At 38.8% G+C, this 72,089-nt stretch overlaps 2 protein-coding genes across 2 annotated transcripts; both read right to left on the bottom strand.

The window, feature by feature from the left end:
* Positions 1-29,536: 29,536 nt before the first annotated feature.
* Positions 29,537-40,649, bottom strand: LOC110543381 (something about silencing protein 10-like). The gene is made up of 4 exons (XM_060376770.1): positions 40,578-40,649; positions 37,902-38,138; positions 34,733-34,964; positions 29,537-30,337 (listed from the first exon to the last, which is right to left on the bottom strand). Exons 1-4 carry the CDS (start codon positions 40,647-40,649, stop codon positions 29,598-29,600), a joined length of 1,281 nt encoding a protein of 426 aa, XP_060232753.1. The 3' UTR covers positions 29,537-29,597.
* A 16,507-nt stretch (positions 40,650-57,156) lies between these two features.
* Positions 57,157-58,155, bottom strand: LOC132651459 (melanoma-associated antigen B4-like). The gene has a single exon (XM_060376674.1). The coding sequence runs from the start codon at positions 58,153-58,155 to the stop codon at positions 57,157-57,159; it is 999 nt and encodes a 332-aa protein (XP_060232657.1).
* Positions 58,156-72,089: the final 13,934 nt, after the last annotated feature.

The following is a 72,089-nucleotide window of genomic DNA, read 5'->3' as shown; positions in this document are numbered from 1 at the left end:
CCAATAAAGCAATATTTTAAAATCTTTTACAACTGGGCCTGTTGTTTATGCCTGTAGTCTCATTTTTACAGGAGAACAAACAAAGATAATTGGAAATTTGGGTTCTTCTTGGGCTACAAAGTGACATAAAGTCTAGCCTAGGTAACTTAGTGAGACCAAGACACAAAGCAGAAAAACGAAAGGAAGGCTAGAGATATAGCTCAGTGGTAAGGAACACTTGTACATTATACACAAAGTCTTGTAAATATGCTCAATCTTTGCTCAAAACCTAACCTCTTAGGAAGCATATTTACAAGAAATATGCAGACTATATTTTAGGAAAAAATATGAAGGGCAAAAAAGAAAATCTAAATAAGTATACATAATTAAGGATTTAAGAATAAATGTCTAATATGATAAATATATCAACTTAATTCTTGACTCTAATACTAATAAACTTTTAACAAGGCAAGGCATTATTTTAAAGCATCTCTATGATTATACTAAATATCAAAACAAATTTTAGTGGGCAAGAGAAGTGGGAGCAGTTCTAGATTAGAACATTACAATGTTCACAAAGAGAGGTGTTATTACAGTGGTAGTGATGGACATTGTAAGAAATGGTTAGACTCTGAAAAAATATATATTTGTAGAGACAATAGGATTTTCTGCAATTTTGCATGTGGAGGAAGAGTAAAAGGAAATCAGTGGTAACTTCATGGTGCTTGGGGCCTGAAGAATTCATAATGTTAATTTTCCATCCATCAAGCTGCATCATCTTATTCCTTGTGACTTTCCAGCCTTATTTCTTCATCAGCTTTTACCAGTCCTGCTATAGTTTAAAAGGCCTCTTTGCTATTCCTGAGAAACACCAGGTACTTGTCCTGTTTCAATCTTTGGAATGCTTTCTCCACAAATGTCTATGTGGCTACTCATCCTTTCCAAGTTTTACTCAAGTATAATTTATCTGAGATCACTTTGAGGACTTAACACCTTGCCTGCATGCTTTAAGCACTTTGCTGGGTTTCATCTATAGCACTCACCACCAAGAAATATACTATGTCCTGGTTCATGAATTATGTGCACCATTTACTTTCTGTTTTTTCCTGCTGATATTTAACCTACATTAGGACATATTGTTTTTTCTAAGAAGATGCTTGTACAGTCAACAATCCACAAACATTTATTGAACAAATGGATATAGTTAATTAATATTTCCATTTTTACCAATATCTGATATTTGCCAGGTCAAAAATATTTTGCTTTACTCTATGTAAAGTAAAGCTTTGTATTCCAATGTGCTTCTATGGGATGGAGAAGAATACACTAGAATCGGCCTCTCAACATTTACCTAACCTTAATTATTACTTTCATTTTGAAATTAGAGTTATGAATGACTGGTCTTTTGATATTAAAAGTTAAATATCATTAGTTTTCAGCTATCCCACTCCTGTCTTAGGTTTCAGTTTTCTGGGACTTAACTAAACTAGATTACATTCATTCATCTGTAAGCTTGCCTTGAGAATTTTTCTAGTTATGACTCTCATTGTTCTCTCCATCTTTCTGAAGTTTTCTTCCAAATTCTTTACTATCATTTTATCAGAGGTTAGACATGTAGTGACAGTATGAGTCAGTTCAAGTTTTTATCTCTACTTGTGAGCTTATTGGTAATGCATATAGATTTATGGCTGGGAAAATGAAATGGCTTCTAGAAATAACAATTAATTAACCAAAACAATATCAAATAGTATGTAAACTATGTGAATTAACGATGTATAGAATGTGAATAAAGTTTTATAAGTTGTTCAACATATCAATCCAATTTATATATAGGAAAAACTCAGATGAAATGGAGATTTTCATCACAAATAGTGATCAGAAAAAGCAAATATATACTAGTTTAGCAAGTGTTTTTCATGAGCCAAAACTCTGTAAGTGCTTTTATCTATTGTTAGTGCTATTATTATATATTTTGTTTTCCCATTTATTTATTTAACACATTATATTTACTTTTGCATGGCATGGCTACTAATTTTAGTCCTGAAATACAAAAATGAATAATTTTATTTAATAACTGAACATTATTTTTGTATTAAGCCTTATTAGGTTGCATACAACATTGTTACAATCCATTTTTAACCTGCTTACTCTTCTGAAGATATCTGTGCATTACAGGTGAGTTGTCTCTGCTCATCCTGCCTCATGCATGATTACAATGTTTTTGGATCTCTTTAGAGAATGTTCCATGCCTTCCACTCTGATAAACATGAGAACTACTTTGAAAACTTTCACCACTCCATAGAGTCTAATGTAATCAGCTTCTGCATTCCTCCTAGGAATATCTATCACCATGACACCACACTCTAGTATTGACTCTCTAGGGGGACTGTCTCAAGCACAGTGGGTAAACAAAAATAAAAATAGAGACAACTTTTCTCACAGATTTAACCCTGTCCAGGAAATTCTATACAGTACACCACTTAAGTCAGTGAGTTGACAGAAGGCAGCATTAGGAGGTAGAAGCTTGGAGCCCCTTCTCAGGACTCACTGATGTGTCAGTACTCATTGCCTATTTCTGGATCTTCTTCTTTCAATTTCAGTCAGAGTGGATTTGCTTTGAGTTACCATATCCTATCCTGAATGATAAAATTAGACTTCTGAAATTTCCAGTGGAAAAAGCTCTAGTCTTCTTAGAGGATCTCAATATTTAGAAGAATATATATCTAGAAGAATGGCAGCGATTGTGAAACCAACAAGAGACATCAAGAGCAGAATAATTACCTGTTAATATATTTATTTGTGCTCTATTCCCCACACGCATTTGTAAAGCATGGAAAAGCTTTATTAGGTTTTACTCCAAATAAGAAAAATCTATACCTCTAATAAAAGGTGAGTATCCCTGACCAGAGAATTGGTTTTGAGCTTATTAGTCTGATTTTTTTAATGAATACTTTAGAGCTATGACTCTGAAATTTAGCATGAATCAGAATCCCTTGGTGGTCTTATTGGAACTTTGATTACTAGTCCCTAACTAATATTTTGTATTTCTGACAAATTTTCATGTGATGCTGACTCTGCTATTTTAGCAAATGATGCAGGGTCATGTAAAAGTCATGAAAAGTACAAATTATGCTTAGAACAAGAAGTCATATTTAAATAAGTCTGTGACTCTTTAAGAGTTTCCACTGTAAATGTTCCACAACTTCTGTATCCATTCCTCAACTGAAGGATGTCTGTTTTGTTTTCAGGTTCTGGCTATTACAAATAAAGCTGCTATGAACATGGTTGAACAAATGTCCTTGTTGTGTACTTGAGCATATTTTGGATATATGCCTAGGAGTGGTATAGCTAGATCTCGAGGAAACACTATTCCTAATTGTCTGAGAAAGCACCAGATTAATGTCCAAAGTGGTTGTAGTTGTACTAGTTTACATTCCCACCGGCAATGGAGGAGGGTTCCCATTTTCCACAACCTCTCCAGCATGTGTTGTCACTTGAGTTTTTCATCTTAGCCATTTTGATGGGTGTAAGGTGAAATCTCATTGCCTTTTTTATTTGTATCTCCCTGATGGCAAAGTACATTTACACAATGGAATACTACTCAGCAATTAAAAACAAGGAAATCATGAAATTTGGAGACAAATGGTGGGATCTAGAAAAGATCATCCTGAGTGAGGTATCCTAGAAGCAAAAAGACACACAAGGTATATACTCACTTATAAGTGGATTCTAGACCTATAAGATAGAATAAACATACTAAAACCTATACACCTAAATAAGCTAAACAAGAAGGAAAAGCCAGGGTAAGATGATCAATCCTTACTTAGAATGTCAAATGGGATGGACATAGGAAGTAGGAGAAAACAGGGAACAGGACAGGAGCCTATCACAGAGGGCCTCTGAAAGATTCTACCTAGCAGTGTATCAAAGCAGATACTAAGACTCATAACCACACCTTCAGCAGAGTGCAGGGAATCATATGAAAGAAGGGGAAGTTAGTATGACATGGAGAGGATAGGAGCTCCACAAGGACCAATTATATCTGGGCACAGAGGTCTTTTCTAATACTGATTCTCCATCCAAGGAAAATTCAGATTCCAGTTCCCTGAATATATCCTGTAAAGAATGTGTGTGGCTTGGGATTTTATTTTTTTGAAACTTTCTCCATAGAGACCTGGCCTGGCTTCTACCATTTATGGCTTCCTCATTTGCTTTCATGTCTCAGTAAAGTGCTTGATTTGGTTCTAACTCTTAAACTTCTTGACTTCTCTACACTTTGCCAGATAGGATTTTATTTTGAGGGAATTGCTTTTATGGATTAATGCCTTTACTTGCTCTGTTTCCTTGCTTCTGTGAATCTAACCAGTCAACTCACTCTTTTGACACCATTTTATTTGCTTACATGGGCAACTGCAAATTCCAAATGTACAGAAAAGATTCATACTGATTTATTTTTCTCTGAAACTCCTCTTACAGCAAGGCAAGGACTTTCTGTCACAGATATTTTCCTTCATGTATACTTTGTCTTTTCTGATCCTTTGAATGTCACAAAGACCTCAAATCTGCCCTTGTCTCCATATTTGTTTTCAGTAAAAGTAAATAGCAGAGTTAAATTGCTGGAGTTTTAATGTGAATGTGCCTTTAATTAAAACTTCATAAGTAGGCTGATCCAACAGTCTAATTTGGCTGGTTCTAACTACTCTGTTATTTTAATCATGGCCATAGAGTGCCATGTTGCTTAAAAGTGCTGCAATTGTAGTCATTTGTGGTTAATAATAAAGACTCTAGAGAAATTATTATTTTATATCAACATTTAGCATTAGCACATTTTAGAACTTTCAAAATTACTTTTAAGCCCAGTAGCACGCCTCATATTTGGCATACTCTATTTAGACAGCTATGGCAAAATACTATGAATAAAGTGACAGACATTTCTTCCTGCCATTTGTTAAGGCCTAAAAGTCCACAGTCAGGTTGTCAGCATATTTGGAATCTAATAAGTACTTGTTTTCTTGCTCATTAGCAAAACTTCTCCTTGTGTTCAACATGGTAGATGGACAAGTAAACTTCCTCAGGCTTGTAAGAAAGAACATGAACTGTAGTACAGAATCAAAACATTTATACCACAGCAATAACCAATGGAAAAAAATACATATGAATTTACTTAAATGGTTGTATTAAAGGCTTCATAGCAGAAACATTTGTAATAAGTCAGTGCCAGAATATATATACGTACATATCAACACAATTTGTCAAGTAGCTAATTGTTTGGTATGGAAGCTCTTTTCCTCCCACTTTTTGTAGAAAGATAAGGAAAGAACTTGTTCTAACCTATCCTGTTTCATGCCATCCTTTTACCTGGTTCCTTCTCAAAAAAAAAATCTTTTATTTTACATACATTTCCTGCCCCTCATGGCTTGTTCAGCCTGCTTTCTTATAGAACCTAGGACTACTGGCCCAGAGATGGCCTGAGCCTTCCCATACTGGCCACTAATTAAGAAATACCCTGGAAGGAGTCCTAGATGCCACATACCAATGCATACCTTATCTGAGGGTCAGAGTATCCAAAACTCTGAAACTGGTGAGTGGAGAGGTGGCTAAAGCCAGAACATTGACACTGAGATTTCATGTGCAAGAGGGGACAAACCATGAGCTGGGACAGTTTGGATCCAAGTTACCAATGGACTTCTCCCGGATCTGAGAGTGGTGAATATTCAATCCCCCTGCACTTCCCCTTGTCCCAAGCACAAGCTTCCCTGCTTGGCTGCTGTGTCAGGAAGTGACCACTGCCCTAAGGAAAGTCCTTGCTTGGTGTAGGCATCAGTGGTTGCCCCAAACACAAGCCTCCCTGCTAGGTGACTGAGAGAGCAGAAGCAGTGGAGGTAGAGGCCTCTTTGCTCAGGTGGCTGCACAAAGCATGAGCCACCATGCAAGGTGACTGAGGGCCCAAGTATGAGTTTCTATGCCTGGCAGCAAACAGCAGATACCACTGAGCTGATGGATCTCCCACACTTTCATTTGCCTTTGCTGGTCCAAATCTGAGCGTAGACAACAGCAGGAATCCCTGTGCTTTCCTATTAGGCCTGCAAGAGAGTAAGTACAAATTCAAGTGGAGAGCACCAGATCCAGGGTCCCTCTACACTAGCAGCCAGACATCAGATCCCTCCCACTCATACTACCACTGTGGGCAACATAGGGAACCTTGGATCAGCATTCTCAACACTGAAGTCCCTGTTCTGTGGGTCTCCCAGTGGAGTTCAAGCAACTAATTTTTGGAGCCAAGATGGTGCCATGAAGACAGATCTGTATGCTTGGAGGACAGTACTATAGGCCAGTGGGCCACTGAGGCATTCAGGGCACCTGCACATGCACATTGCACCACAAATAGCACGAGCACCACCACCTATGGTTATGACTCACCCTCCCAGGCATCTACACACTCTAGCACACTGTCCTATAAGTCACAATTCAATCCACACTTCAATGTGCCTGTGACCTTCCTTCCTTAGCTACTGCTGAAACATCAACATCCACTCTCAAAAAGGTACACTTCTCTCATCTTCCTGAAGAATACTCCAGACTCCAGAGACAGACCAACCCAATCTGCAGTACAGGCTCCAAGAACAAACAGTGAATGTTATGGATAAGCAGAGGGTTAGAGGTTGGTATAACAGCACATGCAACAAAAATTGGGACATCATTGTTTCACCAGCAAGCCCAAAAACAATGGCTATTTCAATTCATCAGAAACACAGCAAAATGATCTCAAATCTATGCTTACCCAGTTATTAGAGGTACATAAAGAGGAAATGAACAAAGCTCTCAAAGAAATACAGGCAAAGACAGCCAAATAAATAGAGGCACATGTAGAGGCATATAGAGAGGAAATGAACAACAACAACAAAAAATAGAGGCTATTATGGACAGACAGGAATCCATGAATCATACAAACAGATGAAGGAAATGGTGCATAACGTGAAAACAGAATTAGAATCAATAAAGTAAACACATACAGAGAAACTTGTGGAGATGTATAAACTAGCAGAGAGATGAGAAAATACAGAGGTAAGCATCACCAACAGAATTCAAGAAATGAAGGACAGAATTTCAGACACAAAGACGCAATTGAAAAAATCATTACATCTTTCAAAAAAGACATAAAATCAGAAAATGTCTTGACACAAAATATCCAAGAAATCAAGGACACCAAGAAAAGACAAAACCTAAGAACAATAGGAAGAGATGAAAAAGAAGATCCCCAGCTCCAATGTCAAGGAAATATTTTCAAGAAAATCATAGAAGAAAATTTCCTCAACTTAAAAAATGAGGTGTCTGTTTCATGAAGTCCCATTTATTGATTGTTGCTCTTAGAGCCTGTCCTGTTGGTGTTCTGTTCAGGAAGTTGTCCCCAGTACCAATGAGTTCTAGGGTATTCCCCACTTTTTTTTCTAGCCAATTTAATGTGTCTGGTTTTATGTTGAGGTCTTTGATCCACTTGGACTTCAGTTTTGTGCAGGGTGATAAGTATGGATCTATTTTTATTTTTCTACATGTAGACATCCAGTTGGACCAGCACCATTTGTTAAAGATGCTATCTTTTTTCCATTGTATGGTTTTGGCATCTTTGTCAAAGATCAGGTGTCCATAAGTATGTTGGTTTATATCTGGGTCCTCTGTTCGGTTCCATTGATCCACCATTCTGTTTCTATGCCAGTACAATGCAGTTTTTAAAACTGTTGCTCTATAGTACAACTTAAGATCAGGGATGGAGCTACCTCCAGAAGATCTTTTATTGTAGAGGATTGTTTTAACAATTCTGGGTTTCTTGTTATTCCATATGAAGTTGAGAATTTTTCTTTCCAGGTCTGTAAAGAATTGTGTTGGTAATTTGATGGGAATTGCATTAAATCTGTAGATTGCTTTTGGTAAGATGGCCATTTTTACTATGTTAATCCTGCCAAGCCATGAGCATGGGAGATCTTTCCATCTTCTCATATCTTCTTCTAATTCTTTCTTCAGAGACTTGAAATTTTTTTTTATATAAGTCTTTGTCTTCCTTGGTTAGGGTTACTCCGGGGTACCTTATGACATTTGTGGCTATTGTGAAGGGTGTTGTTTCCCTACTTTCTTTCTCAGCCCTTTTGTCTTTTGTATACAGGAGGGCTACTGATTTTTTTGAGTTAATTTTGTATCCAGCAACATTGCTGAAGGTGTTTATCAGCTGTAGGAGTCTCCTGGTAGAGTTTTTGGGGTCACTCACGTATACTATCATATCATCTGCAAATAGTGATAATTTGACTTCTTCCTTTCCAATTTGTATCCCCTTGATCTCCTTCAACTGTCTTATTGCTCTAGCAAGGACCTCCAGAACTATGTTGAAGAGATATGGAGAGAGTGGGCAGCCTTGTCTTGTCCCTGATTTCAGTGAGATTGCTTTAAGTTTCTCTCTGTTCAGTTTGATGTTGGCTATAGGTTTGCTGTATATTGCCTTTACTATGTTTAGATAGGTGCCTTGTATCCCTGATCTCTCCTGAAAAGCTTCTGCAAAGCAAAAGACACCTTCATCAAAACAAAGCGACTGCCTACAGATTGGGAAAGAATCTTCACCAACCCTTTATCTGACAGAGGACTCATATCCAGTATATATAAAGAACTAAAGAAGCTGAAAAGCAGCAAACCAAGTAATCCACTTAAAAAATGGGGAACAGAGCTAAACAGAGAATTCTCTGTAGAAGAATATCGAATGGCAGAGAAGCACTTAAAGAAATGCTCAACCTCATTAGCCATTAGGTAAATGCAAATCAAAACAACCCTGAGATTTCACCTTACACCCACGAGAATGGCCAAGATCAAAAACTCAAGTGAAAACACATGCTGGAGAGGTTGTGGAGAAAGGGGAACCCTACTCCACTGATGGTGGGAATGTAAACTTGTACAACCACTCTGGAAATCAATCTGGCACTTTCTCAGACAACTAGAAATAGCGCTTCCCCACGATCCAGCCATACCACTCCTGGGCATATATCCAAAAGAGGCTCAAGTACACAAAAAGGACATTTGCTCAACCATGTTTGTAGCATCTTTAGTTGTAATAGCCAGAAGCTGGAAACAACCCAGATGCCCCTCAACTGAAGAATGGATGCAGAAATTGTGGTACATCTATGCAATGGAATATTACTCAGCAATGAAAAATAAAGAAATCATGAAATTTGCAGGTAAATGGTGGGACCTGGAAAGGATCATCTTGAGTGAGTTGTCCCAGAAGCAAAAAGACACACATGGTATATACTCACTCATATAGACATATAACATAGGACAAACCCACTAAAATCTGTGCATCTAAAGAAACTAAGCAAGAGAGAGGACCCTAACTAAAACAGTCAATCCCCATCCTGAAAGGCAAAGAGGATGGACATCCATCAGAAGAAGAAGAAAACAGGAAACAACCTAGGAACCTTCTACAGAGGGCTACTGAAATCCAGAAGAAGAAAACAGGAAACAAACTAGGAACCTACCACAGAGGGCCTCTGAAAGCCTCTGCCCTACAGACTATCAAAGCAGATGCTGTGCCTGATGGGCAACTGTTGGGCAAAGTGAATGGAATTTTATGTAAGAAGTGGGAAATAGTAAGAGCTGGAGAGGACAGGGTCTCTACAAAGAGAGCAACAGAACAAGAAAATTTGAACACAGGGAACTTCCCAGAGACTCATACTCCAACCAAGGGCTATTCATGGAGATAACCTAGAACCCCTGCACAGATGTAGCCCATGGCAGTTCTGTGTCCAAGATGGTTACATAGTAATGGGAAGAGGGCTGCCTCTGACACAATCTGACTGACCTGCTCTTTGATCTCCTCCCCCTGGGGGGAGCAGCCTTACCAGCCCACAGTAGAGGACAATGCAGCCACTTTTGTTGTGAACTGATAGACTAAGATCAGAAAGGAGAGGAGAACCTCCCCTATCAGTGGACTTGGGGAGGGTCATGCATCAAGAAGGGGGAGGGAAGGTGGGATCGGGAGGGGAGGAGGGAGGGGCCTATGGGGGGATACAAAATGAACAAAGTGTAATTAATAAAAAATTTTTAAAAAATGAGGTGCCTGTAAACATACAAGAGGCCTACAAAACACCAAATAGCCTGGACTAGAAATGAAACTAATCACATCACAAAATAGACTGAAAAGAACAAGTTAGCTTTACAGGTATCTTTATGAATTTTATACCCCATATTAAACTACGTATTCCCAATACTTTTTCAGAAAGCAGAGGATGAAAGAAAAAGAGGGTGAATTGAGACAAGACCCACCCTGTTGCAAAGGAATGCCAAAGCTTTCTACTCTGCTGCAGAGGAATGTCCAGATGGAGTTGCCAAGCTTGCAACACCCACCCTCCAAGCTTCCGGCTCTTTTTCCTTTAAAATCCCCAGGCTTTTGTCTCTAGGAGCTGTTCCTTGCTTTTTGGGGGTGCAGCCACATCCTGTGATGACTTGAATAAACCTCCTGTGTTTGCTTCTATTTGGTCTTCTGAGTTTCCCTCATCTATGTTCACTAAAGTTAGGCTCCTACTGGGCCTAACAGACAAAACATTTAATCTACAGAACAACAACAACAACAACAACAACCAAGCAGCAAGGGAAAGAAGGCCAAATAACATATAAAGGTAGACTTATCAAAATCACACCAGCCTTCTCAACGGAAACTATGAAAGCCAGAGGGGCCTGGGCAGATATCATGTAGAAGCTTAAAGATCACAGATGCCAACCCAGACTACTATAACCAGTAAAACTTTCAATCAACATAGAGGGAGAAAACAAAATATTACATGACATAACTAAACTTAAACAATATCTACACAGCAACCCAGCCCTATAGAAGATACTGGAAGGAAAACTCCAATCTAAAGAAATCAAGTACAGCCAAGAAAACACAGGATAGATATAACTTCACAACAAAAATTAAAGAAAACAAGTATAAAAACAGAGTAACACCACCAACTCCACAAGAAAAGGAATTCACATTCACTGGTCACTATTATCTATCAACATCAACAGACTCAACTCTCCAATAAAAATACACAGATTTACAGAATAGTTGTGGAAATAGGATTCAACTTTCTGCTGCATCCAAGAAACAACTCTGCAACAAATATAAACAAGTAAAGGGCTGGAAAAAGGCTTTTCAAGTAAACAGACCCAGAAAACAAGCTGGAGTAGTTATTCTAATATCTAATAAAATATACTTTCAACCAAAATTAATCAAAAAAGTTGAGGATGGGCACTTCATTCTCATCAAAGGAAAAATCCACCAGGACGACATCATAATCCTGAACATCTATGCCCCAAATACAAGACCACCTACATTTGTAAATGAAACATTACTAAAACTGAAAGCACACATAGATCCCAAGACCTTAATAGTGGGAGACTTCAACATTCCACAAGGGACAGATCATCTAGACATAAGCTAAACAGGAAAATATCACCACTTAAGGAGGTCCTACATCAAATGGACCTACAGAACTTTTCACCCAAACTCAAAAGATTATACATTATTTTCAGCACCACACAGAACCTTTTCAAAAGTTGACAATATACTTGTGTATAAAGCAAGTCTCAACAGATACAAGAAGACTTAAATAATCCCTTGTATCCTATCAGACCACCATGGCCTAAAACTAGACTTCAACAACAACAGAAATAAAAATGCCTACACACGGATGGAAACTAAAAACTCTACTCAATGACAGCTGGGTCATGGAAGAAATTAAAAAAGAAATTAGAGACTTTCTAAAATTCAATCAAAATGAAGGCTTAACTTATCCAAATTTAAGGGATACAACAAAAGCAGTGCTAGAGGAAAGTTCATAGCACTAAGTGCCTTCAGAAAGAAGTTTGAGATATCTCATACAAGCAACTTAAGGGCACACCTAAAAGGACTATACAAAAAGAAGCAGACACACCCAAGAGGAATATACAATTGGAAACAATCAAACTCAAAGCTGAAATCAATAATTAGGAACAAAGAAAACAATTCAAAGAATCAATGAAACCAAGAGATGGTTCTTTGAGAAAATCAACAAGATGGACAAACCTTTAGACAACCTAACAAAAAGAGAGAGAGAAACTATCAAAATCATCAAAATCAGAAAAGAAAAGGGGACATAACAACAGACAATGAGGAAATCCAAACAATCATTAGGTCTTATACAAACACCTATATTCCACAAAACTTGAAAATCTAAATGAAATAGACAATTTTCTTGATAAATAATATTTACCAAAATTAAATGAAAATCAGGTAAATAGATTGAATTTTTCTATACACCACAAGGAAATAGAAGCAGTCATCAAATGTCTCCCTTACAGAAAAAAGCCCAGGGCCTGATGGTTCAGCAGAGAATTCTACCAGACCTTCAAAGAAGAGCCAACACCAATTCTCTTCACACCATTCCACAAAATAGGAACAGAAGGAATATTACCAAATTCATTCTATATGGCCACAGTCAGCTTGATACCTAATCCACACAGACCCAACAAAAAAAGAACAATTCAGACGTTTCTCTGTTATGAAGCCTGATGCAAAAATACTCAACAAAATACTCTCAAACTGAACCCAAGAACACATAAAAGATATCATCTACCATAAACAAGCAAGCTGCATCCCAGGCATGCAATGATATTTCAATATATGGGAATTCATCAATGCAATCCACCATATAAACAAACTGAAGGAAAAAAATCACATGATCATCTCCTTGGATCCCGAAAAAGCATTTGACAAAATCCAGCACTCGTTCATGTATGAAGTCTTGGAGAGATTAGGGATACAAGGCACATACCTAAATATTGTAAAGGCAATATACAGAAAGCCTATAGCCAACATCAAACTAAATGAAGAGAAACTGAAATCAATCCCACTGAAATCAGTATCAGGATAGAATTTGAAGTCCTAGCTAGAGCGTTAAGACAACTAAAGGAGACCAAAGGGATACTAATCAGAAAGGAAGAAGTCAAAGTATCACTTTTGGTAATGATATGATAGTATACATGAGTGACCTCAAAAAGTCTACGAGACAACATAGTCAGCAAAGGGGATGGATACAAAATTAACTAAAAAAAAATCAGTAACCATATACAAAAGACAAAAGGCCTGAGAAAGAAATTAGGAAAATTACATTTTTCACAAAAGTCCCAAAAGACGTAAACTACCTTGGTGCAACTCTAACCAAGCAAGTGAATAGCCGGTTTCAAAAAAAGTCTTCAAGTCTCTGAAGAAAGTAATTGAAGAAGATATTAGAAGATGGAAAGATCTCCCTTGCTCATGGATCAGTAGGATTAACATAGTGAAAATGGCCATCCTAGCCAAAATCAATCTTCAGAATCAATGCAATTCCCATTAAAATACCAACACAATTCTTTACAGACCTTGAAAGAAAAATTCTCAACTTCATATGGAATAACAAGAAACCCAGAATTGCTAAATTAGTGCTTTACAATTATAGATATTTTGGAGGTATCTCCATCCCAGATCTCAAGCTGTACTATAGAGCAAGATTAATAAAAATTTCATAGTACTAGCATAGAAACAGAATGATGGATTAATGGAATTGAATATAAGACCCAGGAAGAAACCCACATGCCTACAGATACTTGATGTTTGACAAAGAAGCCTAAATCATACAATGGAAAAAAGATAGCATCTTCAACAAATGGTGCTGGTGTAAGCGAGTTTTCAAATGTAGAAAAATGCGAATAGATCTGCATTTATTACCCTGAACAAAAATGAAGTCCAAGTGGATCAAAGAGTGCAACATAAAATGAAACACACTAAATATCTTAGGAGAAATAGTGGGGAAGAGCCTTGAACTCATTGGCACTGGAGACAACTTCTTGAACAGAACACCAACAACAGCACAGGCTCTAAGATCAATAATCAATAAATGGGTCCTCATGAAACTGAAAAGCTTCTGTAAAGCAAAGGGCACTGTCTTCAGCAACCCTATATCTGACAGAAGGCTAATATCCAGAGAATATAAAGAACTCAAGAAGTTAAAAAGCAACGAATCAAATAATCCAATTAAGAATGGGGTACAGAACTAAACAGAGAATTCTCAACAGAGGAATAAAGAATGGCAGAGAAACACTTAAAGACGAGTTCTATGTCCTTAGAAATCAGGGAAATGCAAATCAAAACGACCCTGAGATTTCACCTTATACTCATCAGAATGGCTAAGATGAAAAACTCAACTGACAACACATGTTGGAGAGGATGTGGAGAAAGGGGAACCCTCCTTCATTGCTGGTGGGAATGTAAACTTGTATAATGTACAACCATTTTGAAAATCATTCTGGCACTTTCTTAGACAATTAGGAATATTCCTACCTCAAGATCCAGCTATACCACTCCTAGGCATATATTCAAAATATTGCCAAGTGTACAACAAGGACATTTGCTCAATAATGTTCATAGCATCTTTATTAGTAACAGATAGAACCTGGAAACAATCCAGATGCCCCTCAAATGAGGAATGGATACAGAAATTGTGGTACATTTGCACAGTGGAATACTAAAAAGAAATCACGAAATTTGCAGGCAAATGGTGGGAAATACAAAAGATCATCCTGAGTGAGGTATCCCAAGAGCAGAAAGACAGACATGGTATATATATTCGCTTATAAGCGGATATTAGAGAAATAATATAGGATAAACATACTAAAATCTGTACACCTAAAGAAGCTAAGCAAGAAGGAGGGCCCTGGGTAAGATGCTCAATCATCATTCAGAAACACAAAAGGATAGACATCCGAGGATGGAGAAAACAGGGAACAAGACAGGAGCCTACTACAGAGGGCCATTGTAAGACTCTACCTAGCAGGGTATAGAAGCAGAATCTGAGACTCATAGTCAAACTTTGGGCAGAGTGTGCAGGGAATCTTATGAAATAAGGGGGAGATGGAAAGTCCTGGAGTGGCAGGAGCTCCACAAGGAGAGCAAGAAAAACCAAGAAATCTGGGCACAGGGGTCTTTTCTGAGACTGATCAAGGACCATGCATGGAGATTAGCTAGAACCCCTGCACAAATGTAGCCCATGGGTACCTTAGTAAGGGAAATATGGACTGTCTCTGACATGAGCTCAGTGGCCTGCTCTTTGATCACCTTCCCCTGAGGGTGGGCAGCCTTACCAGGCCACAGAGAAAGATAATGCCTCCTGTCCTGGTTAGACCTGATAGGCTAGGGTCAGATGGAATGGGAGGATGACCTCCGCTATCAATGGACTGGGAGAGGGGCATGAGAGGATAAGAGGAAGGGAGGGTTGGATGAGGAGAGGATGAGATAGGGAGATAGGGAGCTACAGCTTGGATAGAAAATGAATAAAGTGTTATAAATTAAAAAAGAAAATCAAATAATTAAAAAAGGAAATGCCCCTATAGACTTGCGTATAGTTGATCTTGAGGAAACATTTTCTCAAATATGATTTCCTGCTCTCTGATTAATTTACCTTTTTTTGATGGTGACACAAAATAAGCCAAAATACTAGCTTTCAAATATGGTAAAACTTCAAACCCTTGAAAGTGCAATCCTGTTCTATCCTACCAACTCATGTTGCACTAAATTACTGTTTTAGCCTCAGTGTGTTATTTAGGTCCCTCAATCAAAATGAATCCACTTTTATAATAATAAATTAAATTATTGGAACAATACTGAGAACACAATATGTATGAGACACCATGACAACAGTGTTTGCATGTGAGAATTATTCCTTCCCTCAGCTTATACATGAGAACACTGTTATACAAAGTCAAAATAACTTAAAATAAATCACCCAACATGCCTGACTTGGAAATTCAACCTAGTTACTCTAACTGCCGAGTTCATGCTCTTCAATCTGGAATCTTATTCAGAGGCCAAGCACATCTGACTGCAGAGGAAAGAACTGTCTCAATAATCTAATGTGGTAGAACTGCTAAAAATCACCAGGGAAATCCAAAAGAAATAAATTGTTATAAAAGATATTTGTGGAGGCATTATAACATTGCTGTTAAGGAACTTGTGTGTGTGTTTTCCCTACACATTGGTTTGGAAATATATTTTGGTCTAGAAATAGCCATCCCCAGTAACTTCTCATTAGTTTGGAGTTTCTAATCAAAAGAATGTTATTTCCAGTAGTCTGACATTTATGTTGAGAAGTCTTTCCATTTTAAGCTATACCCAGAAGCAAATTGGATAAAATAGACAATAATAAGGAACTAAGTGTCCTTTTGTTTTTTATTTAGTAATTTACCCTCACTAGGATATAAAGAACATTTTTGTTTGGAAAAATATTCTTGTGTTTTGTGTTTGTAATTAAGTTTAATTTCTTTTCAGTAGAAACATTGAAGAAAAAGTAAAATAGGGATAAAAGGATATTTATTTGTTTTGTTTTTCATATGATGAGCCAGAGTTGATATTAGAGATATTGAATAATTTTATATTTGAGAATTAAGCATAGTGAGCAATGAATTTTGTTCTCTGGAAGAAAATCCATCTGACAAAATATTACAAAAGGTCCTCAGTGTCTGGGGGACAATTTGTGAAAAGAGTTTCACATTCCTTAGCTGAAAGCAGCTAAGATAAAATCTACCAGCATTCTGATTCCTGCATGTAAGATATATGTTTTAGAAAGCCTGTGAATAAACACACTACAGTTCTCAGAAATCAACCCCAAAATTTACTTATTGAAGTGATGACCACATACTAAGGAGCCAAAGCTATACAATACAAATATAATACAAATGAAAATAAGATAAAACAAGGCAGTAGCAGAAGCTTCCTCCTTGTCTTCTTGCCAAGTGCTCCTGCTTGCCAGATTCAGGTTAACCCAGGGAAGCAACACATTTAGGGTTATAAAGAGAATCACAAAAATAATACATACTTTGAAGATGCAACTTGCCTTTATAGAAACTGAAAAAGTCTGAGCAGTGGGAAAACAAAACGTAAACAACAGCTTATATTTTTCTCTCTTCCCATTCCTCCTGAATATCTCTATCTTAGATGGCCAGAATAACTGAATTCATAATACAAAAAAATAAATAAATTAAATAAAATAAGATAAAGCAGGAAGTGTCAATTTCAGGGAAAGATTATATGTGAAACAAAAAGAAAAATGATTAAATTATATTTTAATCACTCCTATTATCTAAAATACAATATACATTTCCCAATAAAAACCATTATTTTGACATGTATGGTATATTCTTTTGTGCTTAACATTATGTCTGTGAGATTCATGCATGTTAGGGTGTAGATCTATGATTTATTTATTTTCAAGGAGGTGAGTTACTATGTCATAGGCAAAGAGCATCTTTTATTTTAGTGGATAGTGCCAAACTTCCACAAGACTGGTGGTCAGTTAACCTCCTATAAAACAGAGCAAATCCTACTTTAGTACATGATCATTTTCCTGTAATATGATTAGTCTTTTTCATTATTCTCTCTGGTGGGTGACTAACAGTAGCATGTTGCCATTCAGTGCATTTCACCCATAATTAGGGAAGCTGAAGTTATTTTATAAGTTTATCATTTATTATATAATCTTGTTAAATGAGCTATTTATTTATTTTTCTCACTTATTTTTCTATTGAAATGTATTCATTATTTTTTTAGTAAAGATTCATATTGATTTTAAGAAGATATTCTGCCCATCTTGGTAATTTAAGCTTGAACACCAAAATGTTCTAGGGGTTAAGTCAGGATTGCAAGTTTAAACTCTGCCTGGGTTGCAAATAGTTCAAGGCCAGAATGAGCTACTTAGTGAGATGTAGCCAGAAAATGATCAGGTGTATTAGAAATATATACACTTTAATATCAAATACTTGCCATTTCTTTTAGTTCTCTGGAAGCAGGTTGTTATCACAAAATAAATTTGATCACACTGAGACTTTCATGCTTCTAACAAGGTTCAAATTAGCCATGTAGAGTGGCTGGATAAAAAGATATTCAATAAGCCTCAGTGTTCCAGTTGCATACATCAGGCATATAAATAAACAAGTCACCTTTTGGATTCTGCTTTAGTAGACACAGTATGAAGAATCAGAAACACATTTGAGAATCAAAAATGAAGCCTAAGGTGTAAGAACCCAACTGAACTAATCCAGACCTCCTTAGTCATTCAAACCTATCTGAGATTATAGTTATTGTGGAATGAAAATGATTATTTGCAGGAAAATAGGTAAAAGTGAAGATTAAGGAAAGTCAGTCTCAGAAAAAGAAATATGTATTTTCCTTCATTAGTGGGCCATAGATTTTATATAGATACGTAAGGTTGTCTGAATTAAAATGTCCCTTATAAGCTCATATATTTGAACCATTGGTCCTTAGTTGGTGAACTCTTTGAGAAGGACTAGAAAGTTTGGGAGGTGTGTCTTTGTTGAAGGTGATATTGTACTGGGAATGGTCTTTGAGGTTTTAAAAAGTCCACACCAGGCACAGTCTCTCTTTGCTCTTTGTGGATCAGAATAAAAAGATGTGAGCTTCTACTACTCCAATGTCATGTATCTCTGCTTTCCACTATGATGAAAATGGACTAACCCTCTGAAACTGTAAGCAAGCCCCCAATTAAATGCTTTATTTTATAAGAGTTGTATTGGTCATCATGTCTTTTCACAAGAGAAAAGTAACTAAAACAATTTATAAAATCATGTTTACAGATGATAGGAAAGTAAAAATAAAACTGTTGAAAGAAAAAAAGGGAACTAATGAGAGTGGGAATGGGCAGGAAAGTAAAGGATAGAAGATATGGGGAGAGTGTGCTTATAGTAATATATATATATATATATATATATTACATGAAAATCACCTATATAACTTATTATAACGTAATAAAATACATAAAATTATCTGTCTTTGTTGGTCACTATCTAAATTTCTAATGACAAATATATAATGTTTGTTGTCTTATGTCAGTAGGTTTTGAATGGATTATCTAGAACAAAAGATGTCTATGTTAGACATTGACCAAGGCTCTTAAGAACTGGAATATATATGAGAGAAAAGGCATCCTGGGAACCGAAAATACATGAGCCAGACTGGTGAATATAGAATATACCTACAGGATCTGGCTATCAGTGAAGTGATCATACTAACAAAGAGGAAGAAATTTTTAGGATAAGTGTGGCAAGTTGTTCTTTATTCTTTATTGGGTAGATAGGAAAAATACAGTGTAATTCAGTGGTTCTCAGGACGTGGGTAGCAATGCCATTGACACCAAACAAGCCTTTCAGAGGGGTTGCTTATCAGATATCCTGAATATCAAATATTTACATTACTATTCATAACAGTAGCAAACTTACCATTATGAAGTAGGAACAAAATAATTTTATGGCTGAGGGTCACCACAACAGGAAAAAATGGATTAAAGGGTCACAGCATTAAGAAGGTTGAGAACTACTGGTATAGTAACATATTAAAATGAAGCTACAATAATTGAAAGAAAAGTTTTCTATGACTAGTGGCTGTTTAACTCTGAAGAGTTTGATGATGTAGAACCTAAGTGAACCCAGGTTCAGGCTTATACTAGTTTTAGAAAGAAAGCAGTCTAGATGGGAAACAGAATGATCTCCTGAATATTTAGCTATGATGTATATTTAATTCATCTTTTAACTATGCACAATCTCTATATGATATACTAAACTTGTTCATGTGCATATGCTCATATACACATATACACAGTGAAGGTTGAATTCCAGGTATACTAAGCAAATCAATTTGCCATCAAACCATACTACTAAACCCAGACTATAAATTAATGTAACATTTAAGAAGCATAAATTATGAAAGACCTTAAAATCATGAAGCAGGTATTTTTGAAGAAACAGAATGGACTGAGGACATTTTGCAATAATGTTTCCTGTGTAGCCCTGGAAAGGAAGAGGGAAAAAAAGAAACAAATGAATTCACTGAATATAGAAAGAAACAATGGTGACATTATTGTTGGAAAAAAACTATGGGATAATAACAATAGAACAGTTGACATTTCATTATATCCTGTTCCTTTCATTTACCAACCCTAAAATTGCCTTTGAAACATAAGTTAGAGTGAAGTGTTGACTAAAAGAAAGCATTGATAACTGCTTGCCCTAACTGTGAATAACAACAGAACAATTATAGAAAACAAACCAAGATGAGTGCATATTGACTTTTGTTGTCAATGTCTTGTATGGTAGCTTACTTCATAATTCTGGCATCTTACACTGTCATAAATAAAATTTTCTGAAACACAAAGCATATATTCTTATTCCTACTGACATATATCTTCAGGTACCTTTAGAGGAAAGAACATACTGAGTTCAATAATAAAATGTTTATTATAGTACTGAATGTGAAAATGCCTCAGCCACAGTATTAAAAAATGTATGATGAGAATCCATTGCCCTTCAATACAGTGATGATAAATAAATAAATAAAGCCCAGAGGCAGAGAAGCTCAACCACATTACATAGTCAAGATACAGCAAAAAAAAAAAATTCATAAAATAAAAAGTTCACAGTGAAACTTCAATTTTATATAGAACTTATCCCCTGAAAATTCTGACACTTTTTTGATCAAATTATACACCTATAAATTGGTAAAAGTCTTTTATTATGTTTTTGTTTAAAAGTATTTCTTGTGATAAATAGTAGATTTTGTGCATAGTACATTTTGAGCTATTAAGAAATTTCTTAAAATACTTAATTTTCCTGTTAAATGTAAAAATAACTGGGAAATACACAGTATACATGATGTCAAACACTAGTAGAGGAAGATGTATAGAAAAAATATGATATAATAATGCTTAATGTAAAACTTTAAAGTAGTAATCTCTATATTGATAATGATGCATAAATTTGCATATTAAATGAAACATGATCTGTGATGAAAAGTAGGAAAGAAAATGTATGATTTTTTCCTATTGCAAAAAATGAAACTTTTCCCTGAGCTATGATTCTTAAATAATCTATCTTCCCTATAATAGTGTGCTAAACCTGTATTTATTGAGATCTATTTTGTGCAAAAAATTCCTTGCTTGTTGATTTGAAGAACTGTAAAACCATGTCAGTAAAGTTTCTACATAGGAAAAATTTATTTTTCCATTAAAAGCTGGTAAGGCATAGAAACAGAAAGGAGGATCAATGGAACCGAATAGAAGACCCAGAAATATACCCACATACCTGTGAATACTTGATTTTTCACAAAGAAGCCAAAACCATTCAATGGAAAAAAGACAGCCTCTTCAACAAATGGTGCTGGTTCAACTGGATGTCTACATGCAGAAAAAGGAAAATAGAACCATATTTATCATCCTGCACAAAACTAAAGTCCAAGTGGATCAAAGACCTCAACATAAAACCACATACTCTAAATTGGTTAGAAGAAAAAGTGGGGAAGAGCCAAGAACTCACTGGCACAAGAGACAACTTCCTGAACAGAACACCAACAGCACAGGCTCTAAGAGCAACAATTAATAAATGGGACCATATGAAACTGAAAAGCTTTTGTAAAGCAAAAGATACTGTCCTCAGAACAAAATGAGAGCCTACAGACTGGGAAAAGATCTTCACCAACCCTATATCTGACAGAGGGCTAATATCCAGTATATATAAATAACTAAAGAATTTAAAAAACAATAAATCAAGCAATCCAATTAATTAAAAAAATGGGGTAAGGAGCTAAACAGAGAATTCTCTGTAGAGGAATACAGAATGGCAGAGAAACACTTAAAGAAATGCTCAACATCCTTAGCCATCAGGGAGATGCAAATCAAAATGACCCTGAGATTTCACCTTACACCCTTCAAAATGGTTAAGATCACAAGCTCAAGTGACAACACATGTAGAGAGGCTGTGGAGAAAGGGGAAGCCTCCTCCATTGCTGGTGGGAATGTAAACTTGTAGAACTGCTTTGGAAATCATTCTGGAGCTTTTTCAGACAATTAGGAATAGTGCTTCCTCAAGATCCAGCTATACCACTCCTAGGCATATATCCAAAAGATATTCAAGTAAACTACAAGGACATTTGCTCAACCATGTTTGTAGCAGCTTTGTTCATAATAGCCAGAACCTGGAAACAACCCAGATGTCCCTCAACAAAGGAATAGATACAGAAATTGTGGTACTTTTACACAGTGGAATACTACTCAGCAATTAAAAACTAGGAAATCATGAAATTTGCAGGCAAATGGTGGGTTCTAGAAAAGATCATCCTGAGTGAGGTGTCCCAGAAGGAGAAAGACAAACATGGTATATACTCACTTATAAGTGGGTACTAGACCTGTAAGAAAGGATAAATATACTGAAATCTGTACACTTAAAGTAGATAAACAAGAAAGAGATCCTGGGGTAAGATGATCAATCCTCACTTAGAAAGACAAATGGGATGAACATTGGAAGTAGGATAAGATAAGTAACAAGACAAGAGCCTACTGCAGAGGGCCTCTGAAAGACTCTACCTAGCAGAGTATCAAAGCAGATGCTGAGACTCATAACCAAACCTTCAGCAGAGTGCACGAAATCATACAAAAAAAGGGGGAGTTAGTATGACCTGGAGAGGACAGGACCTCCGCCAGGACCAAATATATCTGGGCACAGGAGTCGTTTATGAGACTGTATCTCCAAATAACCATGGCAGCTCAGTATCCAAGTGGGTATCCTAGTAAGGGAACAGGGAATATTTCTAAAATGAACTCAGTGGCAATTGTTTGACCCCACCCCTGGGGGAGGAGCAGTCTTGCTAGGCCACAGAGGGGGACATTGCAGCCAGTCCTGAAGAGACCTTATAAGCTAGGGTCAGATGAAAGGGGAGGAGGACCTCCCCTATCAGTGGACTTAGAGAGGGGCAGAGAAGATATGAGGGAGGGAGTGTGGGATTGGGAAGGAATGAGGGAGCAGACTACAGCTGGGATACAAAGTTAATACACTATAAGTAATAATAAAAATGTAATTAATAAAAACTGGAAAAATTTCATGTCCTTAGTATGAGTATGAAAACATGTGTTCAACTTTACACATAGCTTATTGTACATTTTATGTCTACATCTCTGCTTTTTCAACAATTTAGTAGAGAAGGTGTCAAACTATGGCTTGGGGACAAAATCCACTTAGAGCTTGTTTTTCTACATCCCTATAGCTAAAATTTTTTTCATTTACATTTTTAAAGGTTTTAACAATAAAGACAAAGAAAAATATGCAACAAGGATATTAAGTAACTCACATATCCTAAAATATTTAACATCTGGTGCTTCACAGAAAGATTGTTGAAACTCCATTTAGAGAACCCATAAAACCTTGAAGCTTTGGTAAATGAGAGATGGTAACTAGGGTCAGTGTGAAACCAAGTGCAGGATGATTTTCAACTATACTGGCCAAAGCCTGAATAAAGATATCCCACATGTCTGCTGAATTGGTCTTTAACATTCTTCCTGTATATAAAACAAAAACAAAAACAAAATAACAACAAACCAGAAACTTGTTCTGAAGTCAGACTTGTTTCTACAGGTATTTCATTTGATGTTCCCATGTAGCTCCACAAATCACAGTCCTCTGTAATACTGCAGACTATTCAAGTTAAAGAAGTAAACCTAGGTTCTACTCATTTTCTCACTGCCACCAAGAAATTTGAGGTATTAAAACCTCTCAATCTGAGAGAGATGGACATAAACAGGAAAAAATACATTTCTTATGTCTGTTTGGAAGGGTAAGATATATTCAATGGAAGCAACAGTGCAACTTGAGGCTGGATTGGTTATGATATCTGATGGATAGTTTTGTGCAAGTCAAGCCAATTCTGAAAAGATTGAGCATTTCTGTTTAAGACAAACCTTTTGTTCATTTGTTTATGTGTTTTACAAAAGATGCCAGGGCTTAGTAGCATTTGCTCCCCCTTTTTTTTGTTTACAATTTTGCATCTGATGACATCCCTACTGATTCCAGTTGTCAATGAATCCAACAAAAATAAAAAAGGAAAATAAATATATTTTCTCAAGAATTCTTTGGTTTGTGATCCAACGGACTGCCTTTTTACAATTTTGATATGTACCCATTTTACAGAAAAGTTCATTTTACAAAGACATCTCACTCAGGTATATCATCATGTACTTTGAACATATGAACCCCCAATATCTCCAGAAAAAAAATAGTAATCTTTTCTCATGAGAAATATTTGAAAATCTAATTTGGAGACAAAACTTCTCTAACAGTGCCATGAGCATGAAGCAAGACATATAAAACTTATGCTCTTCTCTTGACTTACTCAGCAAAGGATTATATATCTCAATATATTTATATATAATAATATAATTTGTGTATTCATGTGTATATATGAATTGAAAGTAGACGTGATGCTCTGGGATGGGGAAGAGGACTAATTTGAGGTGGATGACAGGAAAATGAGAAAGATATTGAGAGAAGTGACTCAATGGGTAAATGCTGCTGCAAAACATGAGAGACTCAATTTGGATCTTCAGTAGCTATGAAAAAGATGGGAATGACAGCTGGTAATCCTAGTGATGGAAAACAGTATTATAGACAGGAAATGCTTTGGGGCTCAGTCCCTGTCAGTCTAGCCAACCAGTGAGTTCTGGAGTTCTATAAGAGACTTTACCTAAAAACAATAAGATGAAGACCAATGAAATAAAACACCAAACGTCAGCTTCTTGCCTCTATATGCATGTGCACACACATAGGCTTAGACTTTTCAAACATCTACTTGATTTAAGGTTCTTAAATGCCTTTACCTCCCTTCCAACCTCCTGACCTTAGGAGTTTAGTACAGAAAGACGTTGTAGACTTCTTTAATCTACTTTCTGTCTATAAAGGTTTATGGGTTTTTGGGGCTTACTAAACTCAGTCATCAGGCTACCAGCAGTCTAGTCAAACAGCAAAGCATCAGCAGCACATGAAACAGCAGAAGTGAAAGGATTCAGTAGAAGTGGCTAGACTCTGCCCAAATGGCACAAGTACAGTAAAGCTGCAAAACTCCAACAAAGCTGCACAAGCAGTTCTTTGGAGAGTTTCTCTCTGCAAAGACCAGTGAAGGATTCAAACTGTTGCAAAGCCTAGCAATGCAAAAGCAATGTTGTCTCATTGTCTCAGGGCTTTTATTTATCGCTTTAGTCCACACAAGTATGTTTTCCAGCTCACAAAAACCACACCCCTCTCAGGAGGTAGTTTTCAACTGAAAAACATCACTAGCGTTTTCACCAGTGCTGTTTTCTGAGGAGGCTGTTTTCTGTGGAGGAAAAAAATAAATAAATAAAACATTCTCACATCCCACACTTGGGACCAAAAAACAAAAAACAAAAAAAAATTCACATGACACAACCGAGCTTCCAAAGAAACCAGAAACGTTCACTTCACACATGCATAGGCCTACGTATAGACATATACACAACCCCCCTACACCAAAACTTATTTTTCGCTATGAGACATTGATTCCTCATAGATCACAAACAATTTGTATCCTCTATAAATAGTTTTTTTTGTTTTATTATTTTGTTTTTTTGTCTTTGTTTTTTTTGTTTTGTTTTGTTTTGTTTTGTTTTTTTACATTTTCTATGTGGGAGTTATGTCTCTGTGTCTAAGTGTGGATTCATTGTTCCTGTGTCAAGGGCAGTAATGTCAGGAAAATCTCAGGTGTTATTCCTTACCTTCTCCTTTGTTTGAAACTGTCTTTTATTCACTGTTATTTATATAGGCCAAATAGCTGGTCAGTGACTCTCCTGTTTTTACCACTCATTAGGATTACAGATACATGTTTCCATGCCTGGCTTTTGTATAGGTTATAGGAATGTGAATGTAAGTCCTCATGCTTTTCAAGATAAGTGATTTATGCACTTAGCTATCTCCTCAGCATTATAAATAGACTATGTGTCTATCTAACAGAGGCAGTGTAAGAACAGAAATAAAGGACAAAAATCTGTTTTTACATTTATAAGTTTCCATTGAGTTTTTAAAATTGCAAAACACTCAAATTTATTGGCTTGTATTTTTTTTTCATCAAGTAAATGTAAAATATGGGACAGATGGGTTTTCCTAGATGAAAAACAAAACATCATAATCATTACATGATTTGTTCAAGGTCCAAATTGACAATTGAAATATGAATTTGCAACTCAAAATTTATGACCCAAGTTTTGGTGATGTCTTTGAAAGTATTTAACCAAACTTTTTAAGAGATTTTGGAGGCAGAGAAGCGGCTCATAGGAAATTTATTTCTCCAGCATGTACAATTCAAGGTTCTGGTTTCCTTCCCTATCACCTCAAAGATATTCTTCAAATGTTCTACACACACACACACACACACACACACACACACTGCATGGTTTTCACAAGAATGTTTTTTTTGTTTGTTTGTTTAAGAAAAGGGATATCCTTTGTGTATCCCCAGTGTTTGGTATATTGCTTAGCCCATAGAATGCATTTACCTTTTCTTTTCTTTTTTTTTTTTTTTTTTTTTTTTAATTTATTTATTTATTTTTATCAGTTACATTTTATTAACTCTGTATCCCAGCCATGTCCCGATCCCTCATTCCCTCCCAGTCCCTCCCTCCCTCCCTCATCTCCATCGTGCCCCTTTCCAAGTCCACTGATAGGGGGGACCTCCTCCCCATTCATCTGATCCTGTTTTATCAGGTATCTTCAGGACTGGCTGCAAAGCCCTCCTCTGTGGCCTAACAGGACTGCTCCTCCCTTCGGGGGTGGGGAGACCAAAGAGCCAGTCATTGAGTTCCTGTTAGAAATAGTCCCTGTTCCCCTCACTTTGGGAAACCAATTGGTTACTGAGCTACCACAGGCTACATCTGAGTGGAGGTTCTAGGTTATATCCATACATGGTCCTTGGTTGAATGTCAGTCTCAGAAAAGACCCTGTGCCCAGATATATTTGGTCCTTGTGGAGCTCCTATCCTTTCCCCATCAGACTAACTCCCCTTCTTTCTTATGATTCCCTGTACTCTGCCAAAGGTTTGGTCATGAGTCTTTGCTTTGAAAACACTGCTAGTTAGAGTCTTTCAGATGCGCTCAGTAGACTCCTGTCATACGTTCAATGCACATCCCATCTGTCTTTCTAAATGAGGATTGATCATCTTACCCCATGTCCACTCAATTGATTATCTTTTTTAGGTGTATAGATTTCATTATGTTTATCATATCTTATAGATCTATATAAGTGAGTATATCCCATGTTTGTCTTTCTCCTTCTGGGATATTTCACTCAGAATGATCTTTTCTAGATCCCACCATGACTTAGAATGGGATGAACTAAATTGATGAATTGAAGCTTTAAAAATAACTGTCTGCCTGTCACAATATTTGTTAATTGAACTTCCTTCTTCAGATAACGATTCTTAAATATTATCATGGAATTTGGTTGCACCAATATATTGTTGTACAGACAAAATCTGCAAATTCAATCCTCCACTGTGTCCCATTTTAAATATTATTAATAATAGATGGCTTGTGGCTTTATTTTTCTTCATCTTTCATGAGTTCTGTGTCTAGGTTATAACCCAATCAGAAAATCTTCCCTCTGTTTACATATTATAGTTCAACTTCTTTCTAGTTGAAAACTCAATCTATTATTGTCAAACACATGAGATAAGTTGTTATATCTAAGTAAGACTCATTACACATTCTTGTAAAATGACCCCCAAAGCTACTTTTATTTCTGTAACTAACTATAACACAGTTTTATGATGGCTGAAATGAAAATCTTTTATGTGTACCCACACTTACATCACAGCTTCTTCAATGTTATAGCCTCAAGAAAGTGAAACACATGCAGGCCCACTTTTAAGAGAAAGAGTTACATTTTAAATTTTACTCATAGTTTTGGCAAATCAATAGATGAGTCACAGCACAGTGTGAGATACTGAAAAAAATGTGTATATACACACATATATAATACATAGACATATATATGTATATATAACTATGTAATGCTTTCTGCCCTCAAGGAGATAATGATCTATTTAAGGAATCGAGAATCTTAACATAATTATCAAACAGTGAAAAAACTGACTTGTATTATGTAGCACAGAATCCAAGGGCTGTGGGAAATGAGAGCAAAGAAAATCATGGCAGACTACGGAAATCTTGGAAAGGAAGCATTCTTGTAGGAAGCCAACTTCTGCTCTTCATCTTTTTTCCAGTCGTTAACTGGGCATGTGTCATGATATTTTATAAAGGCCGCATAGCCTTCTTTTGATTAGCCCAATCGTATTTGAGTCTGTCTACTCATTTCACATCACTTCTGTTTATTACTCTGAGCTTTTATTATTCCTATCTACTACATTAACTAGTATATCTTCAATTGTTTTGGTATACCTTCCACAAACAAGGCACTCAATTAGGTCCTTTGATTAAATAAAAACGATTGTGCTGAGGTATGTTTGAATTTGATATGGTGCCTGTCATATAGCAGATAGAAAACACAAATTTCAATGATAATACATTAAAATAACTGGTCAAAATTTTTCATGGCTTTATTCTCCATTGTCAGACAGTCTGATAGCATTATATATGTAGATAATTAAATAGTTCATTTAGTTCTTATTAGTACATATGAATTAGAAATTGATAGTGGTAATTGGCACTTGTTATTTCATAGTATGTGCATATGTATGAGAAAACAGTTTGCCATAGTGACAAGAGTTTGAAAGATCTTCCAAGAGCTATGTCTTCACATAGTAATTCCTCATTTTAGTGTAAATAAACCTATAAAAAGTATTTCTCCTAAAAGTTAAACAATACCCAAACATTTTTCTGTGTCTCTAATATTGATTAATTGTCATAATGATTCATTGCTTGCTACATTTAAAAACAAAAGGCAAAAAAATAGACTACAGTTTAGAAAATGCAATGTAGAGAGCAATCTACTACAACTAAAAATGTTTACTATTATATTTTTTTATGGTTAAAGTCCAAAATATTCAGGAGACTAATTTAGAATTAAAATTTTATTGTATTATTCGTTCTCACTTACTAGTGTGTACTCTTAGGCTACTTGCTTAATTTCTTGAAGATTTACTTTCCTCATAAGGAATGGTTGGGTTATTATTAATGTATATTCTTTGGGCCAGGATTTCTACTCCAGGGCAAACATTCAGCAGAAATGCATAGCCACATTTTCACCAAAATGAATGGAGAAAAAGTTGATAGTGGCCATATGCATAATGGTCCCTGAATGGGAAATACCTGACTGTCTGTTGAGAGCAGACAAATGGATAAGTATATCATGATGAATTCACACAGTGAGAAACAGTACTGCATTAAGAATGAGGTTATTCATTCATGAAGTCCTATGACTTTCATATTCTTGATGCTGAGTAAAATAAAACTAAGAAGACTACACATTGTATGGTTACAATAATGTGAATGCTACAAATGACAACATTGATACAAAGAAGAAGTAGCAATAAAGGCATTTGTTTATGTGAAGAAGGAGGATTTGTGATGGAAAAGAATCATGTGGGCAACTTGTTCAGGTAAGAAAATATTTTTCTTGACCTGGTTGCTAGTTTTAGGTTTGTCCATTTTTTTTTTTTTTTTTTTTTTTAGTTAAAAACCCTTTTATTGATCTAAAGTAATTGCCAAAAACTAGGCCAAAGAGGAACTTTACTTAAGCTTAATGCTCTTTTTAACTCCAGCACGAATGCCATATAGTTCACCACTATAGCGCTGCTCTTCTCTATGCACTTCACGAACCTGGCCTCGTCTTCGAATTTTGGCTCTTCTGAACTTTTCCCTATGTTTAACTCTGGGATTTCTATCAATCTTCTTTCTTCTAGGTGTAAGTCCCCTATTTTTAGCAATCTGGTAGGTAATGGCTCTCTTTGCATTTTGATCTTCGAGAGCCTGCTCCTCGGCACTATTTTCTTCCTTCTTTCTTTTTAACTTTTGCCCATCTTCCATTTCCTTATAGTATTGGAGTGCAGCTTCATCAAAATCAGGATCCTCAGACGGATCAGCAGTAGCAGCAGCCTTTGCCTTGGTTTTGGTTAATTTTTCTTTTGGATTCAGTCCTTTCTTTACAGCACCATCCTTGACTGTGAGTAGGTGATGGATTTCGGAGGACAGTTTCTGATCCACAACGGACAGATCGTTGATCAGATTTCTGTAGCTAACCAGCCTTTCTATAACAGGGTGTCCATGTGCAGGAGCTCTCCTGGCTTTTAATATCAAATAAAAACTAATGTTTGCGCAGTAGTTCAAGTAGAGGTTATATTTAGTCTTCAGGTATTGGCTTCCATTTCCAGGTGGAATGACCCCTTCCTCCACCAACTGTAACAATGGCTCTAACTCATCCTTCACTTCTGTCAACTTAACTTTGAGGTCTTCAATCAGAAGAATAAAACCTATAAAAATATAAAATTCTGAAATATTAATTTAAAATCACGTCTACTTCTTATTAAAAGTATTAATTTTATTATTAAAATTAAGTTAATATGTCCTTCCTCTTGTTTATATGAATACTGAGCCAAATAGTATTCATAAATTTATTTCATATACATTGCACTAAATAAATGTTCCCTTTTAAACTATACTTAGGCATATTGCAAATAGTTTTTGTATAACCTAGATAATTATTTTCATAAAATGTATTATGATGAGGCTAAAAACAAATACCTTTCACAGCATAATATCTTCTGTCATGTAGATATTGACCAAAAAAGAGGCTGTCTTGATAGGGTTTCACTGTCAGGTGGATATCTGTGAATTGCTTCTTTCTCAAACTGTGTGCACATATAGCAATTGTATAATAGTACCAATCACACACTAATAATGAACAAACAGCAGCAGAATGGATCTCATAATAGAACAAAAAACAATCTATAGCAGAGCAAATAGCTCTTCAGTTTTTCAACTGGCAAGAAAAACTGCTTGAAATTGTGATTTGGCAGTTCATACCAAAGAAACAAAGATGAAATAACTTTCTGCATCATGAATTTCCTGATCAGGGTCCAACAGATATAAACACTGGACTGAGTAGTTCTTCTTTCTTTTAGACTTAACACAATGAATTGATGCCTGATAGAACCCCTGAAGTTTCCAAATGAGCCTGTGATACAAATTGCCAATTAAACGAAATAATTTTAAGGGAAAAAAATAAACATGACATCCTTCATTTGCTGTGATTCTGTGTATAATTATAGTCAGTGAGATTAATGAATTTAATCACTAATGGAAGTAAATATCTTATTATATATTATGTATTTTCTAATATAATTAGAGAATGATGTTAGAGGATGACTATTGAATAGTTGAGTTTCACACACACAAAAACACCCGTTATACATAAAAACGAATTATCTTGAGTAATTATTATCATGGATATACTTACCATATGCATGGGTTTCCATGTCTAAATTAAAAAAATATCTTATTGTGACAACAGTATTTTTATAGTTCCCAGAATTGCTTTGCATCTACTTTTTTAAATCAATACAAATAACTATATTAAGTTTTGAAGATCAATGTTGAACTTGCTTTCTCAAATCTTAAATAATCACCTTCTCCTGAGAGAAGTCAGAAACAGAAAACATTAGAGAACTATTATAACTGATTTTTCTTAGAATTGCAAAAGTATTTGTGAAGCAGTAAAAGAAGGAAGGAGCTGGGGGGGTGGTATCTAACATAATTACTGGCATTTCAGAAGACAGACTTATTTAGAGATGACAAACCAAGTGCAAAATCATTCTTTACTAACTTTACAATAGTTCTTCCCAAACTAATGTCCCATTAATAAAACTAAAGAAAATCCTATTGATTCTTACCTAGAAATGAGAACAAACCTGCCCTACTATTTGTTCTTATATAATACTTACAAAATACCCCTTTAAAACATGGCAGATGAGGTAGAGAATGTTAGCAGTCAGAGTAACTCAAGAGAAACTATATTTGCCTTTGAAAACCTCAGTGTCTACCAGTGAGTAATAACAAGGCTGGCCTCCTACTTTGTTTGTCCTGATAAATTCTACTGTCATAAAGCAAGATTTCATCCTCTCCATTTTTATACATGTTTCAGAAAATATAGAAGTAGTTGTGTTGGTTTTCATCTAATTTTGTTTGTTTTAGCTAGGGTCTTACCGCCTGGCTGGAAGTCACTATGCAGTCAAGGCTGGCCTAGAAATCACAGAGAACAATCTGTCTCTGCTTGCCATACACTGGGATTAAAGGCATGTGTCACCTACCACACTGAGACATGTAGTTTTAAGAGGTTTGAGGTTTTAGAAAAACTTACTCCTGTAAATCTATAGAATGATATAAAGTAGTGGTGGGGAAATTATGGGAATTGTTCACATATTTCTGTCCATCTTCCTTTCACCACTCAATAAGGAATAGGGTATGTCACTAGACATAATTTTGGTGAAATTGATTTTTCAGACCATATGTAATATCCTTAACCCTTTGAGTGAGTTTAACACATTGAAATATTTGTCTTTTTTCATTTTTATAACATGTTTGAGATTATAATGTAATAATATTTCTCTCTTCTCTTTCCTTCCTCCAACACTTTCCTACATCCCTCCTTGCTCTATTTCAAACTCATGGCCTCTTTTTTTCAGTAAGTGTTATTGCATGCATGTGAATATTTATATATAAATATAGCCTACTCAGCCTGCATAATGTTATATGTATGCTTGTTTTGAGGGCTGCTCATTTGTTAATTGAGTAACCGATTGGTATACACTTTTCGGGGGAAGACTATTTTTCCCAGTATCAGCAATCTTCAGTTGTCTGTAGTTCTGTGTGTAAGGCTGAGGCTTTGTGGTTTTTTTCTCCATCCTCTTTGGCATGTTTGTTTTTGTCATACTTGTTCATTTGATGTTTGGGCAATCGTATTGGTGAAATTTTATGGGTGTAGCTTCTGACATTACTAGGAGACACATTCTTTTATATTTTTGGTTGTGAGCCTAGCCTTTAATGGCTGAGCCATCTCGCCAGCCTAGAAGACACACTCTCAAAGCAAACTCTGTGATCATCTGGCTCTCAATTTTTTTCTGCCCCCTCTTCAACAGTGTTCTATGAGCCTTAAGTATGGGAGTGTATTGTAAATGTAACCACAAGGACTAGGCTTAAGAGCTCTGCATTTTGATTGGTTGTGGTTTTCTGTAATTGTCTCCACTTGTTGCAAAAACAAACAAACAAACAAAAATTTCCTTGATGATGGGTAAGGACTACATTTACAAAGACAAGTGTTTAGATTGTTATTATCTTGTTTGTTTGGTAAAGCAGTGGTTGTAGATTCTCCTCCAATGTCTTAACTTCACTAGAACTTAGTAGCTAGCTAGGTTTTTCAGTACCATTCATGGTTTCCATCTTGTTCAGCAGGTCTTAAGTCCAATTAGAGAGCTGTTGATTACTGCTTAGTTATGTGTGTCACCACTGAACTCTTTAGGGTTATCATACCATATTAGTCATTGCTCTGGGTGTCTATGACACTTATAAGCAGTAGGTTACCTCCCCTTTGGAAATTGTCATGCTGTTTTCTGGTACCATGAGAGCTAGTCCTCCGGGAAGGGACATGCAGGATAGTTCCAGTCCAATGTTGTCTGGGTGCTGTTTCTGAAACATATTGTATCTTCAGCAATAAGTATTTACGTTCCAACTCTGGAGAGCTAAAGCAAGCTAAGCTATATATTCTAGGAATCTCTTAGGCAGCCATGGCTAAGAACTCAAAGGGAACTTTGACTGTCTCGTTTGGGGTTTTTTGTTAAGTGGTCTTTGGCTCTTGAAAGGAACGTTGTCATCTCAGATAAAAAAAAAGTTTATTAGAAATATGTATGTATTCCCCACCCCATTTTTTTTCTCCCCTCAGGGTATCCAGGCTGATTGCACACCAGGCTGGACTGGAGAAAGTGTATCTGGGGGAGGGGGGGGCAGGTGCATGCAGGCAGGATCTTAGTCATTGAGCTGAGTATGCACAGGCAAAAAACTCATGCCCACAAATAGCTTCAGAGAATTAGTTTGTTTATTGGAGGGAAAGGGAATATTTATGTCTCTGGAAAGGTGGCCAGGGTCTCTCGAGCAAGCTTTGTGTGACCATGTATAATTGGCCAAGACAGGGGTGTTAGAAGATACCTCATTTTCATACTCAGGGAATGGAGACTGTGTCCAGCAAGGAAAACCCTTAAAAGATCAAACAAGGAGTGAATCCAGATAACTGTCAAGGAAATAAATTCTTACTGTGGTTGATGGTGGAGCAGTCAACTCTATGGTGTTAGGTAAGGAGTGGGGAGAGAGCCAACTTCTGCCATCCTGATCTGAGGTATCCAGGATTGAAGCTCTCCTCAGCTCTTTCTCTGTAATCATGGGCTTCTATGATCCCACAGCTCCTCCCTATTGTTTTATAAAGTAGCAGTATCATCATAGTCATCACCCTCTAGTTTGGGAATCATTTGTTATCGAACTGGAACCTGGTTGGCAGTGACTCTGTCAATATGGCTTACTTTTAGTTTTAGAAATTATATGAAACAGGGTGTCAGAAGGAGGAGGACCCCCAATTTCCAGTATGGGACCAAATATGGGAAAAAGCTAAGCTACCAAAGGTTTTAGTATCATGTGGTAGGGGTTCGGGGCACATACTGTGCCCACAGAACTCACTGGAGATTTTTGAACATTTGTATGCTTCGTTTCACTAGTCCAGATTCATTGACATAGAAGCAACATTCTTTTACCAACACAATGTAAATCCCTCCCTGTTGAGCAATTAAGTTCAGAGCTCTCTTATTTTATAATACAACCCCTACTAGTTAGGTGATATGACTTGAGACTGTCTGCAGTGGAAAACATGGCCTGGTCAAGCTTGTCCTGCAAGTCTCTGACCAAATGGTGTGCTTGGATGAGGGCTACTCCACTGGCTTCCATGGTGCCCAGTGAGGTGGTGAGACCCATTCCAATGAGCAGAGGGCTGAAGTCCTCCTTTTTCTTTAAGTCTCCTCCTCTCTGTAAGGACAATTCTTCAGGCTCATAGAGATAAACCTTGAAAATGGAGTTTTAACACAAGGACTGGAAATGTTACTGCACCTGAGAAGAGCAGGACAGGCAGGAGGAGGTGAGTATTAACACATATTGGCTTGGTGACAGTGATGCTATGGAAACATGTAGGATGGGACCCTGAAGAGGGTAACAGGAGGCAAAATGGGATAGATATATTAAAAGGAGAAATGTTTTATCTGTGGGTAAGTGCCCATGGGGTTCAATGAAATGTTAATGAAAACAGCTTCTAAGAATGGCCAGGAGAGGGAAGTGCAGAGAAACATTGAGAGGATTTCCCTTCAGCAAAGTGGTTGGATACAAAATTAACTTAAAAAAATCAGTAGCTCTCCTGTATACAAAAGACAAACGAGCTGAGAAAGAAATTAGGGATACAACACCCTTCAAAATAGCCACAAATGACATAAAGTACCTTGGTGTAACCAAGCAAGTGGAAAACTTGTATGAAAAATAGCAGCAACAAAAAACAAAACAAAACAACAAAAACAAAAATACTACAAGTCTCTGAAGAAAGAAACTGAAGAAGATATCAGAAGACGGGAAGATCTCCTACATTCATGGCTTGGTAGGATAAACAAAGTAAAAATGACCATCTTACCAAAAGCAATCTACAGATTCAATGCACTTCCCATCAAAGTACCAACACAATTGTTTATAGAACTTGAAATAGCAATTCTCAACTTTATATGAAAATAAAAAAACCCAGAATAGCTAAAACAATCCTGTACAATAAAAGATCTTCTGGAGGTATCTCAATCCCTGATCTCAAGTTGCATTATAGAGGAACAGTAATAAAAAATGGCATGGTACTGGCATAGAAACAGAATGGTGAATGAATAGAATTGAATTGAAGCCCCAGAAATAACCCACTCACCTACAGAACACCTGATTTCTGACAAAGATGCTAAAACCATACAGTGGAAAAAATATTGCATCTTCAACAAATGGTGCTTGTCTAACTGGATGCCCATGAGTAGAAAAATGCAAATAGACTCATATCTATCAACCTGTACAAAATTAAAGTCCAAGTGGATGAAAGACCTCAACATAAAACCAGACTCACTAAATCTGTTAGAAATAGTGGAGAAGAGCCTCAAACTCATTGTCAGATGAGACAACTTCCTGACCAGAACACCAACAGCTCAGGCTCTAAGATCAACAGTTAATAAATGGGACCTCATGACACTGAAAATCTGTAAAGCAAACTACCTTGTCAACTGAACAAAACAACAGCCTACAGACTGGGAAAACATCTTTACCAATACTACATTCAACAGAGGGCTAATATCCAGAATATATAAAGAACTCAAGAAAGTAGACATCAGCAAACCAAACAATCAAATTAAAAAATGGGGCACATAGCTAAACAGGATTCTCAACAAAGAAACATCAAATGGCAGAAAACACTTAAAGAAATGCTCAACATCCTTAGTCATCAGGGAAATGCAAATCAAAACAAACAAACAAACCTCTGAGATTCCATCATACACCTATCAGAATGGCTAAGACCAAAAACTCAAGTGACAGCATATGCTGGAGAGGATGTGGAGAAAGAGGAACCCTCCTCCACTGCTGCTGAGAATGTAAACTTGTACAATCACTTTCGAAATCAATCTGGCACTTTCTCAGAAAATTGGGAATAGCACTACTTCAAGATTCAGCTATACTACTCCTTGGCAAATACTCAAAATGATGCTCAACCATACAACAAGGACATTTGCTCAACTATGTTCATAGCAGCTTTATTCATACTATCCAGATACTGGAAACAGGCTAGATGTCCCTCAACCAAGGAATGGATTTAGAAATTGTGCCATATTTACACAATGGAATATTACTCAGTTATTAAAAACGGGGTAGTCATGAAATTTGCAAGCAAATATATGGAACTAGAAAAGATCACCCTGAATGAGATAACCCAAAAGTAGAAAGACACACATGGTATATACTCACTTATTAGCAGATATTAGCTTTATAATACAGGATAAACATACTAAAATCTACAGACCTAAAGAAACGAAACACTAAGGATGACCTTATGGAGGATGCTTAAATCTCATTCAGAATGGCAAAGAGGATAGACACCAGAAGCCATGGAAGAGAGGGAACAGGATGGGAGTCTACTTTGGAGGGTACTCTGAAAGGCTCCACTCAAGAGGGGATTGAAGCAGATACTGAGGCTCATAGCAAAACTTTGGGGAGAACACTGGGCTTCTTATGAAAGAAGGGGGTGAGGATAGATGTACATGGAAGGTACAGAAACCTTACAAGGAAACCAACAAAGCTAAAAATTCTGAGCCCAAGGGTTCTTGCAGAGACTGATACACCAACCAAATACCATACAAGGAGAGGACTTAGACCCACAGCTCACATGTTGCTGATTGGCGGCTCAGTCTCCACATGAGTTCCTGAGTAAGGGAGCAGGGTGTTCCTCTACCATGAACTTGGTTGCCTGCTCTTTGACTACTTTTCCCTGGTGACGTAGCCTTGCCAAGCCACAGAGGAAGAGGATCCAGGCAGTTCTGATGAGACATGATAAGCTATGTGCAATTGGCAGGGAAGGAGAACTCCCATTTCAATGAACTATGAACAAGGGATAAATGGGAAGACAGAAGGATAGTGGGACTGGGAGGAATTGAGGGAGGGGACTATATTTCACATATATAATGAATAAATTGTAAAAAAAATTACTTTGAGAGGAGTTAGGGTGAGTGGTTAGGGGACAGAAATCAGCTATATATAAGCTATTTATTGAACATATTGTAGCCAGGAGGGAGGTGACTTAGACCTTCTTTCAAGTTTGATCTTTCTGTTGAAGAATGTTAAAGTGGGTAAAGTCCAACTTGGAGGCCGGAACACACTGGTGGGAGATGCATAGTTCAGCTACAGGGTATGTGGTATAGGTATTGGGGTAGAACTTACCCACAACTCACATTCACCATTGATCCTTCCAGGAGTTACCAACAGAAAACTTAAAATAAGTGTTAATGTTGGCAAGGATGGTGCCACCATTACTAGTGGATTCAATTCCGCATTTCCTATGTCTGCAACCTCCATGTATGGAGAACTCCTAGAGGTAGTCAACTGTGTTGTGGTAAAGAAAGCAGAGGAAAGGACAAAGAATGTCCAGCGGGGAGTATTGGGAGGGTTAGGAAGAGACTGGGAAGTAACAGAGTTAGAATGAAGCATAACAAATACAGCCATAAAAAGAGAGGAAAGTAAAACTTATGGAGGACAGATGGCCTGGACAGCAGCCATTATCTCATGGATGTTCTTCCAAACAATCTTGTTCTGTTGGTGGTGGTGCCTTTTCTACCTAGTCAGTCCTTGATCTGTCAGCAAGACACAGACCATATTCTTGGTCAATGGGGTAGTGTTAGACATTTCTGACTGAAGCCCAAATAGACCTAGACTGGTCCTGTGGAAAGACATAAGCAAAACCCTTTCTTGTTTAAGGAGAAGTTTGGTTCCTTCCAAATCCCATCCAAGGAGTATACCTTAACAGTAGGATAGGAGGACTTACCCCTGGTGAGTGTCAATGGAGGAATTTGCAGAAATGTTCGCAGCACTTGTAAATATTAAATATATTTAGAGTTGTCAGAGCCATCAACAACTCTATGCTGGGGGTGTAGGCATTTGTCTTTTGTTTTTAAAGTTGGTATTTCAGGGTTTGGTGTGTTCTTTCTAATATCATTTGGTCCTGGGGTTTGGAGGGAATTCCGTGTAGTAGACAATCTCCCATTATGAGCAGGTTTTGAAGTAGGAGCTAGTAAAGGCAGGGCCATTGTCAGTTGTTATCTGTTGAAGAAGGTCCATGATTGCAAAGGTGGCGATCATCTTTTTCAAGTTTTCTCCCATTTCGGTAGCCCACATAAAATGTGAAAATTTGTCAACAATAACAAAGACATATTTTTGATAGCAGAATTGGGGAATGTGGGTGGCATCAATTTGCCAGTGGGCATTGGATTTGAGACCTCAGGTGTTATTGCCCATAGTTTGTAAAATTGGGGTAGTAATAAGGGCTGTATAAGATGAACATTTTTTATTATCCTCTGGAGCTGAGCAAGAGGTGTTAGTATATAGGCAGCCTGCTTCTGAGTTGCCTAGTAACCTATGATGTCACAATGTATAGCCCACCAGGTGTACGGCAGAAGCTGTTCAGCTGCACATGCACAAGCAAGAAAACAAGAAGTCTACAATGTCCCAACCCTGACAGGTTGGGACACTGTTGACTGTTTCAAATGCAGCCAGAAAGGATGCTGGTCCTGAAGCTGTTTCAACAAGCCACTCCTGGCCTGTCCCAGACTGGCCTCTGGAAGTAAAAATGTTTCCAAGCAGGCTTGTTCTCTGTGCCTAGCCATGGAGATTCAACGAGCACAAGAGCTATAGACACTTCCAGCCTTCAAGTTCCTTGGCCTGGTAGAGGACAAATGGCTCTTAGATTCAGCGATGTCTACCAACCTCACCAAGCACAGGGTATTGCTAAAGGTCTCTTTTAACTTCACACTCAGGTCCCACAGTCATATTGCCAACTTTTGTCTTGAGAAGCTTCAGGTGCCTTCTCAGTCTTCATATGCAGAAAACCAGCCCTTAAGCCTCACTTCTAGAGCTGTTACTGTCCAGTTTAGACACAGCCTGTTTGTTGTCAGACTCAAGAAACAGGTTTCAGATGTAACCTTTTACCATCTCTTTAGCTAAAGAACAATGAATGCAGTCTCACATATGTCTCATGGTAAATAACTAGATATGAGACCTAAGGATACAGAAATTTAACTTATGAGGATCTAAAAAAGTGTTTTAAGGTTGGTTAATGGAAACTATGAGTGTTTGAGGGTCTAAGAAGCTATTGTAAGGTCGTTAGATATAAGTTATGGAAAGTGATTCACAAAAACGTTTGAAAGTCTAAGATGTTTTACTTCTTTCCTCTGCTTCCACTTCTACTTCAAGGAAGGCCTTGTCTTTCTAGAGCTCACCTTAAAGAATGTTTATACTCTTAACACAAAGATGTATGTCTACTGTCTTTTCTAAAATGTATGTTTCTCTGCAAAGTACAATGATAATGCTAACATGTCTAAATTTTTTTGCCTTTGTAAAACTTAAAAGGGATTCATATAAGCTACAGAAAATCCACCCAAATCCACCTCTCAGGTCAACTGGGATACAGATAGGTACTCCACCTATTGTCTATCTCAAAAGGTAGGATGCCTCCCACCCTTCTTCCCTGGTTTTGGGACTCCTCTTTCCTGGGAACCTGATTGCTCAATCCATACATCCAACACCAGTGGCAGATTTTTTAGTTTCTTTCCATGGTTAGTGTAAACATTTCCGTTTGTCTGAAAGACTGACTGGTATCTCTCCATTTCAATGGGGAATGGATAATCCCCTCCCTTCTCGCAGACCCTCACACAGACACCTTCCCTTGGATGAATAATCTTTTCTTTTTACCAACATGGTCTCTCAGCTTTTCTTTCCTCTCTTGAGTCTGGCATGCTGTCAGAAAGTCCTAGTACTAGGTGAGGCATGTCTCCCTGGGAGTCATCCCTGTGGCCCCTAGCAATGCTCCTGTGACCTTCTTTGCCAGCTTGTGCCCCCCCATACTTCTGGAGACTCCCCAAAGACTGCAGAACTGACTTTTCTCTCTTCACTCATGGGCATAGTGTCTTCCACCATACCCCCAAGCTCTCCTATGAGGTACCTTCAAAATTTGTATACCTAAGGCCTGCTTTAAGACCCTCTAGGCTTACATGCTTCTGCAACCAAATTTGGCCCCAGTATTCCGGAGATGACAGATCCAAAATAAAACTTTTTAAATTATATCAGAAATTGGGTAAAAGGGGGTTCTCTCTGGTAAATGGTGGTTCTTATGTTCAACTCTCTTTTTCTGTCTCTGTTTACTCTCCCACAAAGTTTCAAACATACACCTAAAATTAATGTACACCTATTTTTTTCCTCTGGAACCTATGTAGCTTTGTCTTCTGCCTATATAAATGTTCCAGTATCCTGCCATACCCACACATTTCCTACATCCACAACAGTGCCAAAGCAGTTACCACAGGTGTTCCACTCTGACCTCACAGATTTCATCAAACTGGACCTGAACTTTCCCTCTCACCCACAGATGTTCTCACGGATCCTAGACAGCATCAGAACAGTATACTCTTCCTGGTCTTGGCCAACATTTCAGCATTTAGCCTCCCTATCGCCCCCTGTTGTCAGCAGTAAGTAGCTAAAGATGATTGATATATTCACCCATTATCCACTTATTGTCAACAAAAGGCTGGAGTGATACACTTCAAGCCCAGGACCAACATCTCCAGGTTCTGCCAGCATTCCTCAGTCCCGGTCTGCTGATGGACATGGCTGGAACTCCATCCTCTGCCCTGAACTTTCCAGGGCAGGTGCTTCTCATCCTCCTCACCATGTAATCTAGACATTTTAGAGCTCTTACATTTTCCCTCTCTCTCTCTTATCCCCTTGCATGGTGACCAAGGGCTGCTTCCAATGAACCTACATTTATATACTTTAACTTGCTTTACAAGAGAAGCAGTCTAATGTCCCCTTTTTTTTTAATTATGAAAAAGGGAGGAATGTTAACATATAGACAGCCTGCTTCTGGATTGCCTAGTAACCTATGATATCATCATGTGTCACCCACCATGTGTGTGGCAGACACAGTTCAGTTGTGCATGCACAAGCTATAAAGGACCAACACACCACTTTGTCTCTCCTTTACTCTTCTCTCTTGCCTTTCTCTCTTGCTCCCCTCTCTTAACTTTCTTTATTACTCTCTTATCTTCCTCTCTTGCTCTCTTGGCCTTGATTTCTTTCTTGGGGGCTGCTCACCATGTCTCTCTCTTTCCTTTTCCTCTCTATCTCTACAACTCCATTCAATAAATCTCTTTCATATAATATCTGTTGTGTGTGTGGCATCATTTTTAAATAAATACTAACAAGAGGAACATGAGGGAAATGGTTGTGGAACATTTTAATATTTGTGTTTGTGTGTGCAAATGAAATAGATCTGCTTGCTTCATGGAGGCTGTGAATGCTCCTGTAGAGGAAGTCTGAAAAGCAAGGACCTTTCCTTTAGATATTATGCCTGGCAAGGAGCTACATATTGTATGTAAAGTGGAGTGGTTCTTTCTTGTAAGAGGGTGGAGACATGGACAAGAAGAGGGAAAAGCAGATTGGTGTCTAATTTGACAAAGGATCTCAATAAACAAGGAAGCAAATTAAAAGAAAGAAAAATCTAAGTTCTAGGCCAGCTGTGTTAGTTCCTTCTGCAGAAGCAGAGACATGCCCATTTTTCTTTGGAATATAGGTGCTGCAGCTCTGCGCTGCAGGTACTTAGCTGAAAATCTGGCAAGTATCCCATGGCTAGAAAGTTGTGAATTTCAGCTGAGTTGACAAGCAACTCCCAGCCAGAAGGTTCTGAGTTCCAGCCACCACGATCATTTTTTTTTTCTAGTGGAAATCTTTGTGGCATCATGGGAAAGCTGTCTTAGGGGTCTTGGGGTCTCTCATGGGGAGGGTATTTTTGTTTTCTTGTTCTTCCCAACCCTTCAAGCCAACCCTTCAAGCCATGTGTTATTCCCTCTTTGTGTCCCACTGCTGCTGCTCTGGGAGAGGCACTCAAGGTTGTGGCTTGGGTGGCAGCTTCTGGGCATACTTCCACCATGGCAGTGCACTGCTATTGGTTCTAGGAAGGCTGGGGTGAAAGAGGAAGGTAGTGTCACCCATGGCTTTGAACCATCTCATTCCAAGTGTTATAGCTCCCCAGCAGCATCACAGAATTCTAGGGCAGATTGAGTGGGGCCATAGTGTTCTTGGGGAGGAGGGGCTTTTATTCCCTTTTATGAGGTCAAAGAGAGTCTGGGCAGTGCTTGAAGAAAAAAAAAAAGAGAGAGAAAGCCAGGGTTAAAGCAAGTTAAAGTTACCTAAAAAGTTCTTGAAGGAGGCAAGAGCATCATCTCTCCATAGCACCTTCTGCTGTAAAAATAGCGAGCTGACATGGATTACTCATGATCACTGAGTACTTCCTGTATCAATGTTGTATAAACCATGATCTCTGATTATCTCTATTTAGTTAGTAAAGAAGCTGAATAGCCAGTAACAGAGCAGAGGAGACAGAAGGCAGTACTTCCATTCCCAGTTGAGGGGGAGGGTCTCAGGTAAGGACCAGAGAGATGAGGAAGCCATGAGGAACTGCGAAGGAAAAGAGAGGTACAGCAAAAGCACATGCCAGAAAAAGAGAGTGTTGTACTCAGTTCACGAGACCCCAAAAGACCATCAACCACACCAGGAGTCAGAAATCGTCTGCAAAAGCAAAGAGCCTTTATTTTGGCTTAAGCCCAGACTCCCAGTATGAAATGACACAGCAGTCAGAGGCCAAGAGCCCCTAGCATAGAAATAAGGTGATTTTATAGGGTATTTTAGCAAGGGAAAGGGGCTTCCAGACTTGGTGGTTATGTGATTGGGTGAGATTTAGCAAAAGCAGGCTTGTTACATATTGATTGGCTAAAGGCAAGTTGAGTAACTATTTTGGCAACTGCAAGGAAAATATATAATTGTTTTAGCAACCGCAAGGACAACAGTCATTTTGAACTGTTTCCTGATTGACTGCTGTCAGGGAGGGCACAACTGTATCTTCTGAACTGTTATGGTTTCCTGCAAGTACAAACACATTATTCAGGTTCAGGGGGTGAGAGCTAAGGTAATTAACAAGATGAGGCAAGTACCAAAATGAAGTCTGTTGTGCTCAGATTCTTGAAGAGAGATGGAAAGTGAAAGGGCATGTGGCTGGAAGATAGCCAGATAGCCTAACTGAGCTAGAATAGATGAATACCTGCTCAGCTATAGAGCTTTAAAGCTTGTTGAATGAATCTAATAGGTTTCTGTGTCAAGTATTTGGGAGCTAAGACAGGAACTAGAAAAGGTCCCTATTCATACCATCTTTCAACACCCGGAGAGTGCAGCATGGCTGGGGTATAGGGGCAGAGAAATCAGGGATCTGGCACTGCCTTTGTAACAAGAGTCCTGAGGAATGCAGGACTGCTGAACAGAGGAAAGAGAAGCAGGGCAAGCTGTCACATCAGACACTGATTATGTCTGTTTACATCTTACTTCCAAATCCATAAAAATGTCTTTTGTTTACCTAGATTCCCAAAAGAACCCATATTCCCTTAAATTTAAAGGATTACTTTGAAAGTGTTCCCTAATACTTTTAGCATTCAAACCTACTGTATTCTCTAATCTTAATCCTTTCTCTTCTCGTTTTGTTCTTCCTAATGTTCTTTATGTAATTCCCTGTATCTTTTGTTATTGGATCTTTCTTTATTTATATTTTTATTGCTATGCACTATAAATTTATTATTTGATGTTTTCCATTGCATTGAGAACTCAAGTGCAAATGCTTAAATGAAATAGCAGTGTAGAACAAGCAAAAAGGCCCTTGAGAGGCATTATACATTACCCATATATAAGGTTAATACAGAAGATCAAAAACTCAAAAATGACTCACATTAAACTGTAGAATCACAGAAAGCGTTTACCTAAAATATAATCATTTAATCAGGAAAGTTAGATTTACAAATATCATGTAACTCCATGGCAATAGCTATGGGTGGGAAAGTTATTGGCTTACAAAACTGTTTTTACATCTTTTTTATTTGAAGGAAAATCAACAAAAAGATTTCAGAGAGTTATTCTATAATTAAGTTATTCCAAGAGAAATTGATTTGCAATTGAACAAAATAGTTTTGGTTGCTTTATGGAATTTATATATCACACAACCTAAAACTTTAAGTAGAGAATGTCCATGTAAATACAAGCTAAGATGGAGAAGACAAAAGATGCAATAGTTCAAATAATAATTTAACATAAGTTATTTACTACATGTATTCCATTAACACAAGAGAGTATGCTAATTGCAAACAGTAAGCATACAGTCAAATTTTGTGCAGCATATTTTTGAACAGTGAATAACCTAGTGAATTTTACTGGTCAATCTCTTAAACAATAACTTACTAATTCATTAATATTTTAAATGCAATTCAGAGAAATCTGCTTCCATTCCTAATATTTCTATAAGTTAATCACAGGAGGCTACAGCCAGGATACAATGTGAATAAATTCTAATTAATAATAATAATAAATATATTATTTAAAAAAAACAGCTGAGCCCAGTGGATTAGACTTGTAATAGCGGTAATAAGGAGGGAGAAACAAGCAGATCTCTGTGATTTCTTTGCCTGCCTGGTTTACAAACTGAGCCTTACAAGGACCTACAAGGATATACAGACAAACCCTGTTTAAAAAAACAAACAAACAAACAAAGACAAAGAATAAAAGAAAAACTAAGTGATAAAATTATTTTGGGTAAACAGGTCACTAGTCCAATAGGCCAGACATACATACAGTTCTGCATGTGTCCCTGACCTCAAGGTTATGAGAAGAGCCTGATTCTTAACTACTTTCTTTCTGCTTTTGTATAGAACACTCGCTTGCTTCCTTCAGAGGTCCACAGCTGCCGTTCTGTAAAAGTCACAAAACTGTCAGTCTGATCCCATGTTTCCACTGCCACCCTATCCCCTGCCTGTAACTCCTTCAGAGGCTACCACTCCTGACTCTATTCTTAGGCCTTTCCACAACTCTAATGGGTCCTCCTATGTCCTACCTCCCTACTCTTGATTTTATGAAAGGCTTCCCTCTAGAATTGTCCCCCAAAGACCCACCCTCCAGCCCAGTTTGCCCCTTTGGGTCCCTAGTCCTCCACTGAGGGAAGTCACAGGTGATGATGATACCCCTCCTATGGCTCCATTTATGGTTTATTTTGTTTTCCACAAATGCTCCTTATTACTGGAAAAATCAAAACCCCTCCTTCTGTAACAAACCTCAAGATTTCATTTATCTTTTCTTGAGACAGTGTTTGACAATCATCAGCCTAACTGGGATGCCTCAAGGGAGAGAGAGAGAGAGAGAGAGAGAGAGAGGGAGAGGGAGAGAGAGGATCCAAAGGGAAGCAATAAAACCCATAGCCTCTGAGGAGGCCCAGATTTAGGAAAAGGTTTTCCTTCTACCAGATCTCAATGTAACCTAAACACTGAACAACTAATGGGGGTTCTTAATACTTATTGCCTGTCTCTGATGCAATGCTGCATGGAAGCCCACAAATTTATCTAAGGTTAGTGACGTTTTGCAAGGACCAGCTCTGACTCCTGTCACATTTCTAGAGAGGCTATTAGAAGTCTATTGTACATACATACCCATTGGTCCAGAAGCATCAGAAAATAGACAAGCTATAAACATAGCCTTTGTCACCCAGTTGGACCTGGATATTAAAAAGACCTTTCAGAGGCTGGAAGGAGTTGAAGGGACAATACTGTCGGAGATGGTGAGAGTAGCTCAGAGAGTCCTTAAAAATATAGACTTCCCAGAAGATAGACAGGCAAAAGGTTAGGAAAGACAATCTGTGCTAGTGCTGAGACAAACAGGGGTTGTTCACTAGAGCATAATAAATAAAGTCTCCAGAAACAACCAGGGAACATACCGAGACCTCATGTAATCTGAAATTTATGTCCATATTGTAAAAGAAAGAAGGCTTTGGAAAAATGAATGTCTAAACCAATGGGCTGAAACACTCAAAGTAAAAGTGCTGCAATTAGAAACTGAAACTGCCTGGTGGAGGCAGACCTCAGTTCCACTAAGCCCTCACCAGCCTAGGGTTATCTTGTTGGGGAGTGGGGGTAAGGCAGTCAATTTCCTGATAAACACTGTGATGGCTATTTCAATGTAAAGAAACTTGTCAGACCCCTGGAAAAAGAGATAAAATAAAAGTCCAGGGTGCAATAGGGGATTTGTTGCCTAGTCCTGCACAACCGATTAAGTTGTGGACTTAGGAAGTGCTGCAGTCACCCATATGTCCCTGGTTATGCTTGAATGACCCTGTTATCCAACTGTGCCAAGACTGTTACAGAAACTGTAAGTCACTGTCACCTTCAAGGAAGACACGACAGAATTAGACTGCAATCTCCCACTAAAATCCATGTTCCTTGTTCAGTTGTTGAAGAATACAAGTTATTACCTGAGTCATCCCCAGCCCAGCTGGAATCCACCCCACATCTATCTCTATTATAAGTGAAAATTCCTGTGATACATGTAGAAGTAAGACATCAAGCCTCAATAGGAGTTAGGTAACTACTTCCACAGCCCCAATCCATGTAAAACAATATTCCATGGGAATGGAAGAAAGAAAAAAAAAAGGAATTGCAATTCACATCTAGAGACTCAGGAAGGTAATAATTTAGTTCCTTCCAGTCACCTTGGAACACCCTTCTCCTTCCAGTCCAAAACCCCAACACTAATGACTAGAAGCCTGTCCAAGATTTAAGGCAGGCAAATAAATGGGTAGAAACTATGTATCCCACAGTTACAAAACCATATACCCTCCTCAGCCTCTTGCAACTTCCAAAACAAGTTGTACCCAGACAATGCCCAGGCCACCGATCATGGTACCCATCAGAGTTAGGACCTGAGGCAAGATGCACTGGGAGGTGGACTTCACTGAGGTGAAACCAGGCCAAAATGGATATAAAGTACCTCTTTGTATTTGAACATATATTCCAGGGATGGTTAGAGGCTTCTCCTGCCAGATTGGAAATAGCACAGGTTACTAATACAAAGAAGTTTTTACAAGAATTAGTCCTAGTGAAGTTTGGGTGACCTTTCTTATCCTTGCCCTCTTATGGCCTGATGGACTCCTTCTAAGAGGGGGACTTTCTCTTCTTGGCAGACCTCTTCCTTCCCTACCTAGACTAGGAGATGTACAGTCAGCTAAAATTTCTAATTATCCCCTTCTTTAATCCTATCATGCCTGGCAACAGGTTCTTCACCATGTCCACAAAATTGTGAGAGACCCAGCCAAGAGACTCTGACCTCACTCCCCACCTTTACCAGGTTAGTGACACTGACTAGATTAAGGGACATCCAAAGACACTTAGCCTTATTATAAAGGGCCATATCTCATAGTAATCACCACTGTTAAGGTTTCTGGAATAACTCCTAGTGCAAGCAGGCAACAGACCCTTCTGGCCAGTGGACCATCACTCATTCGGAATATTCTTTAAAGGTTAAATTCACACAGCTCCCAGAGGTGGATTCTGGTCTACAATTTCCAGATAAAACATAAAAATACTCTTGTTCTATCAAATCTTTCTACTATGTCTTTTCTGCTTTGACTGCCCAATTCTAGAAAGAAAAAAAAAAAAAAAAAAAGAAGAAGAAGAGAAAAATAAAGAAAATCCCAATGCTAAGGACAGCATTTACATTTTAATACCTGGGTAAAATTAATCCATACTATAAATACTGTGACTTCTGACTTTTGTCTGAAAGAGGACTTGAATGTTGAAAGTATTTTAGGTTCCTATCTTATTCCTGTTTTAAACCTGTCCAGGATATTGTAAACCTAAACATGTTTAACCTTTCAATGGATATTCCTTTTTATTAAATAATTTTTATTTTTTATATTAATCACAGGTTATTTAATTTGTATCCCAGACTTAGCACCCTCCCTCATTTCCTCCCAATCCCACTCCTCCTCCCTCATCTAATCTCTGCCACTCTTTAAGTCCTCTGGTAGGGGAGGTCCTCCTCCCCTTCCATTTGACTCTAGCATATCAGGGCTCATCAGGACTGGTTACAATGTCCTCCTCTGGGGCCTAGAGCTTGCCACTGTGTTCATGTCAGAGACAGTCCCTGTTCCCCTTAATAGGGAAACCTTCTTGGATGCTGAGATGCAATGACTTGAGTCTGAGCTGCAGTTCTAGGATATATCAATGAATGACCCTTCGTTAGAGAGTCAGTTTCAGAAAAGACCCATGTGCCCTGATATATTTGGTCCTTGTGGAGCTCCTTTCCTCTCCAGGTCTCACTAACTCCCCCTTCTTTCATGATTCCCTGCACTCTGCCCAAGGTTTGGTTATGAGTCTCAGCATCCACATTGATACACTGCTAGGTAGAGTATTTCAGCCCCTCTATGGTAGGCTCCTGTACTGTTCCTTATTTTCTCCTACTTCCAATGTCTATCCCATTTGTCTTTCTAAGTGACTGTTGATCATCTTAACCCAGAACCTCTTGCTTCACTTCTTTAGGTGTACAGATTTTAGTATGTTTATCCTAGCTTATAGGTTTAGTATCCACTTATAAGTGAGTTTATATACCATGTGTGTTTTTCTGCTACTGGGATACCTCACTCAGGATGATCTTTTTCTAGATCCCAACGTTTTCCTGCCAACAGACTGGGAAAGGATCTTCACCAACCCTGTATCTGACAGAGGACTAATATCCAGAGTATATAAAGAACTAAAGAAGGTAAAAAGCAACAAATTAAGTAATCCAATTAAAAAATGGGGTATAGAGCTAAACAGATAATTCTCTGTACAGGAATACAGAATGGCAGAGAAACAGTTAAAGAAATTTTCCACACCCATACCCATCAGGGAGATGCAAATCAAAGGACCCTGAGATTTCACCTTACATCCATCAGAATGGATAAGATCGAAACCTTAAGTGACAACACTTGCTGGAGAGGATGTGGAGAAAGGGAAACCCTCCTCCATTGCTGGTGGGATGTAAACTTGTACAACTACTTTGGAAATCAATCTTGTTCTTTCTTGGACAATTAGGAATAGTGTTTCCTCAAGATCCAGCTATACTACTCCTAGCCATATATCCAAAATATGTTCAAGTACACAACAAGGACATTTGTTCAACCATGTTTGTAGCAGCTTTCTTCATAATATCCAGAACCTGGAATCAATGGGTATTCCTAAGCCTATCAGTTACAAAGAGTCTTCCAAGTGGGGAAGGGTTTTTTTTTTTTTTATTAATTCAATTCACATCTATCACAGTCCCCTCCCTCCTCTCCTCCCAAACCTTTTCTTTCTTGAATCCCCTTCCTACTCTTCCTTAGAATAGGGGAGGCCCCCTGCCCAGATACCACAACTCATCTATTCACATGAAGACAGAGCCATCTTCCTCTCCTGCAGCCTGGTAGGGAAGTCCCATCAGGATGAAGTGATCAAAAATCGGGCAACACAGTCCATGTCAGAGATATACCCCACTTCCCTAATGAGTAGGCTTCGATGAAGCCTAAGATGCCCATCGGATTTAACTCCTTGGGGTCTATACATTGTAGCATTCTATCCTGTACCATATGAATATAATCCACTTATGAGTGAGTATATATGTATATACTTACAAGTGAGTACATGCTTCTGAGTCTGTGTTGTCTCACTAAGGATGATCTTTTCTAGTTCCATTCATCGCCTTCAAATTTCATGATTTCCTTGTTTTTAATGTCTGAGTAGTACTCCATTGTGTAAATGTACCACGGTTTCTTCATCCACTCTCCATCTGAAGGACATCTAAGTTGTTTCCAGTTTCTGACTATTACATATAAGCTGTTCAGAGGATGCAAGAGAACTCCATACTCCCTATGTTATGGTACATACAAATGACACATGTGCTACAATACAAAACTCCACTGAGAAATGCTTACACATACCCAAGGGACAAATAACTTGTTCTCACACTGAGGCCTTCAGTTGAACATAACAGACCATATTCCTTTGCCTAAAGGATAATTTTTCACTTCTGAACTTTATAATTATCTTCCTGCTAACTTGTTTCATAATACCTATTGATATTTAAGCTGTTTGTTAATTTTCCTGACTGTCTAGGAAGAACAAAAACCAGCATCAGAGATAGTGAGCCCCTGACTGGAGACTGTTGGTAAATGTAGCCCTCCTCTCAAAACTGAGGCTGTGGCCATTATACTCTGCAATAGTTCTCCCCATTTAGGCTGTATACACTAATGAGCAGCTTAGCTGGATGGCTTATAAAATAGCTAAAGGTTTAAACTATACCCCCAATGGATATTGCCTTATTAAATAATGAACAAAAAGTATACTGATATTACCCTGTGTCTGTTTTCCCCTTTGGAGTGTCCAGGTTCATTGTACACTGAGATGGATTAGAGGGAGGGAAGCTTAGCTGGGGACTGGTGAGTGTAATGCAGGATCAAGGTTGGCTGTGAGTGTGAAACAACTTTCTTGGGAAACAGCTTCCGTGGGACAGCTCTTTTGATTGGGGGGGCTCAAATGCTATTTAAACCTTGGGACATGGGTAGAGGCTTTCATGATGAATGTACATCATTGACCAGGGCCAATGTGCTGGGAATGTCTTAGTTGCATGAAGAGGAATTCCAGGTGCTGCTGCACAATACTTTGTAAGGAGAGAGGAAGTTTAATCTGTAACCTGGCTACCAGGCTACATGACCAGCTCAAAGATGGCAGAGGAGGCAGCCATATGGCTACATGCATGCTGGGACTGTAAGGCTACATGCAATGAGACATGCAGGCTCAGGAATGGAGGGCACTGTCCTAATTTTGCCTCTGCCAGTCCCAAGATGAGATTTTCAAGGTTTGGATACATACACCTCATTGCTCCAGTTCGGCTCCACCAATTCCATAGATCCCAGGACCATACATTGACAGGCAATAATAGATAACAGGGCCACTATTGCTTACCTACTATTACTGTACCATCACGAGTGCCAGGAAGTTAGAAAATTGCTCTGTTTTAATCTGACAGTAGCAATTCAATTAATGGAAAAATCAGAGTTATAAAAACTTGCAGAAAGGATTACTCAAGGTGGTGCCTGGGATCTGATTAAATGGCCCACTTCAGGGTTACCAAATTTTACCTGGTAAAACAGGTATTTGTATTTTAGTGTCTTATTCTTTTATGGATTCTAATGCTCATGTTTGAGTGTCAGTGTTTATTTGCCCCCTGCCTTCCAATTAATCAAAAGAAAATACACTATAGATACAAGGGATCCTAATAAATTCTACAAACTACTTAGTTGGTGATTTGACCTATTCTCCTAGAATCACCTAGGAATATAGTGGGCTACTGAACTACTTCCAGCATCTTGTGAAACTATTCTAAAGAAAAACTTTAAGTGATGAAATTATCTTGGGAAACTGGTTATTGGTCACTTAAATTTCTACATAATCTGTCTAAGTCTTTAAGGTTATATGTAGCTACTAACTTTTCACTTCTGTAAACAATGACAGCTTGCTTCCAGCAGATGTCCACAGCTGGCTTTCTGTATATGTCACACAATTGCAGTTTTTGCCTTTAAGACAAATTGGAAGTCAGACTGTTTGGAGCTACTCTGTATGAGACAGTCCCAATGGCAGAGAATAAAGGTTCCATATCAATTATTTAGGCCTCTCAGGTGGTTTCTCTTCAGGTAACCCATAACAGGAGCTAAACATTGTATAAGGTGGGGAAGTAATAGCACTGGACAACCAAAGATACATAAAAGAAAAAATTGACAAAACACTCTTTTTTAGAAGAATTAATTTGGGTGTAATCTCTGCTGTACGATTATTACTCCCCACAATGAAAAAAAAGTCCACAGTTACAAGTATTTTACAATGTATTAGGAGCATATGAGCTAGCAATTGCTCTAGAATGAAGTTATCCTGATCCTGACCTCATGTTCCTTATTAGTTGAAGGTACATAAGTATGTCAATAAATACTCTATTATTCATTGGCTTACACATTTTGAATTTCTGGTTGCTCTATGTATTTTAATTTAATACCTTGATCAGAAGGTCATTCATTTACATCAGACACCTGTTGGAATACTGAAATTAAGACTGAAGTAAGAGCCACATCATACAACTTAATTTAAGAGGAATAGTGTGAACTTTAGAAAAGGAATAATGTTTTAACTCATAACTCAATACCCCAGTGAAATTTGAACTATTATAAGACACTCTAGTCAAAGTATTACTGTTTGTAGATGATATGATAGTATTCCTGAGTGACCCAAAAAACTATACCAGGGAACTCCTACAGCTGATTAACAACTTCAGCAAAGTGGCTAGATACAAAATTAACTCAAAAAAAAAAAAAATCAGTAGCCTTCCTGAATACAAAGGACAAAAGGGCCGAGAAAGAAATTCAGGAAACAACACCCTTCACAATAACCACAAAGGACATAAAGTACCTTGGTGTGAATCTGACCAAGCAAGTTAAAGACTTGTATGAAAAAAGTTTCCAGTCTCTGCAGAAAGAATTAGAAGAAGATATCAAAAGATGGAAAGATCTCCCATGCTCATGGCTTGGCAAGATTCATATTGTAAAAATGGCCATCTTACCAAAAGCAATCTACAGATTCAATGCAATTCCCATCAAATTACCAACAAAATTCTTTACAGACCTTGAAGGAAAAATTCTCACCTTCATATGGAGCAACAAGAAATCCAGAATTGCTAAAACAATCCTCTACAGTAAAAGATCTTCAGGAGATATCCCCGATCTCAAGCTGTATTATAGAGCAATAATACTAAAAACTGCATGGTACTGGCATAGAAACAGAATGGTGGATCAATGGAATCAAATAGAAGACCCTGACATAAATCCACACACTTATGGACACCTGATTTTTGACAAAGATGCCAAATCCATTCAATGGAAAAAAGACAGCATTTCAACAAATGGTGCTGGTCTCACTGGAAGTCTACATGTAGAAAAATGCAAAGAGATCCATACTTATCACCCTGCACAAAACTAAAGTCCAAGTGGATCAAAGACCTCAACATAAAACCAGACACACTAAACCGCTTACAAGAAAAAGTGGGGAATACCCTTGAACTCATTGGCACAGGAGACAACTTCCTGAACAGAAAACCAACAGCACAGGTTCTAAGAGCAACAATCAATAAATGGGACCTCATGAAACTGAAAAGCTTCTGTAAAGCAAAGGACACTGTCCTCAGAACAAAATGACAGCATACAGATTGGGAAAAGATCTTCACCAACCCTATATCTGACAGAGGGCTAATATCCAGTATATATAAAGAACTAAAGAAGTTAAACAGGAAAAAAACCAAGTAATCCAATTAAAAAATGGGGTACAGAGCTAAACAGAGAATTCTCTGCAGAGAAATATTGAATGGCATAGAAACACTTAAAGAAATGCTCAAACTAATTAACCATCAGGGAAATGCTAATCAAAAGGAATCTAAGATTTCACCTTACACCCATCAGAATGGCTAAGATCAAAAACTCAAGAGAAAACACATGCTGGATAGGCTGTGGAGAAAGGGGAACCCTCCTCCACTGCTGGTGGGAATGTAAACTTGTACAACCACTCTGGAAATTAATCTGGCGCTTTCTCAGACAACTAGGAATAGTGCTTCCTCAAGATCCAGCTATACCACTCCTAGGCATATATCCAAAAGATTCTCAAGTACACAATAAGGACATTTGCTCAACCATGTTTGTAGCAGCCTTATTTGTAATAGCCAGAAGCTGGGAACAGCCCAGATTCCCCTCAGTGGAGGAATGGATGCACAAATTGTGGTATATCTACACAATGGAATAAAATCAAGGAAATAAAATCAGCAATAAAATCAAGGAAATCATGAAATTTGCAGATAAATGGTGGGATCTGGAAAAGATCATCCTGAGTGAGCTAGCCCAGAAGCAGAAAGATGCACACAGTGTATACTCACTCATATAGACATATAATATAGGATAAACCTACTAAAATCTGTACACCTAAAGAAACTAATTAAGAGGGAGGACTCTTGCTAAAATGCTCAATTCCTATCCAGAAAGGCAAAGAGGCTGGACATCAGAAGAAGGAGAAAAGAGGAAACATGTCAGGAGCCTGACACAGAAGACTTCTGAAAGGCTCTGCCCTGCAGACTATCAATGCAGATGCTGAGACTTATGGGCAACCTTTAGGCAGAGTGCAGGGAATCTTATGAAAGAAGTAGGAAACAGTAAGATCTGGAGAGGACAGGAACTCCACAAGGATAGCAACAGAACCAAAAAATCTGAACACAGGGGTCTTTCCTGAGACTGCTATTCCAACCAAGGACTATGTATGGAGATAACCTAAGACCCGTGCATAGATGTAGCCCATGGCAGTTCAGTATCCAAGTGGGTTCCATTGTAATAATAGGGACTGTCTCTGACATGAACTGATTGGCCTGCTCTTTAATTACCTCCCCCTGAAGGGGAGCACCATTACCAGGCCACAGAAGAAGACAATGCAGCCACTCCTGTTGAGACCTAATTGACTAGGATCAGAAGGAAGGAAAATAAGTCCTGTCCTATCAGTGGACTTGGAGAGGGGCATGCATGCAGAGGGTGGAGGAAGGGAGGGATTGGGACGGGAGGAGGGAGGGAACCACGGGGAGATACAAAGTGAATGAAATGTAATTAATAAAGAAAAAAATGAAGAAAAAGAAAAAAAAGACACTTTAAGCCTCTCATTATCCACTGTATTGTGTAACAATTTACCTTGAGGATTGGAAGACTTAAACATTCCATCTTACAGGAGGCTCCTTAAGCAAATAGGCAAACAACTGAAAATGGCTTCAGGAAACTACTTAAAAGGGCAAACAGTAAAGTTTGAAGAAGTCCCAGAAACTGACCAGATTCACTAGAACCTTCCCTTTCAGTTTAAACAATAAAAGCTGAGAGTCTCAAGACAAAATAAAACAGAGTGCTCTCTGTCACGAACAATTCCACATTTGGCTAAGGCTGAGGATCTGGCTTGCTTCCATGTATGTGGACCTATCTGCATTGCCCACGTGGCACGCCTGGGTTGGCTACCCAGAGGCTATTTAAGCTGTGGGCTGGCTTTCCCCAGGGTCCGAGGATTGTTCAAGGTTTCTGAATAAACTGCATTGAAAAAAAAAAAAAAGTAAATAGTAGTAAATAAGTAGACACCTTCAATTTAAAAAAAATAAAATAAAATAAAACAGAACTTCAAATATGACACCCAGACAAGGCAAATTGCCAAGACTCAGACAAACTATGCTGCAAAGACTCTCAGAGGAAAAAAGGTGATAAGATGACTCTGAGACCAGAACAGGTGCCTGGAAGAAGCAGAAAGCAGACGAGCTGCTTAGAGGTGGTTTAAAGCAAGTGAAGCACCCAGAAAGGATACTCTCTGACCTGTTGATCTGTCTGCAGCCTGTGCAGTATAGTATAGGTTCCCAGCTATTCTGACCAGTCACCCATGGGGAGGGGAGCCTTTGGTGATAAAGCTATCTTTGAGTCATTTCTGTTCCTGTATGTAACTGTCACCCATATTCCTGTTTAGTAACACAAATAAAACACAGGGTTCCACAAGTTAGATGTGGGTATTATCTGTATTTTGGTATGTTGTAGGCTCCCTATCTGGGGTGAAAAGACATATTGATTCTCCACAGGAAAGAAAAATGTGACACAACATCAAGAAATGAATTTGAGAGGCTTCTTTTAGAACTAATAAAACAGTACTGAATGGACAGCATTTGTGCATTTAGGTTCCTTGTATGACCTGCATAAAACATGAGAATCATTAGTGTAAACATTTTGATTTGATTCATTGATACTTATCCACCTGAGATTATTTTTCTACATTTGAAATTAGATGCCACTGAGTATACAGCATTGGAAATACAATAAAAGAAACTATGAGAAATATTTCTTTCAAAAGTTGTTTAGAATGTTTTCTGTCCAATGCCACAAAAACCTGTTTCTTAATTCAGTGGGAAGAAGATCTTTTTTTTATATTCATGCATAATGAGAGCTTCTAGAATCTACAACTGCATCAGTAGATGAGGGACATAGTTTTCATAAATGTCTTCTGAAGACTTCCCAAGACTAAATATGTAATGTTTAGGTAGAGAACAAGCCTTGAAAAAGGAGATCTGATTCACTGTGATTGAAATTCTCATGCACTCTTTAATATCAAAAACAAATGCAAATATACATTTGTAAGTTTGAAAAAAAGCAACTTGAGTAAAAAAAAAAATCAACAAATAACCCAAGTTTTAATCTTGTACATTCTCAAATATTTATCTACCACAAAGAATTTTCCTCTACAGATGCCATGTTCCAGGTTGTAGTTCAAGTAAGTACAAAATCTGAACAGTCAGCTTGATGAACAGAAATAAAGGCACAGTCTACAAAATTTGCCAATATGCATTCTAATCCCAAGTAAATGTTTTGCCAAAACACCCCAAAACTTTATCAACAACTTATTGGCAAAAAGATGAACAGACCTTTTCAGTCCAATATTGGAGGCTACATTTTATCTCCCTAGTGAGTAGCATTGCTGAACTTGGACTTAGAACGTCCCTTGGCTTTGCCCTTACTGCCAGGCTTAACTGCAGCTTCAGCTTTGGCTTTCTCTTCCTCTTCAATCAAGGCCTGCTCATAAGATGAGTGAACACTGGGTACGGTTTTACTGATCTTATCTAAGAAGTCTGTCACTCTCTTCTTGCTGCATTCACAATAGGCTCTTGGACCCCAAAGGAACTGATAGCATACAGGATCGGTGCCAGGAACCTGACGGTATTCTAGGTACTTTTCCTCCACTAGGTCTTCAGTGATAAGCTTCCTGACATCCCCAAAGATGAGGTGTGGGACTCCATCATTGATTCCTAACATATTCAGGAAGCGCCAGACCTCCTCCTCTGGGGCACAGTAGCCATTTATGTAGATCACGCTTAGGAGAGGAATCAGAATGCCCCTGTTGGGAACACCCAGTGTATTGCTCCCACTTCCATCATCTCGGAAATCTAGCTTGCTGACAAGCACATAGGATTGACCATGGGGCCGGTCTTCTTTCATCTCAATGCCATAAACCATATCCAATCGATAGGCAGCTTTCTTAAGCATCTCAGGAAAGTGCTCCTTGAACCTTTTGTTGATAACTTTCAGCATTTCTCCCCTTTTTGCAGGCTGTTTAATTTTGTACTTGCAGAGCATGTACTCCACCAGCATTCCTGTCTTCCTTGATAAAAGATCCATCTGTTTGGCTCCAGTGGAGAGTGGGGCCCTAGAAGGACTACCGTTTTCCTCTTCTTGCCCCTTTGTACCTTTAACAGACATTTCTTGACCCAAGCCTGTACCGGCAGTGGCAGTGGGTTCTTTGCCCTGTGGGAAGCAAGCAACAGAAGTGCTTGGCCCAGCATCTCCTGAAGACTCTCCTTTCTCTACTGCCTTTGCCTGAGCATCATTTGGCTTCTGGGGCTCATCTTGGGTCTGGCGACGTTTCTCACGAGCACGGGCCTTACTCTTCTTTCCTCTGGGCATGATGGCTGTGGAACAAAAAACAGAAAACAGAAGTTTGCAAACAGAGCATGTGTTCTTGTGACCTGGGTCAGGAAAATAATACTCTATAAGCACTTTTGCAGACTGCAAGTATTCTGACTTTCTGTAATATTTCTTTCCCACATTTTGAGGGGAACATGGCTGTGAGCGTACAATCAACTTCTCAACAGCTTCCAGTCACTATGACTTACAGAGGTATCTGGGCACTCTCAGTTTTACTCACACCTAGAACTGCTGTATTCTCCTCACCCCATGAAAATGCCTAGGGGCTGGGATAAGAGTTTCAGAGAGTTCAGTGTACTGAAATAACTGAGGATCCTGTAATGCTCTAAGACTCAAGGGTGTCTTCAACCCTCCTTGAGATTCATTTTCTAGCCCCCCAAGCACAGCACCATTACCCTCCTTTTCACCAGGCCCTACAATATAAGAGGAGCAATTTTATCTCTGGTTTGAAATAAAGACATGCTGATGGGCTACGATGGTAGCTCATTCCATAATGAGCTTGCCTTGCAATCCTAAGGTCCTGACTTTTAAACCTAGAATCCATGTTTAAAAAGCAAAGGTAAAGCTAAGTGTGGTGGATTGCACTTGTATTATCAATGCTGGGGCAGAGTCAGAAGGATTATTGGAGATCAGCAACCTGCAAATCTAGCCTACGGGCCAGATCCAAGCCATGAAGAGACCCCTCATCTCAAACACAAGATGCATAGCTCCTGAGGAAAAATGCTTTAATTTGGCCTCTGGTTTCCACAAGTATGCAGTCACACACTGGGACATGTACATACATATACCCTCAGGCAAAACAGATTTCTTCCACACACATAAAGATGTGAGGGAGATGCTGAAACTCATACTCATTTTTGTCCTTTTGTGTTGAAAATACCCCAGGCATAGTGACTGTGTCTACATATCTAGTTTTTTCAATAGGGCCTGGGCTTTAAGTGACTGTATTTCTAGAAGTGTTCCCCTTATCTTCATTCACTTTCACTGACAATAGGTACTAGACAACAAGGCAAAAGTGGGCCTATGCTTCACCAATGCTCTCCCTTCTCAGACAACCTTTCAGAGGAGCAAAGTGAGCTCTCCCTTTGTCAGCTTCTCACTGATGAGCATTTTAAACACTACTGTGATATGTGCCAGGTTTCATTATGCATTCAACAAGATTTCCAGCATCCAGCTCAAACATTTTAAACTGACTGTTGCTATAATGTTCTTTTGGAATGTATACACTTTACCCTTGTTCATTCAAATGATGATTTCTCTCTCCCACTCTCTGGTATCAATCTGGACATTGTATTGTGATGCTTATTCTAAGCATCAACTGTCTCAACTTTGAGTATACATGCCAAAATAAAGCAACCAGCCACAATGTTGTACAATGGAAAGGAAACATGAAGAGAGGGAGGAGCCACAGGACACAAAGGAAAGGCGAGAGATGGGAGAGGGGGAGAGAGTTCTCGGAATGACTTGGAGAGATGCATTGGACCTAATATATCACTAAAAGCAAGTATAATGTGGGAAATCTAAATGTGAGGAAACTATGTGGGCTTGGAGGTTCAGGATGGAGTAGCTAATGCTCAGTACTGTGTTTTAGGTTAATTACATAAATCATAGTCTCTGTGTGGTGATTTGGTTATATAGCTGTTTAGGAATAAAGCAGCTTTAGTAAAAGATATATCAATAGTAATTGTTAATCGACACCTACAACAAATGGCCCATATCAAAAAAGGGAGACTCCTGGTGAGACCAATTGGACCTAACATATCATTAAAAGCAAGTATAATGTGGGAAATCTAAATGTTAGGAAAGTATGAGGGTTTGAAGGTTTAGGATGGAGTAACTATTGCCCAGCATTGTGTTCTAGGTTAATTAAATAAATTATAGTCTCTGTGTGGCGATTTGATTATACAGTTGTTTAGGATGAACAGCAGCTTTACTAAAAGATATATCAAAAGTAAATATTAATTGACACATACAACAAATGGCAACCAATTAACCTAAGTATCCACCTCCTTAAATCATACTTTATCATAATTTGATGGGGAGATAAGTTCCCAGTGAAAAAACCCAAACTTAAAACCTAAAAACTCACTGGTAAATTACTGTCTCTTTCAGAGAGACTCTTATACCGGCCCAGGAGCAAAAGACAGCCTCCTGTGGGCAGACCTGAGACTTCCATAACAAAACTGGCTGCTCCTGCAGATTAATTGAGGTGTACACAAGCATGGCTCCTTCATATTGTGGCTGGCTCAACTGGCTCAGCTCCACAACCATGGCAGGAAAGAAAGGAACTGGAGGGAGACAAACCTCTAGACAAAGTTTGGCCTAAACTGCATCTAAAATAAAATTAAGAAAAAAATTGCCATGGCAGAGGGTGTTTTAATCCCTTTTGGCTTTATTTTAGCTGTCATAGCCGTGGATCTGGATGCAATATGTTTAATAGTGATGGTTCTTCTCCATGTCTTCTCCAAGAAAGTTCAAGGAAAAAATGGGGAAAAAGCCAAGGATTGGGGTACTAAGTTACAGACATGAAAAAGCAAACTCTTCCTAATTATTAGATTAATATCAACTAAAATTCAAAGCTCTCTGGCTAAAAGATACTTGTCAGCTCTTTCAGGCAAGGGTTTGCCAATTACAAAAACATCAACTAAATTCCAAAATATAACCAACTGGGTTTTGTTTGTTACAGTATAAATTGGCACAACTGACCCCAAACTTAAAATTTTATTGAATCGTTGTTTGATTTTCATTTAAAGACTTTGAGTTACAATGATATTGATTTGGAAAAACAAAATATTTAAACAAGTTTGTGAAGGCACATGCTTTAATTCCCAACACAAACTACAAAGAAACAGGCAAGAACAGGAGCTCCACAAGGACCAACTATATCTGGGCTCAGGGGATTGTCTGAGACTGATTCTTCAATCAGGGACCATGCATGGATATAACCTAGAACCCCTGCTCAGACCTAGCCCAGGGCAGCTCAATATCCAAGTGGCTTTTCTAGTAAGGGAAACAGGGACTGTTTCGGGCATGAACTCTATGGCTAGCTCCTTGACCTCTCCACCCCCCAGCTTCCATGGGAGAAGCAGCCTAGCTAAGCCACAGAGGAGGACATTGCAGCCAGTCTTGGTGAAACCTGATAAGCTAGGGTCAGATGGAAGGGTAGGAGAACTTCTCCTATAAGTGGATTTAGAGAGGGGCAAGGAGAAGATGAGGGAGGGAGGGTAGGATTGGGAGGGAATGAGAGAGGGAGCTACAGCTGGGACACAAAGTAAATAAACTGTAATTAATATTAAAAATAAAATACATATATATACACACATATACATATACATATACATATACATATACATATACATATACATATATATATATATATATATATATATATATATATAAAGAAACAGGCAGATCTCTGAATTCTGGATCAAGCTTATTTACATAATAAAAGCCAGGATGGCAACTCCTGCTATTTAGCCATTTGCAGAGATAGTCTAAGATTTAAAATGACAAAATTCTCCTTAAGGTTACCACGTAAATTATTTTTTATTAATAATAGATGTTATGTCATTGCTGCTCTAAAGGTTGGATTCATATAATTTTTAGGTTTATGTAAAGAGAGATAATGTCACACTGCTCTGGAAACTGCCTTATCCTTTTAAACATGAGACATTTTCAAGGGGGAAAAATGTTGATCATGCCTATGTAAAAAAGACACAAGTGGCTTAAAGATGGCAAAGTACATGCCAACCTAGTTTAGTCCTAAAAACGCAAAAATTATATTCATATTAAAAAAAAAACAAAACTGTCCATCCCATATCAAAAAGGGGCCAAACCAAAGACAGCCAAAACCAATGTAAAAATCCAGGTACATGATGCCTAGGATATACTTAAATGCTAGGGGTAAGAGAGTTTATATTTTAATATGGTAAGAGTTATATAGAGTTCGGGTATTAAGCTGTAACTGCCCATCATATATATATATATATATATATATATATATATATATAGCCACTATCAATGTAAAGCCCAGGTACAAGATGCCTAGGGATTGCTTAAATGTTAAAGATAAGAGGGAGTTTAAATAAAGTTTGGCTATAAAGGCATAACTGCCCATTCTATATAAACAAGGAGATAGGACAAATAGCTACAACATATATAAAAATCTAGGGCTAAACCTCTAAACAGGTAAAAGATACCTACAGTATGCTTATATTCTAAATTAAAAGGGAGTTTATATAAAGTTTACTTAAAACATGCATTTTCTATTGCTCAAGGCAACCAGCTTGTCTCTCTAATGGGAGGCTTCTATAGGGAAATAGGGAGCAGCTTGGCCTAATACAACAGGCACTCAAGAGCCCAAAAAGATACTTTAATCTATCCAACATTGTTTTGATTTCAACATGATAACGATTGTATGTTCAATAATAATGGTAACTTATATTGCTGATCCGTTTACATGGGAACAACTCTAAAACTGACTGAAACATGAAATATGTCTCCAGAACTCCAAAAATACTTGGCCAATAAATTCTTGGCTATAATATCCTCAAAATGTATTATGCTAACCTTTTAATTAGTGTACATAAAATTGGCTTACAGTTTAGTTTCTTCTTGCACATCTCATACATTTATAATTTTAGAACTCTATAATGCTTGTGAGAAATTATATGTTTGCAGATATGTTTGCTCTTAATCTCCAGTTTCTCTAGAATCCCCACACCCTCCTGTGCCTTCTCCCTCCTCTCCTACCCCAGCCTCTCCCCTTACAGCTCAGCTGGAATTTTCACAACCTCTGGCACCTGCCCCCTCCCCTTCTACCACCTCCTCTTCTCCTTCTGTTTCTTCAAAATCCTCACTCTCTTCTCTGGCAACAGATTGTCCTCATGGCTTCACTCTGGCACCCACTTTCACCTCACCAGCAACTATTAGCCCCCCTGCTACCCATTCTCACTCGACAGCAAAGTTCACTCCCTCTACTAAGCAAAAGGCATCCTCAACCCTTCCCTGCGGGAAGAAGCTGGTGTAGACAGCTTAATTATCATGATACCAGGGGAGGTCAACTCCTTCCTTGTGGACACTGGAGCCACTTACTCAGTCTTAACGGAGTACTGGGGACCAACCTATACTTGTAGTTCCTCTCTTATTGGGGTAGGGGGACAACTATGCCAGCCTTGCTGGACTCCACACTTAATTGTATTTTTAGGGGAGTTCCCTTGACTAATTCCTTTTTAGTAATGCCAGCCAGTCCAGTTCCCCTAATAGAAAGGGGAACTCTAGCCAAAGTGGGAGCCTCTATTTCCTTTACTCTACCATTTCGCTTGACTCCAAGCTCGACAGCATCCTCTCTCTTCTTTCTTCTAGCTACCTTACCTACCAGTTCTAACACATCGCTTCCTTACCAGCCTCTCAAGTGGACCCACAAGTCTGCGATGTCCAAAACCTCGCTGTGGTGAGACACCATTCCCCTGTAGTCATTCAGCTACAGGACAACACCCGGTATATTGTCCAGGCTCAATACCCACTTCCTCTCAAGAGTCTTAGGGGACTTAAGCCTATTATCACTGACCTAAGGGGGGGGGAACTCCTTCGCCCCACTTCCTCTCCTTTTAACACCCCTATACTCACGGTTAAAAAGTCCAATGGAACCTATTGCCTGGTTCAAGACCTCCGGCTTCTCAACTCTACAGTCATCCCCCTTCAACCTGTTGTAGCCAATCCCTAGACCCTCCTCTCCACTGTCCCCACAGGTACTTCCCATTTCTCAGTTCTGGATCTCAAGGATGCATTTTTCTCTATTTTTCTAGACACCTAGTCACAAAATATCTTTGCCTTCACCTGGACTGACGCTGCTGACACCCTGGTCTCTACTCAGCCTACCAGGACTGCTTTATCCCAGGGGGGACATCCCACCTCTTTTTGGCCAAGCCCTAGTTTCTGATCTACTCTCCTTATCTCTCCCTAAATCCAAACTTACACAGTATATAGATGACTTTCTCCTCTGCAGTCCATCCTAAGAAGGTAGACAAACTAACAGTTCTGCTCTTCTAAATTTCCTATCCAGCAGGGGCTATCTGATCTTATCCTCCAAGGTCCAATTATCCACCTCTGAGGTCACTTACCTGGGACTAACATTAACCCCAAACCACAAGGGCATCTCCCTAGACAGAAAAGACCTAATATAGTTCCTCTAATAAAGAAGAAATCTTATTGTTTCTGGGAATGGCCAGTTTCTTATGGTCTTGGGTTCCCTCCTTTTCCCTTCTTGCCTGCCCCTTATATGAGGCAGTCTTAGGCCCTTTGCATGAAACCCTTCTTAAACCTGTTACTAAGCCGTTTCAGGGGTTCCAACAGGCTCTTCTTGAGGCCCTGGCCTTACATCTTCCAGACCTAACATGTCCCTTCTCCCTCTATGTAACAGAAAAAGAGAGTTATGCCCTTTGAGACCTGGGTCACCAATTGGGACCATCCTTTGCACCTGTAACTTGTAGCATACCTATCAAAAATATTAGACCTGACAATGCAAGGATTAGCCCCCTGAATTTGTGCCCTAGCAGCTGCAGAGCTCCTTATTCAAGAGTCAAAAAAAAAAAAAAAAACAACCTAACTTTCAGGTCACCTATTACTGTCTTCCCTTCACACAATCTGTCTCAACTTTTTTTTAAATTTTTTTTTAATTTTTATTAATTACACTTTATTCACTTTGTATTCCCCTATAAGCCCCTCCCTCCTCCCTTCCGGATCGCACCCTTCCTCCCCCTTCTTCATGCATGCCCCTCCCCAAGTCCACTGATAAGGGAGGTCCTCCTCTCCTTCCTTCTGATCTTAGTCTATCAGATCACATCAGGAGTGGCTGCATTGTCATCTTCTGTGGCCTGGTAAGGCTGCTCCCCCCTCAGGGACAGGTGATCAAAGAGCAGGCCAATCAGATTATGTCAGAGGAAGTCCCTCTTCCCATTACTATGGAACCCACTTGGACACTGAACTATTATTGCTACATCTGTGCAGGGGTTCTAGGTTATCTCCTGAATAGTCCTTGGTTGGAGTGTGTCTCACCTTTTAACATACAAAAGCTTACAAACTTTACCTCCTTCCAGAGTCATTTCCCACCAGGTGGCGCTAACAGAAGACTCCACCCTCACTTTTCAACCATGCCCACCTCTTAATATTTCAAGCCTTCTTCCTCGACCTAACTCTGACTATTACCCATCTCACTTTTGCACTGAAACTTTAGAGGAACTATTGTCCCATGCCTCACACATACAGGAGGGCACATTACTTCAGGCAGTCTATACCTGGTATACAGATGGCAGCTCCTTTGTACATGAGAGAGCTCGAAAAGCGGGTTATGCTATAGTGTCAGATACTGAGGTGCTTGAGACGCAAGCCCTCCCTGCCCACACCACTAATCAACACGCCAAACTAACAGCTCTTACCCACGCTTTCCAATTAGCCCAGGGACAATCCCTTATTATCTATACAGACTCTAAATATGCTTATCATATTCTTCTCTCCCATGCTGCCATCTGAAGAAAGCATGGGTAACTTACAGCAAAGGGATGATCTATAACCTATGCAGGCCAAATTATGGCCATGCTAAGAGCCTCCCACCTTCCCACAGCCATTAGAATAGTCCTTAATTTGGCCTCTGGTTTCCACAAGTATACAGTCACACACTGAGACACACACATACACATACCTTCAGGAAAAACAGATTTCTTCCACACACATAAAGATGTGAGGAAGATGCTGAAACTCATACTCATCTTTTTCCTTTTGTGCTGAAAATACCCCAGGCACAGTGATTGTGTCTACATGCATAGTTTTTACTATAGGGCCTGGGCTGTAAGTGACCCTATTTCTAGAAGTGTTCCCCTTATCTTCATTCACTTTTACTGACATTATGCACTAGACAACACGGCAAAAATGGGCCTGTACTTCACCAACATCTCAGACAGATTTTCAGAGGAGCAGAGTGAACTCTCCCTTTGTAAGCTCCTTACTGATGAGCATTTTAACCACTATTGTGCTCTGTGCCAGGATTCAGTTTGCATTCACCAAGAAATGCAGCATCTAGCTCAAATATTTTAAACTGTTGGTATAATGTTCTCTTCGAAAATATACACTTTACACTTATTCATTCAAATGATGATTTCTCTCTGCCACTCTCTGGTTTCAAGCCTGACATCAACATTGTGTAAACATGCCAAAATAAAGCAACCAGCCACAATGTTGTGCAATGGAAAGAAAACATGAAGGGGAGGAGGAGCCAGAGGACAGAAAGGGAAGGAGAGAGCTGGGAGACAGAGAGGCAGAGAAAGGTCTTGAAATGACTTGGAGAGATGCATTTGACCTAATATATCCCTAAAAGCAAGTATAATGTGGGAAATCTAAATGTGAGGAAACTATGAGGGCTTGGAGGTTCAGGATGGAGTAGCTATTGCCCAGCACTGTGTTTTAGGTTAATTACATAAATCATAGTCTCTGTGTGGTGATTTGGTTATACAGCAGTTTAGGACTAACAGCAGCTTTACTAAAAGATATATCAATAGTAAATATTAATCGACACCTACAACAACTGACCTTTTCTTTGGCTAAGTTACAGGAACTGTTGTCCATACATGTATACCTTGTACATTGATCATATGCTGTTCACTTCCCTCACCTATTGTTCTATTTCATCACCTCCTTTTATCCTTGTCCTGGTCAATTTCCCCTTTCCCTCTCATATCTAACTATACATCAGAGGTTTAGAGAGAGGTTTCAAATATTTCACACATTTATTTAATAACCTGTGCTTTTTACCAACCTGGAAATTTGACCTAGGGCTTCACAAATACTAAACAAATCTATTCCCTAGATGTGCTCTGTCTCACCCTCTTTTTTTTTTTTTCCCAGAAGAGGTCTCCAGGTTTTCTCTGTTTAGCCTTGGCTGTCCTGGACTCGCTTTGTAGATCTGGCCAGAATTCACAGAGATCGACCTGCTTCTGCCCCTTTGAGTGCTGCCACAGGTGTCTGCCAACATGCCTTGCTTCCCTTTGTAATTTTTAAAGTAGTTTAGAATTAAAAGCCTCAGGGTGTCCTGTGTATATGGTTCATGCTGAACACCACTTACTGGGTGTGGATACCTAAAATTATGATTCCTCTGACCCCTACCTGCTAGTCATAGCTCCTGTAAGCTTCATAGTGTCTCTACCTTTTGGCTCCATCTGACACCCACATGCTGGGTGTGGCTACCCTAAGCCTCATAGTGTCTCCAGCTTATGGCTCCCTCTGACTCCCACATGCAGGGCAGAACTACCTTAAACCTCTGGACATCTGCTCCTTATGGCTCCCTCTGACTCCCACATGCAGGGTAGGCCTACCCTAAGCCTCTAAGCATCACCCTCTGTCTCCCACCTGTAGGGCTTGGCTACTTTAAGCCTCTAATCACCTCCTACTTTTGTCCCACTCTGACTCCCACTTGCTAGGCAAGTCCACTTTAAGCCTCTGATCACCTGTTTATGCCCTCCCCCACTCCAACATGCTGGGCCTGGCTGCACAAAGCCTCACTGTATCACTTTCTTGAGGCTCCCTGAGACCGCCCACTATCCCGTGTTGGGCGTGGTCAGTTCTGTGACTTCCTGGCTTTTTACATTGTGTTATTTTTCTGGGGTGGGGGTTGCAAATGCCACCTCGGGCATTTAGAAACCAGAAAAGAAGTGCAGGAGTCCCTTCTTTCATTCCACTCAATAGATTTTAGTTAGCCCATTAATTTTAAGCTCAGAAGTCAATGCTTTTGCGCTCTTGATTCATCCCATTACTATGAGTGGTTTTAGGAAAACATTACGACGTTTAAATTTCTCTTAAAAAAAAAAAAATTAACTCCCAAGCCGGGCACAGTGGCGCACACCTGTAGTCCTAGCATTCATGGAGGCAGAGGCAGGCGGATCTCTGTGAGTTCGAAGCCATCCTAGTCTACAAAGAGAGCTCAGGACAGCCAAGGCTACACAGAGAAACCCTGTCTCGAAAAAATCAAAAAGAAGAAAAAAAGTTAACTCCCTATGTTGTTGGTGGTTAAGTCCAGTCCAACTCCTTAGCTTGTGCACTTTGCTCGGGGCATTTTGCAGCCTAGTGGCCTTGTAGTTGGTTCAAGGTTCTCTTCGTACCCTTTAGAAGCCAAAGCTTTGCTTGAACTGTGATCGGGGAGGTCCCCATTTCCAGTATCAAGATTACTCCATAAGCCTGAGGTCCCCGTCTTCTCCCAGAAACACGCAGCCCATGCTTTTCCAGAACAAGCCTACAGACCCCGGAAAGCAAGCACAGCTCCCGGGGTTATGCCAGGGGTATGCACTCCTCGGTGCACACTCAGCGTCCCTACCTTTTCTGCAGAACTCTTTCAGAACTTGCAGACAGACAGCCGAGAGCAGCACACACAGCCTTTCAGACACGGGCACTAAGACCCAGTTCCTCCCCCCCGAACAGGAAGATCCTTCATACCACATCCGGCCAGGGGCAGGCTCTGAAGATTGACAGCGCCACCAGGTTGCTATGGGACCCCACTCCATTGGAGGCTGCATGGGAGAGTCTGACTTCCTCACTATGCTCCCCTAAGACAACTAGCGAAATACGCATACACATAAAGTTTAGAAAGTACCTTTAAGGAAATATGATAGTTTATTCTGGAGCCACTTTGAGTGCCCATGGCCTGGGAACAGTGATGTGCGTTACCCCAAATGTCATGTTCCTGTATGGACGAGGTTTCATGAAGTTTTGAAAGGCAAATTTAAAATGCATTAGTTGGAACACCAGAGAGGTAGGTACAACAAGATGAGGGAAGCTTTTTTTATATGCCCAAGATGTTATCTGATGACATTCTCAGCTTTGGGTTAGTGGAAAATAGTGGTCTTTTAGTTAATAGAGTCCAAAATTTTCTCTCAGTCACAAGCTGTTGGTTCAGATACAGAGGAAGGCAAGTTCAGGAGGAGGGGAACTTGCCTAAAGTAACTAGTCTTCAGACCTGCAACATTCCAATCTCTCAACAGCACTGAAATTTCAATCAGCTGATCACTGTGTGGACTGTTTCTTTTCAGGAATTAATCTTTCACAGCCAGACACATGGTTCCCCCTGTTAGCTAAGCATCACAGCTTGTGCAAGCAGGGGCCACATACAATTTATTAAATATTATAAGGTCCCTTAGAGCTAGGAAGCCTCATTCATAGGAGGTGATGTAGATGAGGATACATAGTGGGCAGTACAGCAGTCTCCAAAAGAGAGAAACAGCAGGCAAAAGCCATTAAGAAAACACATCTTGGATCATATCATAACAATTAGCCATAATGCTCCAGATCGGGATTATTTTTACATCCTCGGTATCTGGCATAGCATTTACATGTGATATAAGATTACTGTACTTAAAATTAAGTAATCAAGAACAAAGTTTAGCCTAATAGAGTGAAGGTAACAGATAAAACTAACATCTACAATAAACAAAATGTACATGTTTTTTTAATAGTTTGACAATATAGTTCTCCAGTATTTACAGTTATTTATAGACAATGAAATACCTTGCTATATACTGCAGTATTGTCTTTTATTATTAAAATATGGAAATGGATTATGCCCCTTGTCCCACCTCTCCTGGTTGTCTTTCTGCTTTTGCTTTTTTGCACCCTGCTTAATTAACTTCCTCTCTACCTTCTTCCAACAAGAAATGCAAAAAATCTCTAACCAAACCATTAGTAGGTTATTCCTACAGGATTATCAACCTGTGCCCACAGAACCAGATGACAATGACTCCAATGTTGGGGACCAGCTGTCCCCAGAAAATGACAACAGCCCTAATCAGCAGGCAGTAGTTTGAAGAGCAAAAGTTGTCCCTGTGCCCTCCCCCAACCATCACCCCTTCCCAGCTCCTCACTTTTAAATAAAACAAAAAGGAAGGAATGTTGGGATCCATAAGCAGGCATCTCTTTGGCCAGCCCCAAGGGACCTGACCAACTGGTTAACTGGCATTCCTGAAGCCACTGAGAAGACCACCTGCTAGTCACCTGGAACCACCTGCTGCATGCTCTGGGTCACCTTATAAGAGATTTTGCGGAGCTCCTCCCTCCTCTCTTTTGCATTTCCAGAGACTCTCTCTGCAACCCCTTTCCCTTCCTAGAATGAACCCTCCACTTGGAACCGGTCTCCTGGCTCAACTTGTGTCCCTGCCACTTAGTTCTCATCTCTCTCGATTTCTAACACTATTTACTCTAGTAACTACTTTTATTCCTTTTCAAATCTCTGATGGGTTTGATAGACCAAATTGTTATAGTGCCACACTTAAGCTAAGCTTAAGTTGTTTAGAAGTTAAGAAATCCTTTCACATATGTAATGCCAATTAAGGATAAAATTTAATATACATATAAAACTTTAAACTTGTCAAGACAGATAGGATAATAAGATACTTTCTCCTAAGTTGCTAAATACGCATGGATAGGACATTGCACATGTAGATTTATACCTAACAGTTTTCATAATTCCATAATTATTATTGAATTGAAAGAAAAGGAGCCTTTTATGGGACTTAAAAGGGGAAACATTAGTATACTGTTCTTTTGGAATGTATACACTTTACCCTCATTCATTCAAACACTGATTTCTCTCCCCCACTCTCTGGTTTCAACCCTGACATTGCATTGTGATGTTTATTCTATGCATCACCTGTCTCAACTTTGTGTAAACATGCCAAAATATAGCCACCAGCCACAATGTTGTGCAATGGAAAGAAAACATGAAGACAAGGAGGAGCCAGAGGACAGAAAGGAGAAAGAGAGCTGAGAGAGAGAGGGGGAGAGAGTTCTTGGAACGACTTGGAGAGATGCATTGGACCTAATATATCCCTAAAAGCAAGTATAATGTGGGAAATCTAAATGTGAGGAAACTATGAGGGCTTGGAGGTTCAGGATGGAGTAGCTACTGCTCAGTACTGTGTTTTAGGTTAATTACATAAATCATAGTCTCTGCGTGATGATTTGGTCATACAGCAGTTTAGGACTAACAGCAGCTTTACTAAAAGATATATCAATAGTAAATGTTAATTGACACCTACAACAACTGACCTTTTCTTTGGCTAAGTTACAGGAACTGTTGTAGAAGTCCATACATGTGTACCTTGTACATTGATCATGTGAGCTCACTTCCCTCACCTATTGTTCTATTTCATCACCTCCTTTTATCCTTGTCCTGGTCAATTTCCCCTTTCCCTCTCATATCTAACTGTTCATCAGAGGTTTAGAGAGAGGTTTCAAATATTTCACACATTTATTTAATAACCTGTGTTTTTACCAACCTGGAAATTCAACCTAGGGCTTCAGGAATACTAAGCGAACCTATTCCCTAGATGTGCTCTGACTCCCCAGAAGAGGTCTCCAGGTTTTCTCTCTTTAGCCTTGGCTGTCCTGGACTCACTTTGTAGATCTGGCCAGAATTCACAGAGATCGACCTGCCTCTGCCCCTTTGAGTGCTGCCACAGGTGTCTGCCAACATGCCTTGCTTCCCTTTGTAATTTTTAAAGTGGTTTAGAATAGAAAAGCCTCAGGGTGTCTTGTGTATTTGGTTCATGCTGAACACCACTTACTGGGTGTGGATACCCAAAATTATGATTCTTCTGTCCCCTACCTGCCATGGCTACTGTAAGACTCATAGTGTGTCTACATTTTGGCTCCATCTGACTCCCACATGCTGGGTGTGGCTACCCTAAGCCTCATAGTGTCTCCAGCTTATGGCTCCCTCTGACTCCCACATGCAGGGCAGAACTACCTTAAACCTCTGGACATCTGCTCCTTATGGCTCCCTCTGACTCCCACATGCAGGGTAGGCCTACCCTAAGCCTCTGAGATTCACCCTCTGTCTCCCACGTGTAGGGCGTGGCTACCTTAAGCCTCTGATC

Source organism: Meriones unguiculatus (assembly GCF_030254825.1).
Source record: "Meriones unguiculatus strain TT.TT164.6M chromosome X unlocalized genomic scaffold, Bangor_MerUng_6.1 ChrX_unordered_Scaffold_30, whole genome shotgun sequence".
Classification (NCBI taxonomy): domain Eukaryota; kingdom Metazoa; phylum Chordata; class Mammalia; order Rodentia; family Muridae; genus Meriones; species Meriones unguiculatus.
Note: the sequence above shows the minus strand (reverse complement) of the source record. Positions and strands in the feature narration are given on the sequence as shown.

Bases quoted from the DNA above. Each gene is read 5' to 3' on its own strand.
- LOC132651459 (XM_060376674.1), bottom strand. From the start codon at position 58,155: ATGCCCAGAGGAAAGAAGAGTAAGGCCCGTGCTCGTGAGAAACGTCGC.
- LOC110543381 (XM_060376770.1), bottom strand. From the start codon at position 40,649: ATGGTGGAAGACACTATGCCCATGAGTGAAGAGAGAAAAGTCAGTTCT. The intron at 38,139-40,577 runs GTATGGGGGGGC...GTTACTTCCCAG, and splicing joins TCTTTGGGGAGTCTCCAGAA to TCTCTTCCTAACCCTCCCAA. The intron at 30,338-34,732 runs GTAGGGGTTGTA...ATATTTTTATAG, and splicing joins CAAGTCATATCACCTAACTA to GTTTTATTCTTCTGATTGAA.